The sequence below is a fragment of the Myripristis murdjan genome, chromosome 5, assembly GCF_902150065.1.
Source record: "Myripristis murdjan chromosome 5, fMyrMur1.1, whole genome shotgun sequence".
Taxonomy (NCBI): Eukaryota; Metazoa; Chordata; class Actinopteri; order Holocentriformes; family Holocentridae; genus Myripristis; species Myripristis murdjan.
Genome location: NC_043984.1, coordinates 13,975,749 through 14,047,837, shown reverse-complemented (window position 1 = coordinate 14,047,837; position 72,089 = coordinate 13,975,749). Strand labels below are relative to the sequence as shown.

Sequence of the window (72,089 nt, the reverse complement as noted above, 5' to 3'; positions counted from 1 at the left end):
CTCAAAAATTTGAGGCGTGAAGTCCAAAATGTCTGCGACACATCTGATTGTACTTTCTGTGCATTTGCTCAACCTCAAATTAAAGTAAGTGTGCAAGTGCAACATGAGGAGTAGTAAAAAACAAACAAACCAAAAAAAACATTACTCAGTAAAACTTCCCAGGTAAAGTAAAAGTAGATGCAATTGCTGCCTTTGTGTGTGTGCTTGTGTTCCCTGACTGCCACCACACACACACACACACACACACACCCACACACACACACATACACACACATTTCCTCAGTGTTCCTCTTGATGTAAATGGGAGATACGGTTCAGTTTTACTGTCTCAACATGCTTGTTTTGATGGGTTTTATCTTCGTTTCTGAGTTCCTCCACTTGTGTTTACTACCTCGTGGAGCAGTGTGGCTCTTCTACCAGTGAAACTTGAGATTGTTACTGTACACTCAGGAATGTTTTTCACCCGTTGAGTGGCAGAGTTGTCAAGATCTATTTGTCCATTCTTGGGGAAAAAAAAAACCTTTTGAGGCTCCTTTATGTGCTCTATCTCTCCATGAATGAGAAGTAACACATGCCACATGTCATGTAAAAATGAAAGCACAACTTTTCTGAGAAGTGTGTGTGAGGTTCTTCACTGTAACCCGGTGCTCCAGTTATTACACTGACAGCTGTTCTATGAGCACAGGCTCGTCCATCACACTGTAGTAAACAACATTGTCCTCCAGCAAGCTAGTGTTATGCTCCCATATTTAACAGGCTTTCATCTCTTAATATAGCCGCTATAAATAAAGAGGGATACCTGCCAAAGTGGATACTATCACTTGATGTGGGTGAGGAGGGGTGGAGGGGTGTGTTTTGCATCAGCGCAGCTCCGAGAATTCCTATCAGTTTACAAGAAAGGGCTTTCAAGGATCATTTCCAAGAATGCTCATGTCACAGCGCTGTCTGGTTTTGCTTTCTGTGTAATCTCTGAGCTCTGTAGCTGCGTTCAGACAGGCCTAGATCTGGATTTTCTCTTCAAATGCGACAGATTTGATTTTTTATGCCCGTTTGAACATTAAACCACATTGGATGTGGAATTTTCAGTTCTCATTTGGGCCACTTGTTTAAACTCTTTTTTTTTTTTTTTTTTTTTTTTTTTTTTTATATTTGTTTTGGCATATCCAGATTGATTTTTAGAAAGTCTGGGCTGCCAGAAACCACACAAAATGTGATTTTTGCAAATTGGATCTAAACCATATTTGGAGGTGGTTTGAAATGCAATTCCAAACAAATTTCCACAGATGCATCTCAATCTGGACACTCTGGCCGCTCAAATTGGATTTCAAACAGTCTCTTGTGCTACTCACAATGTGACACACAACGACAACATCAAATCCAGAATGATGAAGTGCATCTTAGCAGCTGAGCAGAATCCACGCTGCTACTAGAGCAGGAACTGCGTCACCAGTGTGTGTGGTTACTGATGCCTACATTGTTACCACAAAAACCCATGCAGATAAATTGATGTCTGGTCGCAGCTCACTTTCAAAAAACAAGTCTGTCTTAAAGGTCTGATTTGAGATACAAATCTGATTTGCCTGCAGTCTGAACAAGGCCTTTCATATTTGCTCCTAAATCAAACATGCATCTGATTCCTGCTCATGTGGCGGCTGTGTGAACATTCATATCTCTCACAAAGCACACTGCCAGAGCGTCATTATTAATTGATTGTCAACAATGATGGTCAAAACAAAACTTTAAGGATCACAGCAACAACCACAGATAGACAAGAGGCAGTACATTTAATAGATATTTTCTGCCTTCCTGCCCTCAGCCTGAGCAGCTGACAAACTGTTACTGCAGCAAAATATTCAAGAAATTAGAGTCTGCACAATTTTTTACATTAATTGTGGCAATAGACTGTCGTGCAAATGACATTTTCTGTCATTCTGCTTGCTGTAAATGTGGGTCATGGTACAGATCTGTTCACACTGATATCAGATACAGGTGACATACAAAGATAAATGTGAACAGTCAAGGCAAAAAGATCAGATCTGAGGAAAAATGTGAATTGTGTAACTTTGGACCACTGTGTGAAAGAGGAGGAGTGTTTTCCTAAGTCTCTCCCTGCTCGTTTCCACAGCACACCTGCTCCACATTAGCCTTGTTAGCCCTGCCCTTTTGTTACCTGCTCTCTAGCCAATCTCTCTCAGCCAATCAGCAGCCTGCCTGCTCCTCTGTCCACCCACCTCCTCTTGATTCCCTGCTTGGTTCAGTTTGTACTTGAGCTTTCTGTTCTGTCTCTGTTGGGTTGTTGTCATCTGTGGTTTGACTGCTGCTTGATTTCCTGTACACCTGTGTCCAGTGTCTACCTTTGGGTCCTGTCGCCCCTAGTCCTGGGACAATTGTTTTTCATCTGCTCATGTTTCTCTCACTTCAAAGTTGTAGCTATGTGGTGTTTGTGTTGCAACGTGGTGCTCTGAGTGGGCAGCAGTTCCCAAAGTGACCCAGTGATAATGACAGGAAAACCGGGAACTGGCAGTGCTTACCAAACATGTGACACCCATCAGCAGACTGTGACTGTTTTACACGGTGACGTCCAGGATACAGGCAACAGTCGTCTGTGCGCAGTCCTTTGTCATGCATGTAAAATGTCAGGGATGCCTCCGGCTTGAGTCAGAGTTCCCTCTCTTGTTTGCAACTAAACTGGTAAAATACAACAACAACAAGATGAAACGATCATCAGCTCAAATCAATAGATGACACTGGTTGCCCCATAGATTTAGGCTATATGTTAATGTTTTACTGATGCTTTTTTTTTCTTTTTTCTTTTTTTTTTCTTTTTAAAGTCATCAAACCCTAAGCATACTTGTACCGGGGAAACAGTTTCATGTTTTTTGCCCTGTTTTATTTCAGATGTAAAAACAAAACTGAAAAAAATAAAATAAAAAATACTAGACTTTAGAAAAAAAAAAAAAACTAACTGAAACAATATTTTGTTCTTTCAAAACTGACTAAACTAAAATAAAGATATACAGAGAATGTCTTTGGTTTTAGTCTTTGTCAGTTTGGTCAAATTTGTCAACACAACCAGCATGAGGAGGCGTGGGTGCTGATGTTTACTGAGGCTGAGACGTCGACATGACTGGGAGTCATATGCCTTCACAAAGTGAGGGGTTTGGATTGCAATACCTATTCTGACACACGTTATAATAATTAAAACAATAACCAAAACTAATACTGAAACTAATAAAAACTAAAACTAAACATTATGAAACAATAAAAACTAAACTGAAATGAATAAGCCCATGCTGGAAACTAACTGAAACTGAACTGAATTGAAAACAAAAATTAAAAACAAATGAAATAAATCGCCTCGTCACTTTTTTTTAATTTTTTTTTAATCAGTTTTCCACTATTCTTATCCTTTTGCTTACCTTATATTAGGGGAGACTGGAGACAGTTGCAACACTTTTTACATTACCCTCAGTTACTCAGAGACTATTTGGACTAGGCACACCAAATTTTTACATATTAAACCTACATCTGTCTGCTATATACCCATACCATTTAAAGATGGCTACATATAACATATCAATCACAATATTTATTTGAATAAAGGAATTCAAACGTTGCAACTGACCCCAAACCTGGGGACAGTTGCAACACGGATCAGGGACGGTTGCAACATATTAAAAAATCATTAAATTTCACCAATTATCTTCTGATTTTTGTCTGAATAAGCACACTATACAGTATTAAAGTATTTACTAAGTTTTGTTTTGTGTAAAACATAGGCCTACCCTGAGTTAATGTGTAGATGTTACTGAAGCTATAGAAACTCAATATTTCAGTTTGGGACAAAAAGAATGGAATAGTTTGCAGTACAAAAAACATTTATTAAACATGTTAACAAACAGTTAACGGTTTTAGTTAACAAAATTAACATTGTTTTAAAACTCCAGTGAATACAAACTTTTGCTCAACAAGTTATTTGGGGAATTATTTTGTTTATCATTAGCATTAGTTTCTCATTATGATTGCCTGTTCTGTTCATCATGAGCAATGAAATATATTAATTGTGCCTATTTTGAGCTAAAAATCTTCAAAAATACTGTTGTGTGGTCTGTTTTGATATTAGCATAGGGACAGTTGCAACTGTTGCAACCGTCCCTGTGGTATCAGTCATGACAAAACACCATGTGCTAACTAGCCACAGTGACATTGACACATGTAAACGGTGTCACTGAATAGTCAACAAAACAGTGATTCAAGCTAGATAGATTTGGATTAATTCATACAAAAGACCAAGACAGTATGACAAAAATACAGCTCATGAAAAAATCTACTTTCATACCTCCAAAACAGTTTTGCCTTGATAAAAGCTGGACCAGATGATCAATATGGCCACTCTCTTGTTTGTGGGTAGAGGGTCTAACTGAGCATGTGCAGTGTGAGTGTCATCACTCTAGCATGTTTCTGATTGGAGAAATAAGGCTTGTTGCAACCGTCCCTTGTTGCAACTGTCCCCAGTCTCCCCTACTTACTTTTTTGTGATGTACACTGATGAGGTAGAAACCACTATCTCTATTGAATTCCCTTATTAAATCTATACCAATCACTAAGGAGTAGATGTAAATAACAAAAATCAGATAAGTTGGATGAGCAGGATTTTTGCCCCACTGGCAGGTGCGGCCTGTAAGGAAGGCCATGTCTGTTCATCTGTCCATCAATCTGTTCAATACTTTACTCCAAGGCAGCATATCTCCAAATCTACTGTGCGGATTGCCATGAAATTTGGGGATTACATTCATACTCCTTACAAAATAAACCTTGTCAGTGTTGGTGACCTCATGGCCTTTCCTCTCCTCTCTCCCCCCTCAGACCAATATGTTTCTGTCTCTGTAAACCTCTGTGACCCATCACCACCAGGCCAAAATATAGAGACTCAATTCTCCCTCTATTTTCATTTCCCCAACATGGACCAAATCAGTGGGCGACCAACAGCAGAGGGCCTCTGCTTGTAAAGCCCCAAAATACTTCAAACTGAATTTCACAAAAATGGCTAACTTATTTTTGGGAAGATGTTTTCTACATTCATTGTTTGCGCCTCTACGCAGTTTTTTTTTTTTTTTTTATACCTCAGATGAAACTGAGGTATAGGCAGTATCATGCACGTGCAGGAGGTCATGGGTTTCTGTCAGTACAAAGAGGTGAGGCGAGGTGTGGTGAGGTGAGGGGAGGTGAGGAGAAGTGAGGTCCTCTGACTCATGTGACTCAGGTTCTGGGCAAAATGTTATTTAATCTGAAGGTTGTACTTAAAACCGTGTTGCCCAAGAAGCTGTACCAACAAACTGCAATGACAAGAGCACTGCTATCCTATAAGGTTCGGATTAAAGGTATTGATTGAATCATTAAATGTACCAATTTATCTATAATTTCATGGGGGTTTAGACCTTGATGCAGCAGTTGCAGGATGATTTTTGTCACCACTAAACCATCCTGAGGCTTAAAAGAGACATTTTTGTCTTGTGGACACCATGCCAAACAGAAAACGTGTTTGTGTGAACTCATCTGGGAGTCATACTAGGTTGTGCCAAGCAAGGTCTCCAGTGACTGCCCAACAGCAGGCAAACTGACAGCACAGTGGCGCATTATGACATCCACCCCGAGCTTGTGTTTATAATGATAAGATAACGAAGGCAGGGCAATGAGTTGATGGGGCCATGGGGGTACACTGTATCTGAGGGTCAAGAACTTTGACAAATTTACCTCTGAGGCTCAAGGTGGTGGAGAGGTCAAAGTGCACTGGAGTGTGCCAGCGATGTAATCAACTGGCTGATTGGGGCTGCCTCCATGGCAGATGGTGAGTTTATCAGAGCTGATGTGATGGAGGTGATTACTTCCAGCATATTATTATTATCATGTGTGAAAGTCATTCTGAGAATAAAATCCTTGCAAAAATATATACTCATCTGTGAAAAATGTGTTTTTATTCTTAATAAGATATTGAATAAATCCCAGATAAACATGATATATTCTCATTTGTTCTCATGTTGTCATTACAATAGGTAGTTGGGGAATGTGTAGTAATGAAGTCAGCTGACACTACAAACAGGAAACATGGCCGATAATCAACTTTACAAAAAGGTGTTTCATAACAACACATTGACACTTATCAAGTTGAATACTATTGCACTTGTTGCACTCCTTTTGTAAATGGTCTTCAGATCCTACAGACAGCCATACCTGTTAACCTATTGGCTTCATAAAGCCAGGTATGTGAAAAGTAGGGCAGCACTTAAGTCACGGTCTTGTATCAGGAGTGACTTCGACTTCATATCAGATCACACTCACAAACAGATTTGCAAGCTACCTTTGGCCAGATATTCTTTGTTCATTCAAAGTGCTTCAGCATTTTAACCAGCAGAGCAAATACAATGTGATTAAGAATAGGTTTAAATTTGGCCAGTGACACACGAAGCTCCTCTCAGTCTGTGGATTTTTACCCCTTGAGGTTGTGAGCATACAATCCATACACAAAACAACACATGCAAGAGAAAATTTCCACAAAATTAATTAGCATAGGCCAAAGCTTCTTTCTAGTCTCATTTAGTTCCATATTTTGGATATTCACCAAAGTTTAATGATCCATACCAGTGATTTGAATTATTTTGAGTAATTGGCGGTATACAGCAAACACAACAGTGCTGCTGCTTTAAGGAAAACTAATGTTGGCGACTTTTTTATAGTGATGGTATACTGATGTGAAGAAAGTTTGCAGCCTCAAGAAGTTAATTTTCATATCATAGTGGAATGAATGGAAACCAGTGGCTGGATAAAAGGGAGGAAAATGATTAGCAGAAAAGATTAGCAGAAATGTGAAGTATATGCATTTTGTTGATATTAGGCTAAAAAAAAAAAAAGTCCCATGAGGTCACATGTGTTTTTATGTGAAGCCACACTCCACTTTGGTCAATTGATGTGAAAGGTTACATTGTCCATCTCAGTGTGGTGCATCCTTAGAAAAAGTTTGGTGTCAATAAATTAAGCGGTCTGAGAAATGCGTGCATTTTACATCTCCACCTGATGGAAATTTAGTGTGAAAATTTTGGTGAATGTACTACCCATCTAGCTTTTATAATGTGTTTTAAATTGACGGATGTGTGTCTATGAATACAAGTTTTTATGTGTGCTTTTGGAGAAGGCCTAGATCAATAACTTAATTAGCATTTAGAAAGCAGGTTTACCTGTAAAGCAAATTGCAACACTTCATTGCAACACTTAGAATGTGTTTTGGGGGGTTGTTCATTTAAATGTGATTACTATGAGGTGTGTGTGTGTGTGTGTGTGTGTGTGTGTGTGTGTGTGTGTGTGAGAGAGAGAAAGAGAAAGAAAGAGAGAGAGAGAGAGAGAGAGAGAGAGAGAGAGAGAGAGAGAGAGAGAGTGTGTGTGTGTGTGTGTGTGATCACAGTTTAATACAATAAAAACCAAATCAGGTGATCAAACTACCTCGCAACACCTTGGTAACAGCGTTACCAAAGGTTTTCTAGGTCAAAAGCCACTTTTATTTCATGATGCCATGTTAACTGTACATAACCTTTCCAGTGACCTCTGCATCTGTGCATGCTAAGAGCAGTTCACTCCTGTCACCACAGCCTCAACTAAACAACCTCTTAAAATGAACTATACAGCACAAAAGGCAGTGATATACAGAGCAGAGCAGCTTTTTTGGGCAACTCTAATGGGCAACATTGCTGACTTCCCTACTTTTCTCACACAGACGCAGCTTTCTGCCAGGAAACATTCAATTTTAATAGATTTTTCACTCTGTATATGACTTTGTTGCCTGCTGCTAAGAGTGCTGCCCACTGACATTACCCGACTTCCAAAGAAAATGCCTGTGGTCTCAGTACAACCCTAACATTTTCCATACGTTCAACTTGTGCCTGTCAGGGAAACGGGAAGTGGGTCCCCCTCTATCCAGGGAATCCTGACCCAGATTTGAGCTGGCCTTGCCTCCACGGAGTTGAATGCAGCTCGAAGGCAACAGCCGCCTCAGTGTACAGGAGGTCAGCAAGTTCAGGGAGATCTCCTTCCTTACGAGCTCCAGCTCTAGCTCCAGCCCTTCTCCACATCATCTCTATCAATAGGAATGACCTACTTTCAGGCCAGAGTCAATAATCTATAGGCTATTGTGGGACTCGTCAACTTGAAACCCTTGTTTTTCAGCATCACATATTTTTATACCACGTGATACAAACATTGGCTTGATGTCAAGAATTTTAATGTTCAGTCAAGTCCACACAGTGTGCAATGAAAAAATACAACCATGAAATGCTGAATATAACCATGAAACACTGAGAATGGATATCTGTACTGTTAACACTACTTGGGGACATCAGAGCAATCTCTTTGAGAAGCTCATGGTTGAACTTGTGGATTGAGAGGTAAGGATTAAGAAAAGTGGAGTACAAAGGCTAAACATGTTTCTGGAGTGTGGTGGTGCTCCTTGCATTACTTCTCCCCTGACTTCTGTTGTAAATATTTTCATTCTTAGTGTAAGGGTGGGCTCGGGAGGGGGAGCGTTGGGGGCTCTTTAAATTCTAGGTCAGTGCTGTTATGTGACCACTTAGGCCTGTGTGACTGTATGAAGTCTTATACATTCACACGATAGATCCCTTTCTTAGAACCAAACCAGTCCCCTCCTCTGCAGCAGTGGCCCCCCATACTTAGTTTTCCAGGAATGTGTGTCTCACTGTGTGCATGTGTGTGTGCATGAGTGTGTGTGCTTGCATGTGCATCTTTGTGTGCATCTGCATGCTGGTGTTTCTGTGCATGTGCACATTTGTGTCTGTGCGTGCGTGTGTGCATGTGTGCACATGTGCATGTACAGTGAAGCCTCTGCTTCAAACCCAATCACCGAACTCACTGACCTGTCAGTCAATTTGGACATCGGCTATAGTTTGAGTCATCAGGTTTGCCTGCCCTGTGTGCTGATGACTCCACTGCTGTCTGAGAAGGTCAGCTGCCCCCTATCTCAGTTCATCACTTATCTTTCTGCCTGCTAATGTCCTGACTACAGAGCCCTTACCAATTGGAGTGGACCTCCTCCTATAAGAAACAAAAAACTAGAGTAACGAAGGCGTTATCTAAAAGCAGAGACGATGAGATGTAGGCTAAATGTTCAGTAGGTCAAGAATCAGGTTTGTGATATTTGGCAGATGCATACGGTCAATTCAGGAAGGTTAGTTTTTATTCCAAATAAATCACCTGCATAGCCAATACTATAAATGCCAGTATGATATGCTGGTACCATTAAAGATGTGAATTCATTTGATGTATTGTATACAAGTTGAAAGTGGATGTGATATTTTAAAGAGCAGGATAACTGAAAGTTATCCCCCTGCAATGACAGTGCTTTCAAAAAAAAAAAAAAAAAAAATCATGTCATGCCTAATACAATTCTTACGGTAAAGCTATTTCAGTGTTTTATTCTTGGCAAGACCAAAGAGGGACGTATTGCGTAGGTCTGTTTGCCCTAAAAAGAACATAATGAAAAAAACATGTTTTCTCTATGAGTGTTGCACCCGCAGCGGTGCCAGCTTTCAGCAACACTGCCAGTACTAACGCGTGTTCAATATGCCAGGACAGACCAGGACATTGCAAGGTTGAAGTCCTGGGGTAAAGCCTTGCTCAACAGCCTGCTGAGGGTGGTGCTGGTCCTGCTGGTCTTGTTTTTGTCATTTGGAGAATAACGAGGACAACACTGAGTGAAGGGGTTTTCATTCCAAAAACAACTCAATCAGTACGTCCAAAAATTATGTTTATTAATTAACACAGAACAACACACCATTTAAAATTATGCAATTTTATAAAAGGCTCCAGATAATTAATCCAATTTATCAGGTTTTGAGTTTTTCATGTGTTTTTCAGTTTTGGATGTAGTTCCCAGATTTTTTTTTTTTTTTTTTTTTTTTTTTAGCTGATGGTAAGTTAATACATGGTCATCCCACTGGTAGGCAAAGCCTAAGGATGGCCATGTCTGTCCATCTATTCATCTGTCCTTCCATCTATTTGAACCTTTACTCTAGGGCAACATATCTTGAAATCTATTCTGCAGATTGCTATAAAATTTGGTGATTACATCCACGCTCCTAAAGGAATGAACCCTCTCAATTTTAGTAACCACATGGCCTTTCCTCTAGTGCCTCCCTCAGTCCAAAATGTTAAAGCTGATATTTCAAAATCTATTGGTTAGATGTATAAGAAATTTGCTGAGCAAATTCATGACACCCAGAACATGCACCCCATTAATATTGGTGATCCCATAACATTTTGTCCAGTGTCACTTTCAGGCCAAAATGTCAAATTGCATTGTCATTTTGCACCACAAAATCTAATACGTTGATTAACATTACATATTTGGTAAATGCATTCATACTTCCAAAAAGAAGATTCACCATGATTTTGTTGACCTTGTGATCTTTGCTGTAACTCCATTCTTTGGACAAAATGCCAAATTTGCTATCTCAAAGTCTATTCAGCGGATGACTCATGAAATTTGAGTTTGAAGTGCATCATGCTATCAAAAGCATGCAGTATGTCTTAGAGCTCAGTGTTGAACTGATGAAAAAGTAAAGTCTATTGAGCAGATTACCATAAATTTCAGTAAACATGTTCATGTTAACCAGAGCGTGCACCCTGTCAGTTTTGGTGACCTTTATTCTGGTGCCATCCTCAGGCCAAACATCTGACTTGATTGTTATGATATTCTCATAGTATTTTATATAATATATATTACATATTATGTATCATTCATTCATCCTCTAAACCGCTTATCCTCACAAGGGTCGCGGGGGGTTGCTGGAGCCTATCCCAGTGCTCACTGGGCGGAAGGCAAGGACATATTATGTATTGTTATTGTTATTATTATTAGTATTAGTATTCAGTACTGCAGTGGTTGCATTACCTCCACTGACATATCATAATGACTACTCTCTTTAGTAGCCCTGGTAGCTCATCTATCAATGCATTGCTGTGTTTTTAGTTTATGTTCTTGTTTTTTATATTTCTGTATTTCTGTATTTTTTTATTATTATTCTTATTCTAGTGTGTATTGGTGTTGGGGTGTGTTGTATAAGGTACTCGATGTCTGAATCAATAAAGTTTATGTTTACCAGAGAATGAACCCTATCTGTTTTGGTGAGCCCATATTCCTGTCCACAACTGTATGTAATTAAAACACTAACATAAAATTTAGTGACTGCATTCCTGCTCCCACCAAGGGGAATCCTAACACACTGCCTATTTTATTCACCCTGCCAATTTTGGTAAGCTTGTAAAATTTCCTTCAGCACCACCCTCAAGCAGCACACGCCAATCACACACCACAGCAGAGCTAAAAGTTGCACTTGTTAATAATAACAAGAAATAAGAAATACATTTTTTCTCCTCTGAATCAATACATTTCTAGCCATTACCTAAATATGAACCTAGAGACAAGACAAATGCTGATAATATAGTGAGTAATAATAATAATTTTCAAGATGCGATACAGAAAATGCTCCCTCGGGATTTTGTGATGTTGGTCTATGCCAACCACCATGTCTGAAAGGTGTGTGCGTGTGTGTGTGTGTGTGTGTGTGTGTGTGTGTGTGTGTGTGTGTGTGTGTGTGTGTGTGTGTGTGCGTGTGTATGTGCGCGCGCGCATGTGCAAGTGTATATGTATATGTATGTGTGTGTGTATGCATGCACACATATACACTATATTACCAAAAGTATTCGCTCACCCATTCAAATGATCAGAATCAGGTGTCCTAATCACTTGGCCTGGCCACAGGTGTATAAAATCAAGCACTCAGGCATGCAGACTGTGAAACAAGACATTTGTGAAAGAATGGGCCGCTCTCAGGAGCTCAGTGAATTCCAGTGTGGAACTGTCATAGGATGCCACCTGTGCAACAAATCCAGTCGTGAAATTTCCTCGCTCCTAAATATTCCACAGTCAACTGTCAGCTCTATTATAACAAAATGGAAGCGTTTGGGAACAACAGCAACTCAGCCACGAAGTGGTAGGCCACGTAAAGTGACGGAGAGGGGTCAGCGGATGCTGAAGCGCATAGTGCAAAGAGGTCGCCGACTTTCTGCACAGTCAATTGCTACAGAGCTACAAACTTCATGTGACCTTCAGATTAGCCCAAGTACAGTACGCAGAGAGCTTCATGGAATGGGTTTCCATGGCCGAGCAGCTGCGGCCAAGCCACACATCACCAAGTGCAATGCAAAGCGTCGGATGCAATGGTGTAAAGCATGCCGCCACTGGCCTCTAGAGCAGTGGAGACGCGTTCTCTGGAGTGATGAATCACGCTTTTCCATCTGGCAATCTGATGGACGAGTCTGGGTTTGGAGGTTGCCAGGAGAACGGTACATTTCAGACTGCATTGTGCCGACTGTGAAATTTGGTGGAGGAGGAATTATGGTGTGGGGTTGTTTTTCAGGAGCTGGGCTTGGCCCCTTAGTTCCAGTGAAAGGAACTTTGAATGCTTCAGGATACCAACTTCAACTTCACTGGCTCCCTGTACAATACCGCATCCAGTACAAAAACCTCCTCCTCACCTTTAAAGCTCTCCATAACCTAGCCCCAACTTACCTCCACGACCTCCTTCATGAATACACTCCCTCCCGCACCCTCCGCTCTTCCTCTACTGGACTCTTAACCATCCCCACGTCACGCCTCAGCACCATGGGTGCCCGAGCCTTCAGCTGCTCAGCACCCAGGCTCTGGAACTCTCTTCCTCCACATATAAGACTGTCCGACTCCATCACCACATTTAAAACCCACCTCAAAACTCACCTGTTCAAACTGGCATACTCATTCTAACTGGACACTGTGTTCTTTTCCTGCTTTATGCTGCTTTGTCTTGTCCTAATTTATGTTACTGTCTCTTTTATGCTATGTTTTCGACTCTTTTATGCTTTTATCTTCTGTAAGGTGACCTTGGGTGACATGAAAGGCGCCTCCAAATAAAATGTATTATTATTTATTATTATTACCAAAACATTTTGGACAATTCCATGCTCCCAACCTTGTGGGAACAGTTTGGAGCGGGCCCCTTCCTCTTCCAACATGACTGTGCACCAGTGCACAAAGCAAGGTCCATAAAGACATGGATGACAGAGTCTGGTGTGGATGAACTTGACTGGCCTGCACAGAGTCCTGACCTGAACCCGATAGAACACCTTTGGGATGAATTAGAGCGGAGACTGAGAGCCAGGCCTTCTCGACCAACATCAGTGTGTGACCTCACCAATGCGCTTTTGGAAGAATGGTCAAAAATTCCTATAAACACTCTCCTCAACCTTGTGGACAGTCTTCCCAGAAGAGTTGAAGCTGTAATAGCTGCAAAAGGTGGACCGACATCATATTGAACTCTATGGGTTAGGAATGGGATGGCACTTCAGTTCATAGTATGAGTAAAGGCAGGTGAGCGAATACTTTTGGTAATATAGTGTATATGTTGCTCTGTGAATGTGTATGTGTGAGGGAGAAAGAGTGTGTGAGTAAAACAGTCTACAAATAAACAAATGTGTGTGTGTGTGTGTGTGTGGGGGGGGGGGGGATGTGTGTGTGTGTGTTGGTTGGGTGAGAGGCTTAGGGGGGGCACTGAGAGTGTGTACACATATAACTGAGTCAGTCTGTGTTCTGTGTGTGTGTGTGTGTGTGTGTGTGTGTGTGTGTGTTAGCAGGATGGGGGAATCCAGAACTCTTGCCCCTCAAAATGCATGCCAGCAAACATCCCTCAGAGTTCAAGGATGTTCTGATGCCACATGAGACCCTGTGAGTAAGCACTTTTACGGGCAATAACATGGGGCCCCCACTGCACCCTCCACATGTTATTTAAGTCATGCCAACTAGGGTGAGGGGGCTGGCGGCGTGTGTGTGTGTTTTGTGCATGTGTGTGTGAGAGAGAGAAGGCAGGGAGTGATAGAGTTTTAGAGAGAAATAGTTATTTGGTTGTAATTATCAGCATCAGCAAACCTATCCACGCACTTTTTAACCCCTTTTGGATTATTTGAAATTGATGCTCCCTTCAGCAATTTGAAGCCATTTAATTAAGCAACGTGTTTTGTGAGCACAAGATTCACTTCATTTTGTCATTTCAGCCATATCCATATAAAAATGCAAAGGCACTATAGATGTGTGATTGCCAAAACAGAACAACAAAATGTGCAGTTATAAATTTAATGCACAATATGACAACTGCGCTGAACCCCCACACACACACTGCCTGCCGCACACAGCAAAACACAAACAAAAGTGGCAGCGCGCGCTCGCTCACACACTATCACACGAGCGCGCGTGCACTCTCTCTCGCTCACGCACATCCACACGCACGCACGCACGCACGCACGCACACACACACACACACACACACACACACACACACACACACACACACACACACACACACACACACACACAAATGCAACCTGCAATCGCTCAAATATTTGCCCACGGAGCAGAAGTGTGGCAGTAGTATTTGCTTTGCCAAAGTTTCGGTTCTCCCAATCGCAGGTCGCTCTGAAACATGGTTCAAGCGAACCGCATCACCTTCACTGAGGCCTGCGTGTTTATTTATAAAGCAAGGGGGGGCGAGGGCACTTCCTCGGTCTTTCTGGGGTCATGCGATCCTCTCAACGTGGATCCATAAATGAATGGTGGGCTCGACGGCCACACCATGCAGCACCGATCCCTGATTGGTTCGGTGCACGGCAGGAATAAACATTCTCAGGGTATATATATTGTGGTAAGGTGTGACACTTCCAAGAAACGAGAAACCTCTGAAAAAGACTATAATAGCGTCGCGCAACAAAACAAAACACAAACTCGACTATCCACGATTATTTATTTTTTTTAAATAGATTTGAGGATGAGGGCGCAGATCCAAAAAGTTCCTCAGATTGTTGAGTTGCTGAAAAAGAAGTCGGTAGGGCTGCAGCACTTCAAACCAACATCCTCCGTGTGCGTCCTGGAGGAGAAGGATGCTGTGGAGGCTGCGTCGTGCCCTCACGCTGCCTCCAGAGCGCACAGCCTGGACGCCATCCCTGGACCCACCAACTGGCCCCTGGTCGGCAGTCTGGTTGAACTTCTGCGGAAGGGCGGGCTGACAAGACAGCACGAAGCACTGGTACAGTAAATAAGGGATTCAATAAAACCTGTTTTAGGAGAGTAGCCTATTTTTTTCGGGCGCCAGACAATTTCTAAAAAGCGCATTTTGGGGTGTAACTGTAAACTATTTCACTGTGAGTATTTAATTAATATTTTACACTCTTTCAGGTTGACTATCATAAGAAATTCGGCAAAATATTCCGGATGAAACTTGGCTCTTTTGAATCGGTCCACATTGGCGCACCTTGCTTGCTGGAGGCGCTCTACAGAAAGGAGGGAAGTTACCCTCAGAGACTGGAGATCAAACCCTGGAAAGCATACAGAGATCTGAGAAACGAGGCGTATGGGCTTCTCATTCTGTAAGTAGTCCTTTCTCATTTGCTGCGACAGTTCTCTTTGCCAGGGACTGAAAGAGCTCAAATGTTTTTGCATTAAATATTAAAACGAGCTGAAGTGGAAATAAACAACCAGGCTATGATTTCCAGGGAGGGAAAAGACTGGCAGCGGGTGCGGAGTGCATTTCAGCAGAAACTAATGAAACCGACAGAGGTGGTGAAGCTTGATGGCAAAATAAACGAGGTAGGGATCTGTTATCTGGAAGAAAGATAAACTGAAAGATAAATGAAGTTTGCTTAGTTCACTACCACATCGATTTGGTTAATACTGATCAAAGACTGGAATTTTTGCTTTTACTTGTCTCCAAACATAGGTGTTGATAGACTTTGTTGCCAGAGTTGGAAAAATAAATGTCGATGGGAAAATTGAAGACTTGTACTTCGAGCTGAATAAATGGTCGTTTGAGAGTAAGTCTGCCAACTTATGTTGCCTGTTCAAAGCTGCTGTTTTGATAAGAATTAGTTGTATAATTTTCTATATTCCGATTTATTAGTTTGTTTGTTTATTTATTTATTTATTTAAAATAGCCAATCGTATTCGATCTCTATTTCTATGCCTTCTTTCTTTCTTTGTAAATCATGATTAGTGAGGATAGTAATAATGTATGTAGTCATATTAGATCGATTTATTAATCACTACATAGCCACTTTATTCAAATTACATAACTAATATGAAAAAAAAAAAAAAAACATAAGCTACAACTGTATATACAACTAGCTCAGCTTCTGAGTCTTGTCTTTGCTTCTCTTTTTCATGCAGCCATTTGCTTGGTTCTCTATGACAAGAGATTTGGACTGCTGCAGGAGAACGTCAACGAGGAAGCAATGAACTTCATCACAGCTGTAAAAACAGTGAGTATGCCTGCTATTCCACTCAGCAAATAACTCTGCACTGTCACTGCAGAGTGGGTGACAAAGGGCTGCCAGCCGCACTGCAGGAGAAGCCATCTGACACTGAGGCAGATTGCACTCTGACTTTGTCTGTAAGCCTATAGAAACCATAGTTCAACAGGTTTACCTCAGCAGAGGTCAGCTGAACTGCAGGCAGTGATGCAGCAATCCAGTAGCTGACACTATCTTAGTATGGGGGATTTACTGGGACAAACCAATACTGCCCACATGCAGGAGATAATAGGTATGCACTCAAGGAGGTCTTGCAGTGAGTGGAATAAGTAGAAGACCTCAGAAAGGACTGAATCAAAGATTTTCAACTTGGGTAATTATGATTAAATGATATGCCTGACCCTGTCCTTCTCTCTCTCTCTCTCTCTCTCTCTCTCTCTCTCTCTCTCTCTCTCTCTCTTTCTCCCTCTCTCCCTGTAGATGATGAGCACATTTGGCATGATGATGGTCACACCGGTGGAGCTCCACAAGAGCCTCAACACAAAAACATGGCAGGATCATACTGCAGCATGGGACCGCATTTTCAGCACAGGTACAAACACAGCCATTCACTGCCTGTACAAAGTGTCACTCTACCCCCACAACACCCATCACCCAACGTCCCCTCCCTAAAACAACTTCCCCTCTACACCTCCCCATTTCCCCTGAAGTGCGTGCACTACTCCTCCGTGACGTGTGACCCACAAACCACTCTGAGCTCATTTCCAGTCAGATGATAGAGAGAGAGAGAGGGGGGAGAGATGGGGGGGAGAGAGAGAGAAAGAGAGAGAGAAAGAGAGAGGGAGAGTTGAACTGGGTGCGTCGGCTGTTCATGTACTTGGCACTCTGGGTAAATGGCAGCCAGAGTTGTTGTAAACTGCATGACCTAAGGAGGAGAACGTTGCCAAATATTTGTAGTAGCGGGAGGAGGGAACGAATGATAGGGGGGAGGAAGAAGATGATTGTCGACCGAGGGCTTTGCAACCAGAGTTTGTTGTGCTGTTTACTTGGCAGTGGCTTTATAACCCACTACACACACGCGCGCCACACAGAGAGAGAGAGAGAGAGGAGATGAGAGAGAGAGAGAGAGAAAAACACACACACTTTCCCCCCATATACACACACGAGGTGCACATGTTCTAGTAGCCAAGTTTCACAAGATAAAAAGAGGTTGAGTGCTTTAAACAGTACCAATTGAGGTCATTTTATAATATGTTTACCAAGAGTGTCAGTGGACTAACAGTAGTTAGTGTGCTTAGTTTAGTTACTTTTTGTATCGTGCATCTTAAATGATGCTCATCTCAGATTGGCTTATGACTCCATCGGCAGTCAGAGGAACAAGAGGTGATACTGGCAAGTTACAGTGAACACCAACTGAGGATTTGAATCATGTATCAAACAAGGAAAAAAACATTAAAATTAACACACAAATTGATGGCAAAATTAAAATTAGGATACCGAATATTTTAGTTAACAATGAACTAATTAATAAACTTCAAACATTAAGCTTTTTTTTGTTTTCCATGCTTTGAAAGTGGGAAACATCCAAACGTCCACACTTAAACTCGGCAAAAAGTATCTTACCAATGCATCATCAATAGAATTCAATCACAAATTTAAGTGTTCTAAATTAAATCAATATATCACAATCTACTCTCTTTCTGAGTTTTCACAGAAGTTGTTTGTTTACATGGCAAACAACAGCTTGCCATCTGACTGTTTTCTGTTCCCTCAGCCAAAGTCTACATAGACAGAAGCTGAAGAGGAATGCCACTGGAGCTCCTGATGACCTGATTGGTGACATTCTCCACCACAGCTGCCTCTCTAAGAAGGGAGCTTTACGCAGCCATCACTGAGCTGCAGATTGGGGTGGTAGAGAGGTGAGCAATGATGTTTTTTGCACCGCATAACCAATGATACAAAATCTTAATCTTGACAAGTCATTTAATCTCATATTCAGCTTTGAAATCTTCTTTTTTTCTCAAAACAAGTGACAAATCTACAAGGTGGGATGAGATAATCTCCACTTGTTTCCAAATGAAGCTTCACCTGTTTGTGTGGGGACAAGAATAAATGTGCTGCAAACAAGGCAGGAATAAAGGAGATCAGCCCACTAGTGCAAGAAAATGACACTTGATTCAAGAAGTGCTGAATATGATACTAAATATCATTGCAATGAAGTTTTTCATTTACCCCCGCTTCTCATGATTTACTCTACTTTTTACTCTCTTTACATGATCAGATTATTAGTGATGTAGCTGTGCCACACCATCATATAGCTATTTGAAAATAATGTAACCTTGTACGTTCACCTTTCACCTATATTCCTTGAAGAAGGGGGATAAAGCCCTCCCAAAGTCTAGGAAGGAGAAACAAACAGGTGCCGACAGTTACAGTACTTCAAAAGCATAAAATGAATGTGGTGGCGGAGTAACTGCAGAACCTTTGAGGAGACCCCAGAACATTCCTCAGCTCCTTTTGGGAACCCCACTCTGGAATGCCTTAGCTGCCTCACTAAACGACATCTCCCTCGCCTTTTTTCCCCCTCTCTCTCATCTCTCTCTCCTCTCTCTGTCCTTCTCCCTCTTTTCTCCCTCTCATCCGCTGCGTTTATGTTTCTAGACTGCCAACAGTATGCTGTGGGCTATTTTCAACTTGTCACGTAACCCTGGCGCCCAGAGGAAGCTGCTAAGGAGAGTAGGGATGTGGTGCCATCCCTGATCAGAACCCATGTGGGGGAGCACATCAAGAGCATGCCCTACCTCAAGGCCTGCCTGAAGGAATCCATGAGGTACTGTACACTGCTGCTCTCCTTTGACCTAGGGTTAAAAACAGCCCCAGAAACATCCTTGCTTCTATAGTTACACTGGGAAATTATTAATAGGCAATAAAAAGAGGGTTGTCCCACCTAGCTAAGTGCAGTATCTCAAAGAGATCTTAGGAGGGCAATCCCCCACCAAGCTGTAGATGAAGAACTATACAACTTTAAGTGCACTGAAAATGTAGAGATATCTACAAAACTACAGGATTACCACAACAGTTTTGATTTGTTCAAGAAAAGTTTTTGATTTCAGATCAGGACCACATGAGCTGCATCATGGAGCTATCAAGTACCATAGTGATTAAGAAGCTCAAAATTCCCACACATGGACTGCCAGCGAAAAACATGCTGGCATGACCACCAAACGTCAGTATGTCCACGTTCAATCGCTTCCCATCCCTTATATGGTCAACTTAACCCCTTTTTTTCTCATGCAGTCACAAGTTTAACATGTTATTTAAGGCTAATGCCATAACTCCATAACCCAGGGATATGTTTATAACCTCTGACAGGAGATTATATCTCACCTCATCTTGCCTTGTGAAAAACTTTGGAGTATGTTTAGCTGACGCTAAACAGCTTAGACATGTGTGTCTTACTCTCGCTTCTATGAGACCGTATTCCCAAGCGTGTTTTTTCAAATTCTTGCAGGTTATCGCCGTCAGTTCCATTCACCAGTCGGACCCTGGACAAAGACACTGTGTTGGGAGATTACGCCATTCCCAAAGGAGTAAGTGGCTTATTTCCTGTTCACACCATACACCTAACATGAGCAGATTACATTCTCATATCAATTTACATTTGACTGATGTTTGAATGAAGAATTTTTGAAAACCCATTAAAGTACTGTACAAAGTCTGAATGGAGCAACTCTAATAGCTTCTACAATGCAAAGGATCAGATTTACAGTAACTAGCTCTATATTGGACTTTACTCTTGTAGGCTACTGTACTATAATCTGATTTTATTTCTCTTGAGCAATTAGAGGGGATTCCTCTCAAGAATCACAAATATACCATATCTATAAAACTGTACTGTACTATATATATCAAAACTAATGATTTCATTTTCATTTTCTCCCTATTTACAGACAGTGTTAATGATTAACAGCCACGCGCTGGGTTACAATGAGGAGTACTTTGATGACGGGAAGCAGTTCAAACCTGAGCGCTGGTTACGGGAGAACAGCAACATCAATCCCTTTGCCTATGTTCCCTTTGGCATTGGAAAGAGGATGTGCATCGGCCGGCGGCTCGCAGAGCTCCAGCTGCAGCTCGCCATGTGCTGGGTAAGACCTCCTTGATATGTAGTTTAGGCTATTAGCACAGATTCCCCAAGGTCCTACTATATATAATATGGAATCACCAATCACATCAAACCAATCTGTAAATCTTGTTAGTGGAAATTGGGATTGCCAGATATCGATCATGGGTCCATAATGACTCTAAAATAAGATCTAAAATAATATAGTCCATGTTTCTTGTTTTTTCCCTGTGATGTAACACTTTTCTCAAACCTTCCAGTGGCTAATCTAATGGTGGATTTCACATGTTTTTTCCCTGACAGCTGGTCAGAGACTATGAGATTGTACCAACAGATAATGAGCCACTCGACGTGATCCATTCCGGTGTCTTAGTGCCCAACAGGGAATTGCCTGTCGCTTTCATAAGGAGATGAAGTAAGAGAAAAAAAAATCGATCCCTGCAAACTCCCCTGTGCTTCTTGTTGATATGGTCTCTGACTAAAAAAGGCATGGTGTCTAGAATGTGGCATTCACACTAATTAATTATTTCTTTACCCTCCCCGCCAGGATCCATATTCAACTCTTCCGGACATAGTGACAGAAAGATGATACCTCTGTTGCCATGGCCCTGGTGGTTCAGTGACTCCCTATATTGCTGCTCTGTACATAGAAAAAACATATAGAAATGAATAAGCATTTAATCACGCCAGAAATACCTCAGACTTATGTATGAAGCTATTTAAACTATTACTTGTGACATATAGTTTGCTGACCAAAATACCAGTTGTTATGTACAAACTGAATGTTGTACCAAGGCAGCTGTCTTCAAATCTTTATGTAATGCTCTCACCTCAGACATAGATGTCAATTACTTTATGCAGTATTTTGTTTCATTGTATAATAAGTTATATACATACTGTAGGTCACCGGATATATGTTTATTTTTCATTGTGTATATAAAGTGCAATGACATTGTAATAATATTGGTTTTTTTTTTCTTAGAAAGAATATTTTATTCACATAAACAAATAAATAAATAAATGTATTGTAACCACACAGACTGTGTTGCATTTAAAAACTGGTACATTGCCATGATTGGAATTAAAGTATCTGGGGGTATTTGGAGTGTTTCAGAGGTTTAGGGACAGATCTAACAAAATCTAAAACCAGCTTTCCCATGCACAAAAACCATGAACTTTGCAGAGTAGGTCTGGTGCAAGACAATGCATATTGTATGTATGGTGCCAGTATTCTCGGTGGTGGCACTTTAGCCATTAAACACAGTTTTAAACTTTAAAGCTTTAAACTTTAAAAACAGACATACTTGTTATAGTGAGGAATCTTTTTGACACCAAGCAAGTTTCCAGACCCTCAACTTTTAAAGCTACATAAGTTTGAAAAATTTCAAACCTAAGATCACAGGTGACTATAATTTCACATAAAAAATTGTACTATACACAGACATTTTTTTTTAAATACACAATACCGGATTTTCATGGGTTTCTCTATCAATCCATCATGCTAAGCAAAACACATTTAAAATAAAATAGTTTTGGTTCAAAATTTTCTCATTTGGGAGTGCAATTTATAATAAAAATCTTGCGTTCACTCATATACAAAGTTTTATTATCATGGCCATGATCCAGGATATTGGTGACAATGTATTTCTTTTTCTTTTCTTTAGAATTTTTAATGTTACTATGTTGAAGATATATGCAAGTGATTGAGCAGATAAATACTTCAGATACTTCAGTCTGATTGAAAAAATAAGTTCAATCCACCTTACTTTTTTACTGCCTCCTTTGTCCAAGCAGACTCCACAGTAATGCTGGCAAAATATTTTCTTTGAAAATACATCTGCATTGTAAACCATGCACGCAAGAAGTCATACCAGAGCCACAGCAACGAAATGCACCAAGAACAAAAGTGCAGTACAAGCTTTTGACCATCAGGGGGAGGTGAGGAGCACTTGCTCAACACAGACTACACTCTTAAAGAGTACATGGCACTCTACTGAGTGAAAATGGCCTTCACACTTAAAGTATAAGTAACATTATTACTGTAATTTGGTTGTAAAATAATGTCTCTTTGAAAAGATTTGCACTGCCATTCAGGTCATGTGATGCTGATTAGTTACATAACCAGAGAATTTAGTCCTAACTGGTTCTCGAATTCATTCATCTATCGACATAGAAAGAAATTACTTAACAGACTTCTTTCATTTTTTTTTTTTATTTTATTTTATTTTCAACAATGTCTTCACATTTTTGGTTCACGGCAGCACATTGCTCAATAAAAATATATACAATTTAGCATTTCTACACTTTTGTCTCTGTCTCAAGAAGCAAACACAAACCCATTAAATTTCACACAATAGTATTACGCTGTGATCAGCTGTTAAAATTCAGCTCTTATGCACCTTGGAGATGCACTAATGGAAATGTTAAGACCCTGTGAAATGTATTCCAGTCTCCACCATTACATTATGAATTTGGCATCTTACACACTCTGTTACTTAAATTTCAAGGTCAGTGTTACTGTGTATGTAAATGAAGTATACTAATCCCACAATCTCAAAATCAGGTTACACAATATTTGTCTCTACAGTTAGTCCATATTGCAGCTAATTGGGTTGTTGACTGAAAAGAAAGGAGTTATGAGGCTAGACGTTAATCCGTAGCATTATTACATATTTGTGGCCACTGTTGGGTCTGGACTACTTGAAATAGTAGAATGACATCAAATGAAACACTGAATCATGGGGCTATGGAATTATGGAAACAAGAAAAACAGTCAAGCTCAGAATTTAAATGTGTTCTACTTCCTCAGTGAAGAAAGGGGAGAAAGTAAAGTAAGGAAAGTATTAGAAAAAACAGAGAGATGAAAGGAACCAGAATTGTTTTATAGTTATAAGGGGACTTTTTTGTTGTTTCAGAACTTACAAAATAGTAAAACTAAAACAGAAAGTTCCTTTGAATTTTGCCTAGATGTTAAGACAATCATTTGTTGAAACCAGTAACTGGTTTCCCTATACCATACTGCGGCTCTTGGCAGTACATGTTAAATCAGGCCTGGTTTCTAGATTTGGGAAAGGGTCGCCACTGCTCGCCAGTACTGGTTTGATGGCACATAAGCTATATTGAAATCTTAAATGAAGTGTCATTCCTTTCTAATAAAACTGACTTGGAGCCAATAAAAACACAGTAGAACTGTACACCAGGTAAGTAGAATATGTCAATTCTAAGAATTTCTACCAACACGTTGATGTTATACACAGGTTATGTAATATACAGGTTTTTGTAAATAAGACAAGGCCATACCTCACTTTGAATCAAATCAACAGGAACAGAGTCCATGTGTGGAGGGAGAAACTGTATAACACTGCCCCTTAGTGGCCAAAACAAGGTTGGCTCTGAATCCCAACTGGCAAGAATTTATTTTATTTTATTTTATTTTATTTTAGCCTACTATTTGTTTGTTTGTTTCTTGAGAAACCTGCCTCTTAAAATAACACTATAAATTGCTAAGTCACTGGGTGAGTACACACAGGGCCATAATATGCATCTTAGTACACATTTGTTGTTCAACATCCCAAAGAACTAAAAAAAGAAAAAGAAAAAGAAAAAACACAATACTTCAATAACATTCGTAACAGAGCATATCGGTGGTAGACCCACTCGATAATACTTTATTGTTATGGAGTTTGTATCTCCTATGGTGTGCATCATAATATTCTACAAGTGATTTTACTGTAGTCTTCCCTCTGCAGATGTTATAATGGGATTACTATCGCTCTTGGCTGCTGCTGCGCGCGCACAGAGGCGCAGTGTCTGTGGCTTGCCTGCTGTCAGATAGACAGGCAGGTCAGAGAGTGTGACAGGCAGCCATCCGCACCCTCTTTGTGCTTGTCATCAGCAGCAGAGACAGGAAGCGTCTGTCGCCGCTCGCCTTCTCACGTCCCGCCCGTACACAAGCGAGGATGTTTTATTTGAGCAGCTGCCAATGCTGTACACGCAATTTAGACAAAGTGGCAATACTGGCTGTTATTTCAATTAGTTGTCCACAGATTAACTCTCAGCTTTGAAACAAATTTTGAAAGTCACTGGGGAAAAAAAGATATAGGCATTTTGCATACTTGGAGGTGAAAAGATGACTTCTGGAGGCGTGGGGCTTACCGATGGCCTGGGTCAAGACATAAACCAGGAGGAATTGGACTTTTCCCGACTTGTTTTTGTATAATACACCTGGAGAAGATTCCCTGCGGCTGTGATAAAGGTGTGTATGTAATAATTTTCCTACAGTTAGACAGCGTAACATGATGTCAGCCTTTTAAGGGGATTTCCTGGCAGCCTCTGTACTTTTTTTAAAAATCTCTTGCAAGTATTTTGTCATCAATATTTACAATCGACGGGCTTTGTTTTAAGTTATTTTAGCCATAATAGGGGGATACCCATCAGTGAGTGTGTACTTAGCTGTCAGGTACTGATGTTTTGCAGTAATCCCCTCCTTTCCTCCTTTCGGTGTCGTTAAGTGGGGGGAAAATCAAATAGGGGCTCTATTTTTAGGAAGTCTATATTTAGAAACACAGTGAACAGCCTTGTCCTGGTTTTATGCATTTAAGTGTTTTTGTGTTATCTCAGGAAAATTATACACAGTGATTTGGTTGGACAGCACTGTTTTTTTCCAAGTATGCATCCTTTTGTGTTCCACCAATGAATTCAGTTGTTTGATTTGTTTACCAGATGAGCCAAGTGCTCTCCTTCAGGATGGCACCCATCCTCAGTTGCTGGTGGTCGACCACTCTGCTCCTTACATCTCCAGCTCCAATGTCCCATCCTCCTGCCACCCTCCCTCCTCTCATAGCCCTGTGATAGACAACCTGTCTGGTGTTGGGACAGGGTTTGACTCCCTGGGACTGATCTCGAGACCTGGGACCATCCCTGCTCCCAGCCCCAGGATCGAGATCACTCCCTCGGGTGACTCTCTCAACTCCCAGCGCCTAGAGCCAAGCCCCAGCTGCAAAGCCTTGGGACCCTACAGGGAGACGACTCCATGCGTGAGCCCTGCCAGCAGTAACTCCTCCACTGGCTGGGCGGGAGATTCGTGCTCTCCCTTGGCTTCACCATGTGTTTCGCCCTGTGGAGCTGGATGTGGCATGGGCTTGTCTGCGCTGGACCTCGGTGCAGGCCCCCAGGGTGTCCACTCTTCTTCTGCCCACTCCTCTCCGGGCGCGTCCCCTCACACCAGCATCACAGACGAGTTCCTTCTGCCACAGCATCAACGCACCACATCCCCGCTTCCCACCAGCGCTCCGCTCACTCTCTCCCCAGGGAAAGCGCTCTTATGACCAGTACTGCGGCCCCAACATGGGGGCCACCCCCATCAAGCAGCGTTCACGGAGCCCCAGCCCCATCCCGTCGCCCCATGAGCAGCAGGGTTCCTATTACCTTCACCAATTCCAAGCCCAAGCCGAGCCCCAGCACCTGGCTCAGGCCTGCTCGCCCGGCTTGGAGGAGATGCTGAGCAGCCTCAACTCCGGTCCATCCAGGGCAATGCCCTCTCTGAAGCTGGTGCGAGGTGTGTACGCGCAGGAGGGTGTGTATGGAGAGGGATATAACTGGGGCACTGAGCAGGACAGGACAGCGACGGCTGGAGCCAAGGTCAAGTCTGAGACCCTCTATATGCTCCAAAATGTGTGGACTCCTGCTCTTCCTGCCCACCATGGAGTGCTCAGGTTTGTTGTTAGTCCTTTTTTGTCACAGATTTTTTAATAAGCGTATACTGGCCTGTGTTTCCATAAAGCAGTACCATAAAAAAAAAAAAAAAAAAAAAAAAAAAAACTCCTGAAAAAGTTACACAATCAAAACAACAATGATAAGGAATAGTACATAACTCAAGTCAAGACAAAATCATAACTTTTATTCTTAAGATCCTCTATATTCTGGAGATATTGACAAATTTTGAATGGAACTCTTGAACTGGCATTTCTTCTTTCCTCTTTGTGTGTTTCATTTTTTTCCTCTTGCTCTGTCTCCCATTTAGCAGCAGTCTCTCCATGGCCCCGCTTCCCTCTCTAGAGTGGACCTTGCCCAGTCAGTCCAGTCAGTATGATCTTTTAATCCAAGAGCAGCCCAGATCTCACCACAGAGCCCACTATGAGACCGAGGGCAGCCGGGGAGCTGTCAAGACACCGCTTGGAGGGCATCCTGAGGTCCAGGTTTGTTTTCTGCATGGGGGTCTGTCTGTGTGTGTGTGTGTGTGTGTGTGTGTGGGATGGAAACAATGAAAATAGGAACAAGTAAAAACGAAAGAGAGTGAAACAGTGAGTTCACTCTCACTACACATCACTCTCACTACCAGTTTCCTGAGAGAGAGACAGGCAGATACAGATGAAGTGCAGAGAATAGAGGACAGATTGTAAATGTGGGATGGTTATTTCCTGGATATGTGTCACACTGCCACACTGTGCGTCTGTGAAGCCCGCAGCAATGCAAATGAATAAACCGGCCTCATGTTAGAATCACCTCCTCCCATTACCATTCACAAAGACAAATGACTACACTGTTTCAGTCTGCTCACCAAATAGACTGAGACTGATAATTACAAAGCAGTCAAATTAAACACAGCATGCAAATGTTGGTGTGTATGTCTGCTTTTATCAAATAAACGTTTCAGGTCAGTATAATTCATATTCTGTTCATGATACTATTGCTGTTCCTGGTACTATTGCATAAATAGACTATGCAAAACAGTGTGCCTGCCATGCAAGGTAGTGACCTATGAAATCATTCCTGCAAATAATACAGGGAAGGGATTTATTGTGCAGTGTAAATGAGCTCCATACAATTAGATTAGATTTATTTAATAATACATTTCATCAGTCAAGCAAATCAATGTGAGGCACCCATTCAAAGTGTGTTTCCCTCGCTAGCTTCTGGGATACCAAGGCACAGCTCCACTGAGCCTGCAGGTCTTCATCGGGACGGCTGATGAGAGGCCTCTGAAGCCCCATGCTTTCTACCAGGTCCACCGCATCACCGGTAAGACCGTCACCACACCCAGCATGGAGAGGATGATCAATGGGACTAAAGTGCTTGAAATCCCCCTGGAGCCAAAGAACCACATGAGAGCCGTGTAAGTAGACCAAGGAGACTGTGGAGCTGGGATACATCCACACCCTGCTCTTTAAAAATGACATACATAGTCATAAATGCTAGGGCTGGCCGACATGAACTAAATCAAATATCACAACATCTTTGACCAAATACCTCAATCTAGATATTGTGGCGATACTGTCGGGATGACAGTCCAGCTACAACAGTCCATCAAGTTCATATCAAGTTCAGAACACAGATCATGTAAAGGCAGGAAAGGACAACACTAATGCTGCGTCATGATATTACGATATCCAAAATCCCAAACCATATCTGGTACTCTAATTATAAAATCATTACAATGCTAACACATGCACATGTTCTAAAAACATGACTGTCTCTGTCCCCATATGAATGTTTTTTTTTTTTCTTAGTTTATCTCCCTGATCTATTCAACAAAGTAAAACAATCCAACCACCTCATTGGTTAAAGTGGTCATCTGTGTTTTTCCGGCCTGCTGAGAGCTCGTTGCAGCTCACGCAGATTTGTGTGGCTGAATTGGGGTTTTAGAACTTGAGCAAGACGAACTGGTTGACCTCAGATGTCAAACTGTTTTGACAGACAGCGGTCAAATTGTGTATTAACAAGAGTAACTGTCTTTGCCATCTGAATTTCTTGTCAAAGTGCTCTAAGTGTGTACCGTGAAAACTATTGTGCGGTGCGTAGTTTGCAAGCTTAGCTCCGTGTCCATCCACCCACTCAGATAAAGAATTAATTCTGCCGTCCTGTTCCTGTCTAATGTGCTGCAGAGTGTGAATTTCCTGGGCTGTTTTTCCCCCCATGATGATTATCTCACCTGTTATTACTGTTGTTTTTTTCTTAGGCTGCAAAGCTTGAATATCTTGAGTGAGCACATGCAACACTTGCAGCACTACTCCACTGAACAAAATTAAGATGTATTGCAGTCCATCTTATGTTCATTTGGTCTAGAAACATAATTTTCGAAAGTGACAATGATGCGGGGGGATATGATGCACTGTAAACATGATAAATGTGTTTTTTTACTGTGAACATAACATGATATGAACTTGAACTCCTAGACTACCAAGATGTTGATGAGACGTGATCGTGGTCTTAGGCTCATTGGTATTGGTTAAAAAAAAAAAGAAAAAAGGAGAAAAAAAAGAAAGAAATAAAGAACGATTATGGTTTTCAATATTCTTTCATTGTAGTAAAGCCTATTATGAAGGGTTTGTGAGTAAATTAGGCATTTTATCAGTGTTCCAGTCGCATCTTTAGAGTTCAAGGTTTATTTAGACATTATTGGCTTACGGTTAGGTTTCATATGGGAGAGTTATCAGCATGCGTATTCTTGTGATCTCTGTATCACAAGAATGACAATCCTATCTGAAGTCTCTGTATCTCAGTGGATAATGGTATTGCATATGTTTCTACCTCAGACCTCAATCATGACATTAATCTTTTAACAACCTCAACATCCCTTGCAACGCCGCCAAAACAAAAACAAACCAAATAAACACGGAATCAGACTAAACCTAAACCCAGTGTGGTTGATGTACTCACCTTGGTACTTGCTCATTTTATTTTGGCAACATCTTTGTTGCTAAGCGGTCAAAGCTGTGGTGTCTTTGCACCCCATCTCCCAGAGATACAATAACTTAGAAATCAAACAGTGAGCTCAGTGCTTTGATGCCTTTTTCCATCAGATTTTCTGTTAATATGTTTGTGTAGGGTGCTGCTCTTCACGGATCTATCTGCTGTTCATGCAACTACCGGTGCTTTTGCTGTTTATTACAACAAACTGCTGCTGCTGCTGACAGAACAGAAAACATATAATTTTCCTGTGTGCCAGAGAATGTTGCAGGGAAAGACCAAAGGTGTTAAGAGCAGTAAATATTTATTATAAAGGGAAAAAAACACATATATTAATTGGCTATTCTTGAATCACTATTGCCACTATATCAATCAACAATACAGAGTAGCAACATGACATTTTCTTTGTATGAAAATGATTATAATGATATGGTTATTTTGTTGGCTGAGAAAGGTAGTGTTAGAAATTGGTGACGAGCTCAAAAGAGCACTTCAGCGTATGAATCAGAGCGCCGGAACGTGTGTTTTATTGTCACTAGCTCCTGCATTTCACAGGATTGACTGCGCAGGGATCCTAAAGCTGAGGAATGCCGCATTGAGCTGAGGAACGGCGAGACGGACATCGGAAGAAAAAACACTCGCGTGCGTTAGTGTTCCGGGTCCACATCCCCCAACCTGAGGGCAGTTTGTCTCTCTTCAGGTGGCCTCTCATCCCATTGAATGCTGTAAGGATTGTTTTCTTACCACTTCCTATCACTGAACCGGTGCTTTCACAGCGTCACAGAGGTTGCAGTTGGTCATTGGCCTGTATTCATTTCTATTATTTAAAGAGAGATTTGCTCTTGCCATTACGATTTCAGTGATGTATGAGACATTAAGAATATTCATGTTCTCATGTGAATGTTCTTCAGTCTGATAGAGCAAAGCTAATGACTCCCATAGACTTCAAGTCTTTATGCTAAGCTAACACAAAAAAAAGTCATGTTCTCAGTCTTTACAGCTATGGCTGTGTATGGTTTCTGACTGATTCTGTCTACACTGAGTTTTGCCTAAGTTTTAAGGACATAGCTTTCTATCACAGGAAGCTGCCTGAAACATCTCTCAGTCTCATGAAAAACTACCAAACTAATAATGGCAATAATAATATTCCAGCTTTGATTTTTATTTTTCAAATAATTTGCAACATCCCTCCCTGCGCTAGCCATGTGTCTTGCTTTTCTGTGGTCTGTCAGTGAAAAAATGCCACGTAATGTTTCTCCCTGTTTCCCCAGCCCAGCGCTCGGCCCAGGAGCTCCCTGCAGTTGAGAGGCAGGACCTTGAACGCTGCTCGGTTCTCGGCGGTCAACAAATGGTCCTGACTGGACAAAATTTCACACTCGACTCCAAGGTGATCTTCTCCGAGAAGACACGAGGTGAGGAAGACAAGGAGGAAGCATTGTTTTTGTCAGTGTTTTGTATAGTAATCGTGCCAGACTATGCAAAGTCTAACTCTAACTCTGTGTAGTAGTTTTTAAGGGGGTCTCAAAAAAGTACTCACAAGGCATGTTGGTTATTTATTATTTTGCTTACACAGTATATGCTGTATGTCTCAATTATCACCTATAGTCTACTATTACTAAGATCTGATAGTTGTTATATGTGGATTACTGTGTGGTTTTTTTTCTTATGACACCCACTTAGTTTTGTAGTTGGTAATAGTCCCGCCGCTGAGTTTATCCACAAACTCACACAGGCCTATTTTTTGCATTTTCAGTTTATTTGAATACTGCAGGGGCAACATCAGCTTCATGTTCAACACGTAGAGATGATGACTTTTTGTATAATTCGATATGGAAATTTCTCACCTTGTTGCTGCCTTTTCTGCGCCCACATAAATGTTAGGTTACACTGTTTAGTAGCAGGATGGATACAGTTGACTGTGTCAAACCTCTCTCTAGATTGACGTGAACAGGATGTGGTTAGACTGACTGATAGAGACTCAGAGCCAAAGAAGCAGCGGCTTTCTTTTTTCAAAGCGTGGGTAGTAAACAGCAGGTGAAAAATAAGGTGGGAATGAAACATAGAAGCAGACATGAAGGAGAGTTTTCCACTGTGTGTAAAGTTCACAAATGAGTGCTGTAAATCAGTGACAGCACTGGCATGTGTTTTCTTATAAATTTCTTTGTTTTTGTTAATGTGTGTAACTCAGCTGGTTTTACCCTGAGTGCCTATTCATTGAACCTCCTCTGCTTTCAGATGGACAGCAGATCTGGGAGGTGGAGGCCACTGTAGACAGAGACAAAACCCAACCCGTGAGTTCGCCTCTTAGATCTCTACTGACACAGACATGGCAACTCTGAACTTATAATGTGCTTTAACGCTGTCTTAAAAAACATATTTAAGATTTAATACAAGTGTTCAACATAATTCAAATTTAAGCATATGCTATTTACATGTGATGATATTTAATATTAATGTTTGTGTCATACTAAGTGTATTTGTGGGACCCAATTATGAATTTGCATCCTCAAAACAGAAAGAACTCACAAAAGCTATGACCAGCATCTGATAATAAGTTTGATCTACGCCAATATGCTGATCCACTGGATTGGCAAAATCTATTTCTCATGCTGATTTTGATATAAAAGACATCAACGTGAGATTTGAAACATCTTATACCCCTTTGTGCTGTCGCATATTTCAAGGTGGCAGCTTGTTTGTGGCTCGATTTTTTAAATTTATTTATTTTGTAAATTACAATCCCCCTCTAGAACATGCTATTCGCTGAGGTCCCTCCATATCGCGACCTGAACATTTGCTGCCCAGCCAAAGTCAACTTCTACGTGATCAACGGGAAGAAAAAACGCAGCCAGCCGCAGCACTTCATCTACACTCCCCTGATAGGTAGGCATTTCATGCTTTGACTGTACGCCAGCTCATTTCTGTCCTGGGCGGAGGAAGGGGGGGGGGGGGTTAAAGGTTAGTTAGGTAGGCACACTTGTAACTGCAAAGCTCACAGTTTCGGTCTCTGGAGGTGCGGGGAAAATGGGGGCCAGTAATGTGAAGGAATCATGCTCTCTCCTCTGTCAACACCACTGTACTTCATACTGAGCCCCCCGCTGAGCAAACCATTTCAACTGCATGTTGAGCTAAGGAAGAATAGTGTACAACTTGATACCTGCTGATGGGGGTGTTAAACAACACTAAAGTGGTTGTGGTGTTGCAAAACAGGGGAAAGTGAGCTTATTCACATGTTCCTTCTGATGTTCCTTTCATCACATACAACCTATCCCTTGTGTAAGTTAGCTGTTAAGAGCAGCTAATGGCGATGTACCTTGCATGTTTGGGACCATTTTGGTGGCATATCTCTCTTATTCTCATGGTTAACTGTCCAAATGTAGACAAAATATTTCTACATCAGCTCCAATAGTATATAATATGAGAAAGAAGTTCACATATGTAGAACAAAGAGGCGGAGATAAAAATTTCCCCATCCACATTAATGACGGCGGACAATGATGGCGTAATAATCTGCACCATAATTTGCATTTTGCGACTCTCGTTTCTTTACAACCGGAAAGCCTCTCATTCTGCTAGCGCTGTCGCCGTTGCTCGATCTCCACCTACACACAACCCACGGCTGAAATGCTGGCACACAGGGTAGTTTTGGGAAATGAAGGAAATCTCTAACCAAGGTCGAGGAACATGTGTGCGCCAACAAAATTAAACTGCCCCATTAGAAAATACCCTCAGCAACGCATGATCTAATGGTGCAAGAGTATTCAACGGTAGAAATTTCCCTGAAATGTCCAATTCCTGTGACATAATGTTTTTTTCTTTTATACCTTTCTACGCTGCTCACTATCGTAATAAGAAAACCTACATTAATCTCTTCCATTTTCCAAAGTCAGATTATTCCTGTCTTTCAATTCCAGCCATAAAAGCAGAACCACCGGATGACTACAAGGTAGATATGCATGGCTGCTTAGACGCTCAGCCTCCCGACTTCTCAATGAAGTCATTCTACCATCACCTGGAGCGGGACAGCGACCCTCATGTCTTAAGTGTTTCTCCAACACTGCACTACCTGGGCAGCACAGACCCCAGAGCACGTGGCATAACACCGCCGTCACTAGAGGACCAAGCTGTCTACTACCAGCCCAGAGCTAGCAGTCTGATCAACTGCCCAGCGCTTTACCACAATCTAGACCAACATCATGGAAATTCAGGAGCTTCCCTCCTCACTGGCTCCATGATCTCCAACCTGAGCAGCACCTCCACCTCAAGTGCTGACTCATTTGAGGCCGGTTTGGTACCGAGGCAGCAGGGTTTCATGCAGGCTGCGTTGCCCTTGGGAAAATCACCGCCTTCAAGGTACATCCAAGGTCAGGCTCTAGCAAAGCCAGCATGCAGGGCAGAGCTAGGCATCCAGCCTCTAGGCCACACAGGCTCAGCTGTCAGCAGCCAAGCCAATCTGGTTCATGAGAGGGTCACGATCAAGCAAGAGAACCTGCATCGCGCCTATCTAGAGGATGGTAAGTGCATACTACACATGACCTGCAAGTTGTTGTTTTTCTTTTTTCTTTTTCAGGCGATTGTTACGGCCACATGACAAAAGAAAAGTACTGGAGAACAAAATCAAAATTCTTACACTGAAGTCAAACATCTGAGATTAAAGTCAGAAATAACTCTGGCATTCTGAGAAATAATTGAGAGTCAAGTCAAGATTTGCTTACTTAATCTGTTATTTTTTCTTAGAATTCTGGTTAAAGTATAGGAATTATGACTTTTTCCCTGAATTTTGATTTATTCTCAGAATTCTGAGATTAAAATCAGTCTTCTGGCTTTCTTTTCAAATTTCTTAAATTCAAGTCTGAATTTCTTAGAATTGTGAGATTAGAGTCAGAGCTCTTTTTTTTATTATTATTATTTTCATGTGGCCCTAGTGTTCTTCTGTAACATTGTCCCATATTGGATAGATTAATGTTTTTCTGTGAATGTATCTGTATTCACAAATTAATTGGCAGTACATTTATGCAGGAACTTCTCTCAGCATGCTTTGTCTCTCACAATCAGCCAGCCACTCAGGGCATTTTCACACCTGCCTTGTTTAGTCCAATTGACTCGAACTCGGTTGCATTTAGCTCCTTCATTTGAGCAGGTGTGAACCCAGCAATAGCACTCGGTTGCAGAGCAGAATAACTGGACCAAGACCCTGCTGACGAAGTGGTCTCTCTCAGCACAGTTACAAATGAGCGGTTCATGTACAGTGGGAGTGTGAACTGACCCTGACCAATGAACAGGCTCACAGCTCTCGCATGACTTTTGCTGATACATTATGGTTTCTTTTTAATTTTTTTATTGATGAAATCAAACCGAACCAAAAGAACAATGCAGCAAAGTGTGAATTATTCCACTGTTCCATACCACAGCAAATGGACTATAGGTGTGAAAAGGCCCTCAGAGAGTCTCCTCTGCTCTTGTTTCTAATGGATCTTTCAGCTTTGTGGGTCAATGTTTTAAATAGCCAACACGATATTGAACCGTTGAGCTGAGACCCTGCACTACACATAGCAAGGTCAGAGAGTATACTGTATTGATTGTTTCACCAAAAAAGGGGAATATGTTCTTTTAACACTGACAACTTCTAGACATACACCTTTGAACTGAAACAGAGAAAGCATGAGTGTTTGTGGTCCAGTCTGCAACTGCACACACAATACCGCAAGTGTATATCTGCAGATCTTGCCGTACAGTTTTCTGGGTCCTCTATCCACCTCTCTCTGTCTTTCACTCTCACTGTGCCTCTCTCACAAAACCTTATTTGCAAAAGGTTGATGAAGGTGCTCACAGTTATTTGAAATGCATTTGAACAACTGACTTTTCATTGCTGCCATATTTTAGGATAAGAAAAAAGAATGAACATAGGAAAGCAGGTACAGCTGTAAGAAAGAGCAGCACACCCTGACTCTGCTATGGAAGAGAGTTTCAGCATACGTCTCCCGATAGAAAGAGGAACTGCATAAGCAAGAACATGCAGAAAGCACCTGTGGCAGAGAACAGCCTTATCCTGTGCTGTGATCCCAGCTACACTCAGGAGTTTTACCAAAAAAGAGTAGTAATTGGGTGTAACAGGTTCAATTTAGCATCAAAGGCAAATGAAACTAAATACACTATTGTACTGTGCACCCTTTTATTGTTTTCTCTATTTGTGATGTTATGTTATGAAACAATTTTATTGTTACTGTCTTTAAACAATGTGTAACCGCTGTTTTTGCCGCATCTGCCTCATAAAGGAGATCCTTGATCTCACTGGTACTAATATGCAGAAATCAGTACTAATTAAAAGAGAGACATCTTGTGGAGGTTTGATGTTAGTGCAGCCTCCCATGCATGTCAGTACAACGATGCAGAAAAATGCAGAGGAACAACTTATCGGATTGACATTTATTTCAGTTTGGCTCCTTGTTCAAGTTTATTAAAGCGCAGTATCACCACGGGCGCCATAGTGAGCAAGAACCCCCCCCCCCCCCCCCCCCCCCCCCCCCCCCCACCGACCCCACAACAGGGTAAAATATGGAAGAAATCTTGAGAAGAACTCCCTCATGGCCAGGCAGGTGGTCAATAGGTGCGGACCCAGGGAGTAAATTACAAACAATACAGCATTATGCAAAAGAAGACACACCAGCAGACAATAGGACAACAGAGCAGCAGGGGACCTTGGCCGAGGCAGACGGCAGCCACAGCAGCACAGGACACGATCAGCCACAGAGCCGTCACAACAAGCCAGGACAAGAGGGGGTGATGACGATGATGACAGGGAGGGATGAAGAGGACGGGGCGATTGGTGGGGTGTGGGACACTTGGGAGTAAGAAAGCCACACACCATAGGCATTCATACTCAAGCAAATGAGATACATCTGCTTGAGTATGAATGCATGGGGGTATGAATGTATTAGTGGGGTCAGCAAGTACACCTGTGTTAGGCCATCAGTGAAGGAAGGTCAGGACAGGGGTAATGTAGTCCAAGTTCCTTACTCTAGCCAGGATTCTGGCAGCAGCCTTCTGGGCCCCTGAAGACATTTGGTATTAGAAGCAGGCAGACCAGACAACATTACAGTAACTGAGGTGAGACGAGACAAAAGGATTAAGAATAGTTTTAGCATCAGCCATACTTAGCATGGGCCTAACTTTAGCAATATTGCAGATGTGATAAAATACAGTGTTTTTGATATGAGTGTCTAGTGAGAGACTAGAGTCAAAAATCACACCAAGGTTTGTAGCTATAGAGTTTTGAGAGATGATACAGTTGTCAAAATTTAGGGTAAGATCACTAAAAAGATGGTTATGCGAAGGGGGACAAGTGAGCAGCATTTCAGTCTTGGCAGCATTAAGCAGTAAGAAATCAGAAGACATCCAAGCTTTAATAGCACACAGACAAATGGGCTATATTTTTATATAGCACAAATGTGCTATATAGGAGATTGGCCCGTAATTACATACGGTTTCGGGGTCAAAGTTAGGTTTTTTAAGGTGAGGCCTGATCACAACCATTGTAAAACCAGTTTTAAGTGACAAATTTAGACGATTAAACATTGTTATGCTGAGAACCAAAAAGAGCTCTATTTAAAGTTTAGCAGGTAGACAGCCAAGCAGGCAAGAGGCTGGTTTAGCAAGGTCCAACAATTTGGAGAGAGACAGCATCAAATTGAGTTAGAGGGTACATGTCTTGATCAAACTCTGGAGCAGCAATGGAAAATGCATGAGTGAGCAGATTTGATAGGCTATTTTGAAGATCACCACACACGGAGTCTATTTTTGTGGGAAAAAATTCAACAAAATCATTTGCTGTAAAAGAGCTAAACTGAGGCAAGTGGTTTTGGATTAGTTTAGCTACGGCATCAAAAAAAAGAACTTGGTGTTATGTTTGTTAATGATTGTCAAGTAGTAAGAACATTTGGCTGAGGAGAGGCTATCATGCCAGGCAAGGTGGAAGACCTCTAGTTTAGTGGCCCACCAGTTTCATTAGAGTCTGCTATGCACCTGCTTCAGCACACGGGTATCATTAAACCATGAAGTTGAATGTTTTTTTTTATAATTAGTGCTACCATATTGACTCCATTATGGAGGGTAGAATATATTAAAAACAGAATTTATTAATTTATTGAATGTTTGAAAGACCCTTGCTGATCAGTATAAAGGTTGGAGGCAGTAGGAAGCAGGTCAGCCATGATAAGCTCTAAAGTGTTGCCATTGAAATGGGTGGGTTTGTGGACATAATGGTTAAAGCCAAAAGTGTTGTGGTAGCTGTAAAAGCCTCATTAAGAGAATCAGAATTGTTATCAATGTGGATATTAAGTCCCCCAGTATCAGGATTTTATCACCTCTAGTTATAAGAGCAGCGATAGAGACCTCAGAGAGCCTTATGGGAAAGCAGTTTAATATTGATAAAAACTAACTTCAGTTGTTGGCCATACAGCAACTGACAGCAAGCCCTCCGAGGGCTATTCCTTTGCAGGTTCTCTAGGCCCACCCACTGACTCAAACATTTGCCTAAATAGCCTGATAGCATAGCGGCAAGCCCAGTAGGGTGCAGGCCATCTGCTTTCAGCATGCCAGGCTGACGCAAGAAAGAGGGCCAGTAATATATATAAAAAGAATCCCTCATCTGCACAAAGCTGCACTAGCCAGCGATTAATCTGCTGTCCCTTCATCATTACCCCTAACTAGTAGAGGACCAGAGAAGGTGCCGACATGTAAAACTATGTTATTACAGTGTCATAGTGTGGTTGGACTGTGCTTTACTAGGGTGTCTATTCAGCACACCAAGATTAGCCTCTACGTCAGGACATTTCACACTCAGGGGGACAGGTGATGGTCGCTGGCATTGCAAACCTGATCCTTCGGGTAACTGAGTCCCCAGTGACTAGCATGCAGGGCTTGCAGCAGAGAGGCAGAGGCCCCAGGCCAGCCAAAGGGACTATCAAGAGCCACAGAGAGCAGTTCACAACTCTTACAAATCTAGGTTCAAACTCTCACGAATGCAATTAGGCTTAAGGTTAGGGCCGGGTCTAGTGCCACATTCCTGAACCAAGTGCACATATGCGAGAGTGTGTGAGAGTTTCACGTATCTGGGGTCATCATCTAGACACGACTAAAGACAACTTCTGTTCAAGAGAGAAGCAAAGAGTACAGGACATAGTGACAAGCAATGAACATTGATTATGGTAAACGCTTGCAGGCCAGCAGCCAACAGCAGAAAGCTGGTGTTGATAGGTAATGTTAACAAAGTGGAGATGCAAAAGGGTGAGAGTAATGTTACTGAGAGCAACAGGAAAGCCACAGAAGACCACAGCTTGCAGAATGTAATTAGTTACAACAGACAGCAGAGCAGCATCAGCAGTAGCAGGGTCTAATGAAAGTGTTTGGTCTAATAAACATGAAACTCACAGATTGAAAAAAATGCAAGATGGATTCCATGAAAATGTCACATGAAACAAGCATCTTAGCTTGATTTATTATTGCAATACACTTGCGCCTGTGTATTAGATGTGTGCAAAGAGTCAAATGAACAATGAAGTTGCTCATCCCTCTTACTAATCTTTTCCAGTGAATGACATCATACGCAGGGATCTAAAGGGCCAGAGCTCAGAGTGAACCCGGAGCAGCCTTGTCGTCTATCAGATGCAGAGTTTGATGGCAGGCGAATCAGTGAGCAAACCTATGGACAACAAGGGCCATGAATACAACGCTGATCATCTTGGTGAATCTGAATAGCAAACTCAGCCTGTACAGACTTCTTATAGGATTTGTAAATGAGAGAGCTTGCAGAGACTTAGGGAAAAAAATTAAAACAGAAGCACAAATGGCCTATGTTGATATTATTTCAAGATTATATCATGTCTCTGTGGAACATGTAAGCGTGGTGATACACTAGGCAATTTTTAGCAGCAGCATAGATGGGTATTTTCACCAAAAATACATACAAAATGTTCCTCCCAAAAAAATCATGTCTTGTAGCAATAATGCTGTTCACGTCTTTGTGCACTGTTCCCAATCAGTGTTGCCAAAAAACATTGCCCTGTGTATCACAGTCCTTTACAAAAATAGTACAGCATAATGAATGCCGTGCCTTATATAGCTATTGTGCTACTTTTAAAACTGTATTCCACTTCTTTGTTTATATAATTGTATGACTATGGGACTGTAAGTGTGAGAACATGTTTTATATTAAACAAATTATCTTCATATATATCTGTCTTTGTGTGGCTTGCCATTTTTCTATTCATTACACCACACCCACCTTATTTAGGCTGAAATAAATTTCATGACATAAATTCATATTGTCGGGTACATTTCAGTAAGATGTAGCAACATGATGTGAGGATGTTTAGACCCTTGAACAGCGCTTGGGGAGTGATGGAATACAGAAACAGAAATTACATTATGAGGATACAAAAAATGCAACTGTATTCCAATACACAAAAAAGATGTAATCTCCATTTAGTAAAAATGGAGATTATTTTATGATTACTTTTTAAAATATATATATATTTTCTATTATATTTTATTATATTAATATTTCAATAAAAAAAATCTACTACTGGTAACTTTCGACAACTAAACGTTAAAAGGCGATCACTATAGTCAAGTGTAAGCTATGTTTTCTAAGTTTACATTTTTGTCATCTTACAAAATGCACTTAAGTAAAAGTCATTGATCATACCTTTGTCTTGTTCATATTTGGCATTGAGCTGATCCAAAAGAAACTGTAAGTAATGAGATTACATTACTTTAATGTTGTGATACTAAGTTACTGAGGACATTTGTGTGTGTGTGTGTGTGTGTGTGTGTGTGAGAGAGAGAGAGAGAGAGAGAGAGAGAGAGAGAGAGAGAGAGAGAGAGAGAGAGAGAGAGAGAGAATTTATCATTTTTGTTTACATATCAGTGGTTTGCGTATTTTACCCTCAATTGTCGCTTCAAGGTTTGTCCTACAGATCCCATGACACAGTAACCACTCATGAACACTGGGGGTCGCTGTTTTCAAGCCAATCTCGGGCGTCGGAAGCGGATGGATCTCTGACCTCATTTCCGACAGAGATGTTTCCCATTGTGAGCTGAAATAGCTTTTCTTCCCTTGATTATTTTTCATATTCGTACGGTTTATTTGTCGCAGTTTTGATGTACACATTCGTGCCACTCGGAAGAAGGTGAAGCAGTCTCGTCCCCGGTAAGCTTTGTCCCCACTCTCGCGCTAGAGATGTAGCATGAACACACAGCAACATTGTATCCATGTACAGCTTTTGAACATGTAGCCTCAGTACGTCACTTTGAGATAGATGCGTGGCAGCGTTGTAACGTTATGTCCCCCGGCTGGATGTGGTCTCCAATGACAACAGACGTCCATAATGTGCAGAAATGTTTCCACCAACATGTAGCCTACAATCTGCTCATGAGATATACAGATGAATAGACACGCATGAGGAAGACACGTGTGGTTTTCGACTATCATCAGCGTCTACTACTCACTTTCTCGCCTGTTATTTTGGGAAGCCCACCTCAAGCTCTCTGAGTTGGTCTGTGCTGATCTGGGTCTGTTTTGCATGGGCAGGTCGTAGAGAGAAACCAAGCAGAGCAGCATCATGTCTGAGGAGCTGGATCTGTCCCCTCCTGAGGTCCCCGAGCCCACCTTTCTGGAGAGCCTGCTGCGCTACGGCCTCTTCCTGGGAGCCATCTTCCAGCTCATCTGCATCCTGGCTGTCATCATACCCACGTCCAAGGGACATGAGCAGGTACACACCCAACAAAAACACACCTTGGTATTGATTTCTTTGTTTTTTGATTGGAGCATCCTTTTTGAAACGTGTAGTTTGGGATCCTTTTTGTGTGTTTTTTGGGAGTTTTCTCCCCCTTATTTGAAACACAACAGAGAGACAGTAGACTGGGAGAGAGAAAGGGGCCATCTGAAAAGACAGTATGATAAAGATGGCTTGTCGTGTGTGTGTTTCTTTTTTTCTTTCTTTTTTTTTTATAATTGAAAGCCCAAAATCGGTGTCAGGCCTCAATTATTTATATTAGCTCAATGCTGAAATGTCTAGGATTTGCACTAGGATGTGCATTTGAAGAAAAATAAACTGTGCATGATACAACATGGCAGTTATCATTTTTATTTTCAGTTATTATCATTTAGTGTGGGCAACCAGTCTTTTCATATGTTTCTATTTTTGTTTAGCAAAATGTAATGAATTCAGACTTGAGCACAGTGTTTCTTTCCTTTGTTTTTTCTTTTCTTTTTTTTTTCTCTAGAGATAAGGGATGACATACAGCGTCATACAAGGTCAAAGGTCAGATTCAAACCCAGAATGTCGCAGTTAGATGTTGTTATTTTTATATTGTCTGGGTGCTTGCACATCTCCCCATTCCAAAACTTACTACTTTTACCAGATCTTACTTGGATTCACTTCTGTGCTCAAAATGATGAATGTTCATAGTACAGCAGCTGGGCAGTGTGACAGCATGTCCTTGTATAACTGGACATTATTAATTGGTAAAATGGGTTTAAAACTATATGAAATGAATAAATGTATTCATCCATGCGGTTCCTGACAGTCCAGACCTGTGTAGCAACATTGTATAGTCACTGTCCTGATTTGAACAGACTACTTTTTTTTTTTGCAGTAACACTCCAACTTGTAGTGGAATATGTCTGGCTGGAAAACAGATCACAGTTCCTCTCATTACACTGACAGCATGCAGCCAAGTTCACTTGCTAGGCCGCCTGCTGTCTTTACTCCATATGGATTACTGCTGTCTTATATCTGACCTCGCCCACTGAAATTAATTAATATACATGTTTCAGGGATCTAATTGGCTAGGCTACCATGAATTTATAGCTATGTTTATACTCCACTGATAGATGGTAATGAATGTAAGGTTGTTTTTTTTTTCCATCAGCAGCAGATGGGATAACGTGCAGTTGCCTGCATATTGGCGACCATATGCTGCAGCTGGTTCACAAAATCAGACTGGAATATCAGAGTCATTTGTAGTTTGCGATAACTGCTGATATGACCAATGTTTACCTTTTCATTACCCTATCTGTTCACCTCTGTTCAGTCTGTTCCAAAATGCTACAAATGCATTTTTGGAAAAAGGAAAAAAATATATATTTCACCATGACATATTTCTTAAGTATAGAGAATTCAGTTTGGTACATCATTGTCATTTCTTCATTAATAGGTGAAGATACCCACTGTCCTTCAAAAAGTGAAATTATTTGTTTTAATTTTTGTACAGTTTGTCATTTTGTAGGAGTACTGTCACTTTTCTGAAATGGGTAAATCATTTTGGAACAAAACTTCCAGTGTCCAAGAACACAGGGCCACCAAGGGTTATTATTCTCTCTGTCTCGGTACTTAAATGTCAGGAGAGTTTATTTATAGGCAAAAGCAATTAAATCCACTGTCCAATTATTCTATTTTCAGACATTGTCATCAGATGCACTGATTACTCTCCACAATATGTCGCCATTTCATCTGTGAGATCGGTCCACTGTGGTTATTCCCTGCAAGAACAATAGAAATGATTGCACTCACAGAAATTACACTGACAAAAGCAAAGTACTGCAGCATGTTTGAATCACTTTTGCTGGTTTAGTGGCTCTGGAAGTGTGAACTTGGACTGCTCTAAAAACTTGGGGATTAGAAGTGTGCCATTTAATACTCTAGGTTGTTCCTTAATGCAAGGAGATGTGACGTAAACCTTGTTTCTATACATGTCTGTTAATCTGTGCTGTGAATTTAATTTATAAGGCAAGGTTTAAAGCCCATTGGGGTTTTATGTTATGGTGGATGTGTGCAAACATTGTTGTAGGACAGGATTTACGTATGGAAAATAATACCTTAGCAAGGTCCATTTGTTCCGGTGTCGTAACAATATCAACATAAACCAATTACAGCGTCAGGATACAGTCATCTAATGCTTGGCTGTCGTGACTTTCAGCCCATGTTTTAAAGGTTCATACAATCAATTTCTATTTATTTATGGAGGGGATTTAATACTTCTTTTGTTTGCTCTACAGGAGGAGACTGAGTCAAGTGATGGAAGGGCTGCCGAACAGATGAAGAAATCTAAAGGACCTGCAACTCAGATACGACAGAAACTAAAGAAAGAGAGCAAAAAGAAACGCTAGTTGTGTGTGTGTGTGTGTGTGTGTGGGTGGGTGGGTGCGTGGGTGGTTGTTTAGGCCTGTCTGCATTTATGTGTGTGTGTGTGTGTGTGTGTGTGTGTGTGTGTGTGTGCGCGCGCGCGCGCGCGCGCGTTTATGTATATGTGCGTTTATCCATCAGTGAACCAGCATTAGCAATTACAGTTACAACTATGTTAACAACACTACATATATACTGTATATAATTCATTATTGCTGTAATACAGATGTGGCCATTAAAAACGATGTGCATTTAATTTGAGACACAGCATAAGGACCTTGAACTGTGTATCCTGCTCACACTCTTGAACACAACAGTGTGTTAAGAAGAGCAAAATGCCATGAATTGTTGTGACTTTTGTGCAGCCGCCTGTTTTTGAGCTGTATTTGCTTTGGACCATTTAAACTGTGTGTAAGTCTTCTTTGTGATCATCATTGTACTTTACAATAGCTTAACACCGCCAAATAAATATGTGGGCATTCCTATATGTTGCTTAGGTGGATTCTTCAGTTTCACAGTGACGTAAACGTGAGTCAGAGTGAGAAAATGTTGCGGGCCTGTGCATGTCCCATTGGCACCGACCAAATGCAGCATGGTTTGTTTAGAGGGAATATGAATGTAAAACTATAACTTATACCCTTTGTGGCACCAGCCTGATCTGTTTCACACTAGGTTTGCTCATGTCGTGAATTAAGCAGTGCGTAAAATGTGCGCATTCATTGATGGGGGATGCCACTACTACAGAGTACGTGATCGTGATTACAAATGGACAGATTCCGTTCCTCGGTCGTGATTGGCTGAGGCGCACTCGAGACAGTTGTGAATTTCCCGATAACTGCACACCTGTGGCCGCATAACGGTATATTGAAATTAATGCGCTTCATTAAAAACAGCATATTTTGTGAACGTTTAGTATTCTTTTATGGGTTGTTTTCGGTTATTTATTAAACCGCTAAATTGAGGCCAGGATTTACATCGATTTTATGACAACGAGTGTGTTTTTTTAAATACTACACTCATCGTGCCTGCAACGCTCTCAGCTCGTCCAAATGACAGGTACGGCGTCGAGTATCTTCTTGCTTATTCCACGGTAGGACGTGATTCTTGACACCACCTAGCTGCGTAAAACGCGTAATACAGGCTCCCCTATCATATTTGTGCTCCCATGATTCGTCAGTGATGCACAATCCGTGCCTTTACCCCTCTACGAGGCATGTTTTCACTACACCCCTCGTATTTCGTCGCATGAATTTACCGCGCCGTGTATTTTGCTCTCCGCCGTACTTCCCCAGTGAATACTTTCCAGTAGGTTTGGCGTTTGTCTGGCCCGCTGCAGCCGGCAGTTGTGCCCTCTGCTCCCGAAGGCAATCCCCGTCATGACCTCCTCTCTTTACGCTTCCTAAATTCGCTAATGGGATTTGTCGCCGGTCCGAGGTTTCCACAGCAGCTGTCCATCCCCTTCCAATATCTCTCTAATGAGGACAGCGATAAGGATTTAACTCTCTTGCTCGCTGCGCGTCTCCGCTTTTTGGGCTAAATCTCAAGGACGCGTTAAAGGTGAGTGAATTACAGCCGCCGATATTGGGAGTGTGAGGGGAAACAGCATTGTGTCGAGGGAAAACAGGGGTCTGGGTTGTATCTGCGTGTTTCTCACAAGGATGTTGTAACACACGGCGTTTGGTAGCCCTTCACTGACTTGTGTTTTCATTGTTACACACGGGCCATTCAGTGTTTCTCATGCTTTGGTCAGTGCCACTCAGCAGCCTGTGCCAGGGCTACGTTGTTGACGATTTACACCCCTCAATGAGATGGGTGCTGTAGGAAATATGTGAATGTTCTGCTCTTCCCTCGCCACTATTATTATTGTGGGAGGGGGTTGCTTGTAGAAAAATAAAACCACAATCCATCGAAATTCAAAATGGAGCTGTAACAGCACCTGTTTTGATTCATTCAGGCCGCATATGCGCTGTATGTGGGCTTTAGCCTACGACAAGCACGGCATTGTCGTCTGTTATCCCTTCTCCCATTCACAAAACCCGATTGTTTACGTCCCTAATGTGGATCAATTTGGCAAGCACCGACTGTTGGTGTATTTAAAAAAAAAAAAAAAAAAAAAAAATGTTTATTTATTTTCTCCAGTGGCAAAGGCGTTATCATTCTGACAGCTGCTATCCGTGTAGGCTGCTACTACCCCACCCCTTGTTTCTTTGAATACAGCTTTTCTGAAAACAACTGGTGTTAATCCCTGGAAATAGAATTTTAACTCTGCGGTTAATCCATTTACATTTGGTTTTGGGCTTTGGACAAGTTCCAGCAAATTCCCATTGGGAAGTGGATTCAGGTCTGCTCTGGATGAGACGAAAATGAAAGCCTCCGAGTAAGTCATGGGAGAACTAAACATTGTATTTTTATTTTCCAACTGGACTGCCCTTGGCAAGTGCTCCAATACATCCTTTTAAAACCCTCAGAAATTAGATCAAAATACATCTTCAAATTTTCCTACATTGACCTGTTTTCACAGAATAGTTTACAAGCTGGCCAGCCTTCTAAGAAGCACACTACATACAGTGGGCTGTGATGAGATGTAATGTAGTTTTCCCTTGTACAAGGCAACAAGAGGGCAGACAATGTCCAAATTAAGCAGGCTCTCATGTCTCTTATCAGTTCAACTTCATTATTTCCTAGCTGTAAAACACAAGGGGATGCAGTCAATGACACAATTTTGTCAGCCTAAAAGATGAGTTATAGTTTATTTTTTTTAAAAGTCCCACCATTAATCATTTGTGACCTCTGAAATGAAACCTTTAGCGTGTTCTTTCCAACCAATTGCCACCCTCATGGAAAATAAGTTAATCATGCTGTAGTACTTGTTCCTCATTGCCTGGAACAGTTGAAGCTGAGGCTGCTGCCTGGAGATGAACAAGAAACGGAAGTGAGTTTTATCAGCTGGGGGCCACACTCCTACTCTGTTCTGCTCTTTGCCTGTCCTGTGTGTGTGTGTGTCACTGGAGGAGAGGAGATTAGATGGGACAAGCAGATACAGGCTGGGACTTTCTAGAGTGCAAGGGGTCAGCGAAAGATCCAGGGATAGAGCATGGATAGGATCTGATCGTGGCATTCAGACCACCAAATTGGGACGAGCCGTGAAAGAAATGTGGCTGCAGTGTTTTTCCTTTGGCCCTTTTTAGAGCCCATTCTGTTTGTGACTCAGGTTATATTTAGATGAACTCTGTGGTATATACTCACTCATGTTAGCATCCAGCATACAGTGGGATAAGACACGGATGCTTGTGCACAAATTTACTTGTTGGTCTTGATCTTTGGGAGCCATAGTTGCCTGTAATTGTCCCATTTGACTGAGGCATTGGCTCAGGCTCCTTCTTTCTCCGCAGCATGGTGGGAACCATTACCGTCTGCTGTGACTCACTGAGGTTTGTCATGGCCAAATGTGCTTATGGCCCGACCAGAAACGTGCAGCTAGTGTTTTCTGTTTCAGATGGAGGATAGTAGCCTCAGGTTTGTACAAAGTTTTATCTAAGGCTGGGTTACACGAGATGGTAGGAAAAGCTTTAGCCATTGGAACATCTGGGGAGTCAAAGTTTATGATATATTTATTTAGCACCAACAAAACAGACAAAATTGAGTTCAAATGGAAATAGACTGTCCCACCCAGAGGGTTTAAGCACCTGTGGCTACAAATCGTTGCATTTACAAGACGGAGGAGTAGCTTTCAGGATTGATGTTTGTTCTACATGTAAAGTTGTGATAATATTAGAAATTGAGATCACTTTTCCACAAAATTACATTGTGGCGAATAAAGAAAGGCCACTGTGCCCTTGACCCTGAGCTGATAAAATGTTCTTCACTCAAGAAATAGAGTGTGCTTGTCAATGCCTAGTAAGAGCACAGAGGACAAATTCAACATAATGCAAGTATTGGCAGCATCAACCCTGATGTAATGTCAGTTTCAGTATTGACAATGATAGGTGTTGGGACTTGCTGTTTTGTCAGCCTGCATACCTTTTAGGCATCTGTGATGTCTCTTTCTCTTTCTTATCATTCTCTACAGTATTTCTCTCTCCTGCTCATACACAAACATTGGTTCATATGCAGAGACAATTTATGAGATTATGTAAGACAGTCAACACATGTACTCCGAATGACACTGGCTAGTGGTAAATTAAGTGTAAAAATTCAAGTGCTCTTGAACCCTTTTGTGGTTCTAAGGCAAATGCCACTCAGTCAGCAGCGTTTCAATGAGGCCTCCATTTGTCCTGGTTCATATCTAATCCTAAAAATCTCTCTGCTCACAGCACATGAACACAGGTGTATTCACACAGTCAGCAGTTCTCTTGGCTTGAATCTGCATGTGTTACTTTCCTGACATAAAACAAGACACCACATAAGTACAATGAGGGTGATCCCATAATGCAAGGTGCAAGGAAACAGGAGTTCCTATTGGAAAGAGACTTTGATGTGTGTCCTTGTGTGAAGAAACTGGGCAAGCAGAGCTTTGTTGCCCGCCCCCCCTCTCCCTCCCCTTCCTCCTTTCCTTCCTCCTCTCCCGCCCCCCCACTGCTCAGGTGCCTGTTCTTGTTGCAGTCGCTGGCAGTCAGAGGTGTGGTGCAGTCTGGTTCTCCCACATTCCTCCACGCTTTTGGAGAACGGCAAAGCTCACTACGAACCAAATTATCCCTTCCCTCCTTCACTCTCCTCATCTTAATCCCCTCGGTCCACCTCTCTCCTTCCTCCCTCACATCATTTGCCAGCCCATTTTTCTCCTGTTTCTTTTTTCTTCTTCCTGTGTAAGATCTTTTATACCTATCATTTTTTTTTAACCTATTTCTCCTTTTTTCTTGTTAACTTTAGTCTCATTTTGTGTCATCATCTATTTCTCTCTCATTGCCTGTTTTTTTGTTTGTTTGTTGTTGTTTTTTTTTATCACAATGTGGGAAGGAGTCACATGTTCACAGTTCGTGATGTTTGGGCAGTACGGCACCAAATTAGGAAAAGGTGTGAGGCTCAGCTACAGCGCTAACTCTGTTTATGTTCACTGACGCTGAGGCTTTCAAGGGTACTCTGGTGTGTATGGCATCCTTGGGCTCTGATCAAGTGCCTGAGAGTGTCGGGATCTACTGTTTAACTCTGAGGACATAGATACTACCATTACAGGAGGATCTAGGATCACTCCCTCGTCCTTTATACATTGAATTAGATTAATTTTAAACTCTTCAGTGAAGCACTGATGTCTAGTGATCAGCCATGTTTCTACCTTCACTATCCACCTTGGGGAAGCAGGGTTGCATGGTGACTAGGGAGACTTTTCAACCAGAGGATGGGCGTTCAAGTCCTGTGTTCCAACAAGCATCTGTACTTGAGCAAGAAATTGAATCCCCACCAGCTCCTGAGGCACTGTTTTGTAGCTGCACCTGTGTTCTGACCTCCTTGGGAAGGGGAGAGGTGAAAAGAGAAAATTCCCACTGGTTACGTCATCAGCAGTATCACATTATTATTGTTCTTACACTTTTATTGCATGGGTGTAGTGCCTAATAATTTTTAGACATTCAAAGGGACATTGTGTCCAATCAACTGGAATCTGCAAGTGGACTGAACAATATGGTGAAAAAATATATTGTAATTATTTGATGGATATTGCTGTTGCGATATGATTCACCATTTTATTGGAAAGTCTAATTTGGCATCATAATTGTCAATTTCACTGGAAAAAGACCCATTCCATCTTGAGAATATGATTTGTAGGCCAGGGCATCTCTATAGCACCACAATCTTTCACTCACAGTGGTAGTTTGTTGCATATCTTACCTTTTTCTCAAAAAAAAAAAAAAAAAAACAATGGCAGCTGCAGCAATTTGAATTGCAAATCAGCCATATACGATTTTGATCATGATTTAATTTCAGCCCAAAGTTGTTACATCACTTATTTTAATTGAAGGTTATGGTAGTTGTTTATTGTTTGTTTGTTTGTTTATTTTGTTTGTTTTTTGTTTTTTTCAACTTGTTACCCATTTGTATATCCGGCATTGCCCGTCAAATTGCAGAGTCACATCAACAGTTTCCATTAGCCTTGATGTGGAAACAGAACTGTACTATTGGTTTTCCCCCTCATTTACATCTTTTGCAGTTTCTTTTTTAGCTTTACTTTTGCTACAGGTGACTGAGCAGTACGCTAGTTCAGACGTGAATATGGGTGTCACAGGGAAGGACAGAGGTCAGAGCTTATGGCCCTCAGGGAAAGACGCAGAGAAAGGCTTTCTGCTCTGGAAGCCTTACCTTCACAGTCAGCGTGGGTCAGCTGTTAAGTATAAGACTGCACTTTGAGAGACGTCAAGCTGAAGTAAATGATGAAGAGAAAATCAGCTTGCATATATGATGAGGATGTTAACTAGGTGTGATGTTAAAGGGATATTCCATGCTGGAGTTAACAGCAGTGATGTGTTTTTTCTTAGTTTGGCTGTTTGGGATTCAAACACCGCAGATACATCTTGGCTGAGAGGACTCAAAAATATCTGATGTGTGATGGCCTCCATCAGTGTGTCTGACGGGCTAGGGCTGTGACCAGTTATACTGTGTTTCTTCCAGTTCAGTCTAGTTACATTTTACTCACAGAACTCTGTTGTTTTGTTCTCCGATGAACTAGCCTGAGGCAGCACCAGCCAGACCGGAAATACATTACTGGATGTGCTGATATCAAAACTGGCCAGCCTAATCGAGCGGCTTGCCCTGCACACATTGACCCATCTTTTTCTGCAGGCCTCTGGCCTATCTCTGGTGACTCAGTGTTGCACCATGGGATACGTTAACCCCCCACTGGGCTAGATCACATCCTGGCAGGAGTTGGATCAAAGCTTGCATGATCATACACGTATGCTTGAAGTAACTCACACTCAGACGCACACTCACACACACACACACACACTCATTGGCTTACCGTACCTCTACACACACGGATCCACCCACACATCTCACACAGTAGGATCCTTCCTTATCTGTGAAAATTCCCATACCTGTGTAATTGTGTTATGCTTGCACATTACACTTACAACACCCACTAAGCCGCAGCTGTCCATGCACTCTATACAACACCCACATGTTCCTTTTACATCTATTCCCAGTTCCTTACTTCACTGTCCTCTGATAATAACCCTCTCTGCCCTGTCTCGGTGTACTGGAAACACGCAAACACATCATGCATGTGTTTGAAATGGGATGTGAGAGACACATTCGTGTCTCTCACATCCCATCATAAATGTGTCTCGGTGTTAGTGTGTAGAGCCCCATTTCTCAGAGACTGAAGAACAGCTGCACACACACTACACATAGAGCACATACACACTGTCTGGAGCTGAAAGCGCCACTATTCACAAAGGAACAAGGCCAGCCCATGTGTGTGTGACTGTCTCTGTTTCAGCTGGCCTGAAATAGCCAGTCTCGCAGTGAGTCACCCCAGAATACCCAAAAGGAAGGACCGGGATTGGTGTGTGCACGACACACTAACTTTCTGGGGGTGCACTTCATTGTCTGGGCCTGTTTGTCTTTGTGTGTGCTTATGGTGACAGTACTTTCCTGACTTGTTGCATTTGTACCATAATAGTTGTATTCAGCGTCAGAGTAGGCAGGAGAAGCAAAGAGAAGCACAGAGTATAATTGCCTGAAGATGATGAAAGAGTTTTTGTCCTTGTCAAACAGAACCCGTGTTAACACTCGGTTTCATTACAGCCCACAGCTCCTTTGTTTGAAGATGTGTTTTCCTTGTAGATCCTTATTGATTCAGAACAGATTGAATCAACAGATTGGATGACCTTCAATGTATGTGTGTTGACTGTTTCAAGGTGTTCCGCTCTCAGAGTATTTGCATTCTAAACGGTTCCAGCCAAACTTGGAAAAGCTCCAAGGATACTATGGAGGGACAGGAGGGACAGAATGAATGAGAGGCTCACAGCAGTAGGGGAATTTTAATTTGGGAAAAGAGAATGAATAGAAGCTATCTCACTAGGTTCCTGTTTCACCAGTCAATTGACGTTTAACTGGCTGAACTGAAGGCGTTGATTCAAATCAGAGGCTTTCAGCCCCTGTTGGAACACATTTAAAAGGCAGTTATTTCGAATTTGACATATGTCATAGTCAAATGAAGATCACAATGAGTCATGATTGTTCATAATGAATAAAGCGAATGACTAACCTTTCTAAGTGAATAATCAAGCCACAAGTCAACCTCAGTATTAGGTGTCATCTTACCGTACGGTTCTCTTCCAGGTCTGCACATGGGGGCAGGCAAGAGCAAGCCCAGGGAGCCGGGCCAGCGCTCGATGAGCGTGGATGGCACCATCGGCACAGGCTCAGACAGCGGGCACTTCCACCACCTGGGCCCCGCTCAGCAGACTCAAACCCCTAACAGAAGCCCGGCTGTGGGAACTGGCAGGCGAGGGCATCAAGGGCAGCACCAGCATGCCCCAACAAATACTCCTGAGCTGGCTCTCTTTGGAGGGGTGGACCACACCGGCACGGTGACCTCACCTCAGAGAGGACCTCTGTCAGGTAGGCAGCACACTGCCAGACTGGTTAGTTGTAGTGATAATATATAATGTTACATTAAATGCCACGAGTCACTAATTTACAGAATACAATTTGTTTGCAAAAATCAATTTCATATTTGGGAACTTGGGACTTCAGGAATTTGGGACTGTGGAAGTGAATTACATATAAATAAGAATTGTTCAGCTATTAGAAACTGTCAAAGGATGAGACAGACTAAAGAGTTTGGTCTCAAGTTAAATTTCCCATTTTAAACAGAGTAAAAAACTGAGTTAGTAGTGCTGGGCAATAAGAATAAAATCAAATATCAAGACATTTTTTACCAAATACTTAAATACCTAGGCAAGTGGAGACAAATAACAGAACAGCTAGAACAGGCGAATAAGTTCAGAAGATTGCATCCTTTCACTGAAATGCAACCTTTAAAACCAGGAAAAGACACCACTTATGTCTTATCACCATATTACAATATCCAAAATCCCAGATGATATCTAGTCTCCTATCACAGTATCAATATGCTGCCCAGTAGTGTTCTGTGATATGGACCAAATCTATCATGTTACTGATGATCCAACAGTATATATCACAATGGTATGTTTTCTGTAATTCTGACAAATATACAAAATATATATACAAAATAACCAAATGCATCATGACTACTTTTTGATAATCCTGTCAACTAAATACAAATGAAAGGCACGTTTTTTTACTTTCCCTTCTATCCAAACCACAGCCAAACAAACAACAGAAGTACCCCGCTTTTTTAAGTAGATGTTCCTCATCTTAGTGGGGATGAGTCCTCCTGTATATCGGATTGTTGTGGGGTGTTTTGTTCTGTGTAGTTCTCCATTATTCTGTGTTATTTGAGCCCACTTGTACTATTGGTGCATCCAAGACAAGGAGGAGCAAGATTCTGACCTAAAACAACAGTGATAGGAACGACAGACAGACATCTCTATTGATTGACATTTTTTTTCACATCCCATGATATATACCGTCATATTGCACAGTCCTGCCACCCAGTCCTAACAGCTAGAAACCCAGACTAATTTTTATTTTGTCCACAATGTTTTGTATGTGTCAAGCGTGGGTTTTACAGGAGAACCTAATGACCTGACAAAGCATAAAATGCAGAAGCCTATAGAAAATGCCAACTGTCCAGTGTTAAGATGTGCAGAAGTGTATGATGGGAACAGATTTTGCAGAACTTGATAAGAACCTTGGCGTAATTTCAAGTGCACTCATCAAGTTGCTTTTTAGGGTTTAAAAATCTAACACTGTTCCTGTGAGAAGAGAGAACTGATGCACAATGAGTCATACTCATCCAATCTGAAAATCTAGTTGAAAGGTTTTTTTGTTTGTTTGTCAGCACTCAGACAGACTAAAAACGCCTCTGGTTGTTTGATTTTTGAAGCTCATCAAATCACACCATCCAGGTTTTACATAAGACATTAAACTATAATGTGTCTAGACTCGCCAGATGGTTGGGTTAATGTTGCTCCATCAAGAGAGCCTTGTGGGCTGTGTGCCTATCAAGAACGCTATTGCCGGCCCCCCTTCTCCCAAGCATCTAATGAACCGATCGATGATTGGCTGGAGAGTTCCCAGCTTCAGATCACAGGCTTATTAAAAAGTAGAGATGGAAAGCTACACATACACATACTCACAGAAAATAGAAAGCCATTGATATGATTGCTTTGTCCTTCACGGACGATCAGGCACTGACAGTCTCAATGTCGATATTTCTCATTAGGCCTTGGTGAATTGTTTCATACAGAAATGGAGCAGGGGCAAAATATTTCAAAAAGATTTCTGAGTGTAGTGTGGTATGGTGCTAGAACAGAATGAGTTGCTATTATTGGCTAGATCTCTGTTGTGGAACTAGTTAATGGAAGTTATTGTGAACGGAGCTTAAGGGGAAGTACCACTGCCTTTAATTACATCCTTCCCTAAACACATATCCTGTGTGTGTGTGTGTGTGTGTGTGTGTGTGTGTGTGTGTGTGTGTGTGTGTGTGTGTGTGTGTGTGTGTGTGTGTGTGTGTGTGTGTGTGTGTGTGTGTTTCTGTTTCTGTTTCTTGTAGGAGGTGTCACTACATTTGTGGCACTGTATGACTATGAGTCACGGACAGCGTCTGATTTGACCTTCAGGAAAGGTGACAGGCTGCAGATTGTCAACAACACGTAAGAAATAACTAGTATCTGTCTCTCTGTGATGCCACAGCTAGAGGTGGGGTGTACAAAGTACACATATTTCAATTCACATGAATCTAAATGAAAAGTTTTGTGGACTCGTATATGAACATGAATGCACATGCAGTTACACAGGTGTCCTGATTTGAATGAACACACACACAGACACGCAAACAGTGACAGATAGAGCTGATAACTGTGGACCGTGACAGACAGCAGTGTCTGGTCCTCCCATCTGTTGACTAACACGGAGCAGAACGGCACTTTGGTAATTCATTCTGTTCCTCAGAGGGAACTAATGTCTTCAGTGTTTTTAGACGCTTTATAGAACTTGTCATAACAAATGTGAAATTCCCGTTCCTTACATCCAAACACAGAACATCTTATTAATATTCAATTTGTCTCTAAAATGTGTTTTCATTAAGTATAGGACATGAGTGTGTGCTATAGTGCACTATTAAGGGACAAAGAAAAACTCTTGGATATGAAGCAGCACGGTTATTTCAGTGGTAGGAAGTGAAAAATGGTTTGTGCATTTAAAAGCCACCATTTCCAAGAGAAGCATCTGGACCCATGTAGTTCCCATGCAGGTGTTCAAAATCAGAACAATGGTATTTTTTCTGTGTTCTCCTTCCATAGCTTTCTGCCATAAGTCTGGTCTGGTGTTCTTTATCTATAGTCTGGTACTATATAGTGGGGCTGAACAATATACTGAATTCACATTAATGCTGCTTTTCTCGACAACACAGTAGCTACATTGCAAAAGGGAATTAGGCACTGGAGCAATTCATTTTATTGTACATGCAATCAAAGAGTGAGAGGTAGAATGACAAGTGTGCCTGGCAGATATGCCTCACAATCTAGAAATGCCATTTAAAATGAGGATATTGTTATTAATGGAATGCATAATGGGAAGTATTTCTACAATCTGCCACTGTAGAGCTACTCACAGCATTGCAAACCATATTAAAATGTAATGTAAACTTAAAACACATCAGTCAAAAGAATGACAATATCATGCAGCCCTACTGCATAGTCCTGCGGCATATTCAGCTCCACCGCTCCTCTGTCTGTGCTGTGCTGCTTGCGTTGCTGTGTCTTCCTGCTGTGTTTTGATGTGTCTGCTGTGTGTGTTATCTCTCCCTCTCTCTTTCTTTCTCTCTCATGCTTCATGGTTTTCTCCTAGGAGAAAGTACAGCTTCAGGTCAGTAATACTTACTGCAGTAAAAATCTCAAACACAACCTCTCGTTCACAGTCCCATTGCTTGGATTTTCTTGATGATATCCATGGTGTAACTGCTAAATAAATGAACTGGTCACTGTAAGTCACTCTGGTTATAAAGCATCAGCTAAAATGCTGAAAATGTGAACTGTGAGAATGGAAGTGCAATAATAGATGCCTCTGTTTTCTCTGTCTTCAATCTGTTTTTCCTCACAACATCACCGTGCACTTTGGTGTAGGATGTGTTAGGTTTCATCTATCCTCTCCTTTGTGATGGACACTCACAGTTAAACAATATAGAAATTCCAACTTGTATCAGAAATAGATTTATATGGCTGGGTAATATGGCCAAAAACTTTATCACAATAAAACTTACCATACCAGTTGATATCAATAATTATCTCATTGTATGTCAAATAATTATTATGTCACATTTAAAGGCTGCTTTTTGTTTCTGAGAGAAGAAGCGAGAAGGATTGTTATCTCATTTAGACTACCAAAACAATACAGCATGTAGTTCCTGTGTGTGTGGTGTGTTTCTCCTCTTTGTGCCGGGTGTGCAGCCGGACATTTCTCTATTCTTACCACATGATTGGCTGTTTGTGTGTCATTTATGTGCCTGTTTTCTACAGTATTATTGCCACACAGTTGGATTCTTGTGCCTCAGTCCTATAATTATGGTGAAATTTATCAACATTTTATCAAACATTTTTTTATATTTATATTGAAGAAAAATATATTGTAATTATTATTATTGTTTTGGTGCCCAGCCTTATAGACTTCTCATTAAGCCGTGCCAAATGAAGACTCTGGCGTGAGGCCCCAGTCTAAAGTGTCCCACGCAGCAGTTACTTTACTATCGGAAAGTTCATGTTTTTTCAAGTGTAATCTGTGAATTCAACTGAATACATCACTAGACCTCTGGACCAAGACATTTTTGTAAGTAACATCACAGTAAGTTTTGTGATTGTGGTGTTGTAATCATTTCTCTATCTCGCTCTCTCTCTGTCTCTCTCGCCCTCTGTCTCTCTCATCTAGGGAAGGGGACTGGTGGCTGGCTCGTTCTCTGACGACAGGAGAGAGTGGTTACATCCCCAGCAACTATGTGGCCCCATCCGACTCCATCCAAGCAGAAGAGTACATCACCCTCTCGTTCTCTCACTCTCCATCATGCTTACTTTTTGCCACAAACATCCTAGGCTGTTTTCAGTCCAGCACCAAAATGTAGTCTCAGTCTTGTTATAGCATGAATGATCTGTAGTTGCTTACATGGCAAGTGTGTTTCTACGAGGCGTAGTGTAAGGCATACAAACTAATATGAAGCATAGACCCACTGTGTCCAGATATACCATCCTGACAGTCCCATATATTGCCAGTCCAAAAGTAGCACTGGCTGCCTGCTCCAGCCGCTCAGCGGTTGCTTCTCACTGATCTTATTCTCTGTGGCCCACTTTGGCAGGTGGTATTTTGGGAAGATCACTCGGCGCGACTCAGAGAGGCTCCTTCTGAGCTTACAGAACAGACGAGGAACTTTCCTGGTGAGGGAGAGCGAGACCACTAAAGGTGAGAGAGTACTTCAGGAACAGACGGGCACATCACCCCTGAAGTCATTATCAAGACAGTTCAATTAGCACAACCGCTGTTCTGGTGTCAGTTCACAATAATCCATTACATCAGTGGTTCTTAACCTCTTTGACGAGCGGAAATGTATTGAACGGTGAACTTTAGAAGTAAATGATTTTTACTCTCCCATATCAAGCTGTATTAATTAAAAAAAAGCCTTGGGGCAAACACATGCAGTACCACTCACTTCTCAAGAAAAAAGCCACTACCAAGGGTTAAAAGTGTGATAATGAAATTTTGTATGAGAAATATATTTGATCAGATCCCCTAAATCGTCCTACATAGTTCCTGAAATCTTGTTGTGACCTTGGTGTGACTTCTGACTTTAAGGCATTACATCACCATTGCCAGACGGCCATCTTGGTAGGCAGACAGCAGGTGAATGGATTAAATTGCAGTGATTGTAATCAAGCAGCAGGATCAGCCAATGAATTATGTGTCTGTCAGTGCACCATGTTGTTAGGAGATTCATGCGGCATCATAAGACAACTGTGAATACAAAATAGGCTGGATAGTTACAAACCTGAGCTTTTTATTTTGTGCTCAGTGGGCCTTTAAAATCTGTGAAACAAGTAAGAGAAAATGCTTTGAGTTTCTCTGGGTCCCTGCAGCTAGATCATACTCTGTGCAGCAGATGTGATCTTACTTTGAGGAGGTAGATCTTCAGGGACTCAATTTGAATGAGGCAGAACATTCTAATTAAGTTATTATTTGCTAACTTGCAAATAGGCTTGTGGCACTCTATCTTTGTTCTCTAAGCCTTTGGCGGAGTTGTGCATCTCTCTGTAAGTACGCAGTTGGCGTCTAGTCCCTGTGACGTAGGTACGGTCTTTAGGGGTTTGTTTTGGAGGAAGTGGGGAGAAAGGGAAAGAGTGGAGCGGAGTGGGGCTTGTGAATGGATAGGGGTGAATCACGTTGTCAGAACTAGGTCAACCTAGGAGGGTGCTGGATTTCCCCCTGGCTATAAATCTCTGTTCCAGCACATGCACGCATGCACATGTACACACACAGAGGGAATGAAAGAGTGGCATGAAGAGAGAGGGTAGAGGAGGAAGAACAGGGGAGATGTGTGGGAAAGGGGGTGGATCAGAAGAGAGGGATGGGATGGGCAGTGGTAGAGGGTGTTGTGGCCTTGGGGTGCATCAGATGTAAGGTTCACACTGTAGCTGAAGCGTGATGTTCATATATGGTATAAAGCGTGAATCATGTTTTAATATGCTAGAAGCTTTCCATCATCTGTCGGACTCGTGCCTCAAGGCCAAAAGCACACAACAAGTTGTGCTTCAGAAAAAAAAAAAAAAAAAACTAAATAAACAATAATAATAATAATTATATATATATTATAATTATAATATTATGACACATATATATGCTCTGTGTGTGTGTGTGTGTGTGTGTGTATATATACAGCATTTGTGTGTACGTACGTATGTATGTTTGTGTGTGTATACACATGCTGTGTGCATGCAGCTGATGCAAGACTTTCGTCATTAAATTAAGATAGTTTGCTGTGATTGACAACTTATTCGATCTGATTCAAATTGTTTTGAGACAATGTACCCCACTTATGTTATACTTACGAGTTTTAAGCAAAAATGAATTATTTGTTAAGGCTAATAAATATTTGCAAATAGTATTTGACCAAGGTCTGCTTTTTAGCGCCCAAATTTAAATTATGTAACAGTTCTTCTTATGTATGTTTCTATGCATAAGCTGCTTGTTCTTATGCTCTGTCAAACACACCAGTCAAGTGCAATGAACATAGTTTTTGGAAAGCAGCTAAACAGACAAAGTTAATTATTATCATTCACTTGCTTTGTGAGTTTAAACTTTACATAGGAGTGGCCCTTTGACAAGAGGTGAACTGCCTAGTGGAGTTTCCGGGGCCCTCTTGAGGCCAACAGGACCCTACACAGTAGCTAGGAAGCACCACTTTGCAACCACCATACAGGTCCAGACACTCTGAATTTGTTATTTGAACCTGTTGTCTGTCTCTGCCTGTTCACAGGGGCGTATTGCCTGTCAGTGCTGGATTATGATAACACCAAAGGCCTGAATGTTAAACATTATAAGATCAGGAAGCTGGACAGTGGAGGTTTCTACATCACTTCTCGTACCCAGTTCACCAGCCTACAGCAGCTAGTCTTCCACTACCGCAGTGAGTACTCAGATGCAGGCATTTATCACCAAAGCTCTAACCCTCACCTCTGATAGTTATAAGCTTTTTTTATGCACGGATGTCTTTGACTTGCCCTCTGACACACTGTTTCTCACCTTCGTCCTCTATCCTGTGCCTTCCTCTTCCATCTCTCTTTCAGAGCACTCTGATGGACTGTGCCATGCTCTAACAGACGTGTGTCCGGTGGCAAAACCTCAGACTCAGGGTCTGGCCAGAGATGCGTGGGAAATCCCCCGAGAGTCCCTCCGCCTAGACCTCAAACTGGGCCAGGGCTGCTTTGGAGAAGTCTGGATGGGTACTGAATACTACTGCTTCCCTTTTTTTTTTTTTTTTGACTCAGAGAATGGCAGATGCAAGATGTTATCACAGCATGATACTTTGGGACACTGAATGCACAAAATATTAAAGACACTTTTCACAACATTCACTGGTGAGGTGAATCCAATCACACAGATGTCACTAATATTTTGAATATTCGGTGCAGTGCACGCCCATTCTGTCTACCTAATTGTTGTTTTAGAGCCATCTAATTGAAAAGAGGAAAATTTGGTCATAGTACTAGGTCTGATCACATCAAATATCCTGTCTCTGCTTCATAAAACAGGTTGTGCCATGTCCTTATTTGGTAATTTCACTGTCCATTCGCACAGGCACATGGAACGGTACAACACGGGTAGCCATCAAGACCCTGAAGCCGGGCACCATGTCTCCAGAGGCCTTCCTTCAGGAAGCCCAGGTCATGAAGAAGCTGAGGCACGAGAAACTGGTCCAGCTGTATGCCGTGGTGTCTGAGGAGCCGATCTACATTGTCACAGAGTACATGAGCCAAGGTGACGCAGGACCCAGTATTTCACTGGGCAGTTTGCACTGACTGTATAAAATGTGTGCTCCCAAACACATCTAGGTGTTAGTTAACATTTAAAACTTATGCATTGTATTCATATATCATATGCTACATTATCCACAGCTGCAGTTTTTCTTCCCTGCCTTCACAGGTAGTTTACTGGACTTCCTTAAAGGGGACTCAGGAAAGTTGCTTCGTCTGCCCTCAACTAGTAGACATGGCTTCCCAGGTAAAATTACTCAAATTGGTGCATACTGCCAAATGCAGGCATTGATTTTAATGCTCCAAAGGATTCAAGTGTCTTTAAATTTTGTTTAAAAAAATATATAATTTCAAAGATCCAGGTGCAAGCATAGAAGTTAAATACACATTGATGATGGCTTGAGTGCTGCAAGGCTGTACTTCCTGCAGTGCCATCCTGCAAGTCTGTTCCTTTTTGTGCACCTTCACCTTTTCACCTTACAGAGACATCCATTTATCTCTATCTGCAGTTCAAATGTGTTGAGCCTATTATACACCTGGGCCAGAGTATTTCCAAATATTTTCAGAGCTTGATTTACTTGGTGCACCAGGTGCGTTTGGTTCAGATTATCATTCAGGACAATTCAGATTAAGGGTCAGTTAAGTTGCCAGTCACAACAAAGGTTACAAATTTACTTATATTTTCCTGTCACAGTCTAAATTTTGTGGTAGTCACTGAAAGTGCAGTATAGGTTAAAACAAATGATGAAACCATATTTGAGAATGTTGGTTTGAAACAGACGTTTTTCTTTCAGCTTATTCTTGAATTTATTTTAAATTGAGATCTCCATTTCATCACTATCCCTTTTGTAATTCCCCCTCTATCTGCTTCCCTGCTTATGTGATTCCTCTCACCTTTTAAAGAGACACTTCACAAACCTGTCTGCCCCCTGGATCACATTTTCCTCTCCCCTACCTTCCCTCTCTGCTTGCTCTAAAAATGCTGCAGTGTTGTTTATCTAGCACTTCTCTATAAAGCGATACCACTTTAAGGAGACAAAAATATTTTTACATCTGTTGTCGGGGCTGTGCAGCTCTGACCCTTGCACTCCTTCCAGCAAGGTTGCTTGTAACATTGTCAACCTTAGAGTTTCAGCTTGTTCCTTGTGTTTTCCTTAAGATGTCATCAATATCTGTAATTCATGCTAAATTCCTTGGATAAAGGATTACAGTTTTTTTTTTTTTTTTGTATAGTGCTTTACAAGATTTTCAAAGACAGCATAAAATGCCTCTTTTCCTTCTCTGTCCCTCCCTCCAGATTGCAGCAGGCATGGCGTACGTGGAGAGGATGAACTACGTGCACAGAGACTTGCGTGCTGCCAACATCCTGGTGGGAGACAACCTGGTGTGTAAAGTGGCTGACTTTGGTCTGGCAAGACTCATCGAGGACAATGAGTACACTGCTAGACAAGGTAAGTTTCCACTACCCCCTCTGAATACCAGGACACTCCATTTCAATTGTAATACATGCAGTATATACAGGAGACACTCTGAGCACAGAGGATTTCAGCATAAAATTCTTTCTAACTCTTACCACCTAGAGACTATCAAATAAACATGTTATATGCTGAGGATTTCATTTTTATTCTGTGGCATGCCGCATACTTGCTCAAATCCAGTATAACTATATCAGTGTTTTAATTTTCCATGATGCTGTAGGAGCCAAGTTCCCCATCAAGTGGACAGCACCGGAGGCAGCCCTGTATGGTCGCTTCACCATCAAGTCAGATGTCTGGTCATTTGGTGTGCTGCTGACAGAGCTGGCGACTAAAGGCAGAGTCCCTTATCCAGGTAATGGCTCCCCTAGTCAGCACAGACTTCTGTCTGTATCACCTGAACAGTGCTCCTCCTATCAAACAAGTGTCTTTCACATGTTTTGACATGTGAGAGACGGATTCTGTCTCACATTACTTGTTTACTTGGGACTCTGCGTTGGCTCCCTGTTGGGTATAGGATTAAGTTTAAAATTCTCACTCTCTTGCAAGGACAGGCTCGTGCATATCTATCTGAACTACTTCAACCTTATTTATCAGCTCATACTCTTAGGTCTAATACACCAAATCTGTTGTCTGTCCCACGCACCCGCCTCAAGACTCGGGGGTGAACGAGCGTTCGATGAAGTGGCTCTTAGCCTGGGGATCGCTCTGCCTGCACCCCCACATTCTGCTGATTCTGTGGGCTCTTTTTAAAGGCAGCTAAAGACAGCTATTTAGACAGCCATTTGCGTAATCCTGCATGCACTAGGTTTGCATTTCAAATGTATTATTTTCATGTACTGCATTCTTCATACATGCTATATTTTAACTTTTGCACCTTAATTTTTTAATATTTGTATTATGCTGTTGTAAAGCACTATGTCACCTATATCTGTGAAAAAGCGCTATATAAATACATTTTACTTTTACTTTTTAATTTTGTGTCTACCTGCGGTAAAATACACACACATTATGCATACCCAGTTTCTTAAGAAGCTAACTAACTACCATATTGTATGTTATGCAATGCAGCCTTTAATCCTCATTTCAAAATTGTCGGTTTAGTATTTGAAGAGAAGTGACACCTCCAAAGGGACACCTGCAAATTGACTGTTAGTATGAAATTCAAATTCAAATATAATGTGCAATTTTTTTTAAAAAAGGATAGTTGGTAATTGAATTGTTGACTGATAAAATAGTCCTTGATTATTATTTATTTATTTATTTTTAAAGTTGATGAAACCCAAATCTTTTAGAGCAGAAAAACATTGTTGCACCGACTTCAGTGGGTTGAAGGTATAAGCACGGTTGCACCTCTGACAACACCTAACATCACTTTTGGGTTTGGTCATAAGTGTGCTCTGTTGGATTTCTGACCACACCCAACAGTGATGTAGGTTTGCCAAATGAGGCAAAATTATCTCACTGCAGCAAGGTGAGATTTTTGTTTGTTTGTTTGTTTGTTTGTTTGTTTTTGTTACCACTAGATGCCAGCCAAAGGTAGATGCTCTCCCTGGGTTTCATGCCCCTTTAATGTAATGATGTTTTTTCCCATAAACATGGATATACAGTTTTTTGCTTCAAACTTGTTAAAATAACTGTGGATTTATTTAGAGGGAGCGATATCTTTACTCCACCAGTCCATTAACATAACTTCCTCTGTTTTTGGCAGGTATGGTCAACCGTGAAGTGCTTGATCAGGTGGAGCGCGGCTACCGGATGCCCTGCCCAGCGGAGTGCCCCAGCTCTATGCATGAGCTGATGCTGTCCTGTTGGAGGAAAGATGCCGAAGAGAGGCCCACCTTCGAGTACCTGCAGGGCTTCCTAGAGGACTACTTCACCTCCACAGAGCCCCAGTATCAGCCTGGGGAGAACTTATAGAACCGTGTGCTGAACTGACCTGGGGAGGACCTTAACACAGAACGATCTGCACTACCGACCTCAGAGAGAGGAGCGCCTGTGGAAGCATCCTGGACAGAGCCTCTGAAACGTACCTGGGAGGAACTTGACAAGAACCTGCAGCGGTTTCCTCAGTGCCATACAGGAAATGATACAGAAGAACCTGGGGAACCTCCTCTCTCACACACTCACTGTTTGCTGTAAGTCCTCCACAGTGCAAACCACCGTGGAGAACCAACAGAAAACATCCTGCAGAGTGGAGGTTCAAGGTTTAACAACATGAGGAGAACAACACGGTTCAACAACATAAGGAACTCCTCCGAAAGGTCCTGCTGGACCAACTCTGGCTCTTGACACGATTCGATCAAAGGACTGCACTTTGGCTGAAGGTTTTGAGGGGTGTGACTGGTCAGCCAAATTAGGATCTGTGGATGAAGTGAGAGGGGGAAAAGGTTGGACCTCCAGTTGAGGAGGGAAGGTCACGGGAGGATATTTCTGCAGGGCTTGAGCTGTTTAGCTAAACCTCCCTCTTTTCCTCTTCTGTAGTGACTCCTCCTTTTACCCACGGTACCCTTCCCCCTTCCCTTCCTTACCCACAGAAGAGCACTGCCACTGTGGCACAGGTGCCAAAGGAAAGTCTGTCTCACAACTCTTTCTCTCTTTCTCTCCCTCTCTGTTTTTCTATCTCTGTTCCTGTTGGACTTTCAGTCTCTCTCTCCAGTTTTCTCAAGTGCTGCTTCTTCAAAGTGTCTCCAAACTACTCAGCTCTGGAACTCTACTAAGCATCTTTATTTTATGTTTACTTGGACGGTGTGTGTCCTGTGGTTCAGGGTTTTGTTCAGTGGCAGACAAACATTCTGGCTTATTTTTTATTTTTATCTTTTTTTGTGATTATCAATAGACATGGCTGTTATAACCGCTATCATGGTAGTGTCAGGGTAAATGTACTTGACAGGCAGGTTCTGTAACACTGAAAATTAGGTAATAGAATATGAATTCTTATTTTTCAAGTTGGACTCACAAGGCCTATATCTTCTTTGATCCTCTTTTTTTTTTTTTTTTTAGCTCTCTTTCTCGACATATGATGATAAATGGCCTGTTTGGCCTGCTGAATCCAACCTCTGTGATTAAGAAAAACATATTTTGATGCAGGTAGTGTTTGAATGCTTTGTGTTTTGATTAACCTTGATTTAACTGGAAAGTTGCATTGAAAAGAATTAGCACTGTCTGGGTGGCACATAGAGCAGAGGTGCAGTCATAGGTTTTCAGCTCAGTTTCTCAGTGGCATAAATGGGGTAACTTCCATGAAACCTTTATGTGGCCCACTAAAAACGATAAGGGACTGAAATGGCTACTGATCATATTACTGTATAACATTCAACTCTACTCAAGGTAGCGAGACTCTGGGTTTGAAAGCCTACTGTGTTCTGTGCCATTAAAAGTCATCTTTCTTTACTGTTGTCCATGTATATAATGTATTATTATTAAGGGGCTTATTTGGGTTTTTAGTTCTTCAACAGATAATCGTTTACCTAAAATTTGCAAGACAATTCAACAGCATCCCCAGTTACAGTTGTTATGCGTTAATAGACAAGACATGTAAATCTGTTATTGATTGCCAAAATGTTTTGTCATTCAGCTGGCATTAGCTGTATCCAGATAAAATATGCAATGCAATCAGGCAGCCCTATTAAAATATATATATATATCAGGTAACCTTAATAAAGCTGTGTTGCAAGTTTTATGACCTCTAAGAACCAGTTAGCATGCTGTCGTGCTGTTCCTATCTTGACCATCAGTTACATTTGTATTTCAACTTGTGTATTTTTTTTTTTTTTTTTTCTTTTTTGGGTGGGGGGGGAAGGGTGGGGGTGTCATAAAAAGAAGAGACTTACATGTACATCTGTGCCATCGACTGATACTGATCTTTATATCATTTTTTTTTTTTTTGTACCATACCTTCTGCCAGTCCTCGCTGTCACACTGTACATACTGTAGCTGTTCTAGAATTGGTTTTGTATCATGTAAGTCCCTTTCAAATGGCTACTCTTTCTTTTGGATTTCACTCACTTGGCCATGATTTGGGTTATGATGTAACTGATGTAGCAACAATAGCTGTAAAGTTGCAGATTGTTGCGAACACTTGCTATGAAACCAATTATCAATATGTGCCATACAGCAATAAGAGGAGAGGTAGCGGTCCATGCTTTTCAACTTTTAACCTGCCAACATCGCAAAATTAGAATCTAAACCGTGATTAATTATGTTGGCTAATTTAATCAGTTGTGTGGATGACTCTGAAATGATAATGAAAAATTAGTAGAACAATTTGGTTTGAGAAGTGACAAAAAAATGAGGTCAAAGTTGTACATAGTATCTTAAACAAATGACTGTGACTATCATGTATTTTGTTTTTGTATTTTTTTTTCCTTCTCTCAAATCAATTGCACCTCATTGCTGAGGTTTCTGACAATATGAAATCATGTTCTGTTTGGAAACTCTTTACCTCTATATCTATCCTAGACAATTGAAGATTTGGCTTGACTTGTGCATTTCAGAGAACATAGCATCACAAAATGCACCGTATGCTTTTAATATTATCAAAATGGTACATTTGGATTCATTGTGAAGAGTCATCTGGCAGTGCTTTCCTCTTTTAGAATGGGAATTACCCCAGTCGTTATGACACAACAAACTATGTGTAAAGTCTTTGGAGAAATGTGGAAGTTGATGGGCTCATGACAAGTATGAGTAAAACCAAGGGTGTGGTTGATTCTCTGTGCCATATAGCAGTGTCTCGGTCAGTTTTTTATAAATCTATGCAGTTTTGGTCTGGCATTCCTGCAACCTTTTTGCTATTTTGTTCTCGAGTCAAAAGGAGACAGTTATCAGAACAGAAGGTGTGAGCATTTTGTAAGGACTTCTTTTTTTGTCTTGTTTTGATGTAACAGGATTGAAAATGGTTATCGTGCCACTTTATGTTGATCTTTAAATGTGCAATAAATTATATTTCAAATGTGTTTTGATAAGTGTGTGTCCGGGTGTGTGCTGTCCTTATACCTACTCGTGTCACCATCTCGGTGCTTGGTCATTAGTCAGCCACATCTGTCAGTGATGCACACGGCATGCCAACATTTAGAGAAGTGAGCATGTGACTTCAGGATCACAAATTCAGAACACCAGATCAGCTGGGAAAATCTAGCTGGAAATTTTTAAAATCCCCGCCCCTCCCCCACCCCTTGTCACCAGCTACTGTCAGTGTCCCCTGAGCAAGGCACCTAACTCCCTGACTGCATTTAGTAGATGTTGACTGAGTAAATAGGTGTTAAAATTTGGATTTTTTTCCTTGGCTTATCATTTTCAAACACAGCCATCTTGCAAATAATTTAATCAGATGTTCATTGTCAGCTAACGGGTATTTGCTATTAAGCAACAGCCTGTACCGAACAATCATAAGCCGCGCTGGTTAAACAACCATGGCAGATTATGATAATGCAATTAGAAGGAATGTGCTGCAGAACATCCATAGCACCTCTGTGTGGCTGATCGAGCCAGAAATGCTGCACATGGCCTACTTCACTCAGGGCAACTTAGGTCCTTTTCCCACATGGGGGCAGTGTTTACCAGCTGTTTCAAGACCACTCAGGGGAGGACGGCCAACAGGCATCACTCAGCTGCAGACTAGCAGCTTGGAATCCACCTGCCGTATTAACCTGCTCAGCAACTCATAGATATCTTGACAGATAATGGCCAGTGTCACACTTTTGTAACATTCCAATTATAAGCACATAGTTTGAATCGGAGGATAGGATTAAAATTCATTACACATGGGACCAGCTTTTGGCACAGGGTTCATTTTTATTTTCCCTCTCTTTTACTCGATTCCCTTGAAACTGACGTATGTTCCTGCAGCTGCTAATTGATAACAGATGAGCTCTCCCTATTGGCTCGAATCAGTGGCCATATTGAGCCAATCGGGCGCTGATGTTTCCCCACTAATGAGTAGCTACTCTTTCCTGTGGTTTTCTCTTCTGCTGTAATTAGGAGCAAAAATATATCAGTGGATGGAGAGCTTCATTTCTAATACAACACCATGATAATGTGTCTATGTTTATCCACTATCTGTGCCAAGCAGGTTTTAATTTTAAAGTCCTTACAAGCAGTTCATATCCTCCATTCATCCAGTGTGTGTGTGTGTGTGTGTGTGTGTGTCTGTGTGTGCACGCGTTTGCATCTATGGATATATGGCCATGCACGTATCCATGAATATGAGAGTATGCACAAGCACATATACGTTTTGGCATGTGTGTGATTGTGTATGTGTGTGTGTGTGCGTGTAATGCGAATGTGTGTGCTGTGTGTGTGTGTGTGCACGTCTGGCTGTATGGTTGTTGTTTTTCCCATCTGCTGAGCTGGAGCGCGAGTCATTTATCTCAGTTATCCAGACAGTGTCAGAGCTCCATCTGTGAAAACAGTAAACACACTGACTCATTCCTCCAACACTCTCTAAGTGACTGCCATTGATACCAGACAAGGGAGCACTACAGAGACACACAGGGATGTATGCCTGCACACACACATACACACACACACACATGCTCATACATAGGCTTACACACATGCACACACAGACACACAGGGCTACAGTTACTGTTTGTTTTCATCTCATTACCATGACAGAGGCATGGCAGCCCTAAAGAGACATTGGGTAATACTTTTTTTTTTTTTTTTTTTTTTTTTTTTTGCCAATGGTCTGGAGTGCTCCTCTACTTTACATTAATCCTGGTGCTGTCTGCACACAGTCAGCATAGCTGGAGATGTCAGGGCTCAGTTTCCCACCTGCAGAAGAAGACATTTTCTGCAAGATAATCTATCACAATAAACATGAAGCCTCGTCTTGGTTTTGCCAAAGTTTTGCTATTTGCTATTTCATTGTGCCCAAGTTGAGTGTTTTCATTTCAGTAAGTGCATTGTGTTAATTCCCTCCCTTCTGCTTACTGACACCCACAGTAACACCAGGAAAAGCAATCCTTCAAAAACATAGCATCTTAGAAATATTATTGCCACAATCATTTCTCATTTTGGGCACTTTTATCTGATGGGACAGCAGTCATTTTCATGCAAGGTTTGACACTATAAAGTTTGTTTGAAAAGCATGATGAATGAACAATGAGTAGACCTACATGTTAGAAATATAATAACAAATGACTGGAGGAAATGTAAACTGAATGAGGGAGTAAATGAAATATAACTAAGTACCACCGGTATTGTCCTTTGTAAAACCCTTCAGAGGTTGGCAGTGTGTTGCATCATGAGCGCCCTCTTCCTAACAGAGACCCAGATCATGGCATAAGTTAAAGGAATACTTCACCAAAAAAACATATATTTTGTACATTTACACACCCGTAGTTGAATGTCTGACAAAAAAAAAAAAAAAAAAAAGTTGTGACCATGAGCCTAACAGAGAACGAAGAATTTAAAGAGTGCAGCCACTCCCGTTAGAATGGAGCTGATTGGTGACTTCGGCAAACAGCAGCAAAAATTTGATGAACGTGCTGGCCAGTCATGCACATGTGAACGCACGTGAAAGCATTTAGTGGTTTATTTACCAATTTTGTAGTGACAGTAGACTGGTTTGGGACATACTGACTGGTTTTGGGCATATTGAACATCCAAAGAGTTGGATTAGACTACAATACAAGCTGCTGTTTATTGAAGCCTCTGATCAACTCCATTCTAACAGAAGAGGCCGCAGCTTTTGGAACCTTCCTTCATCATGCGGCATATGATTAAAAGTTTTGTTGTCCGATATTTCAAGACCGCTCAGGGTTAGTAAATGATGCAAAACACATACTTTTTTGTTGAAGTATACCTTTAAGACAAAGGGTAAAAGGCTAAACAGCCCACATAGAATGGATAGAGGGATACAGCCTCATAACTCCGCTTTACTACAGAGGCCCCTGCAGAGTGAATATACAGCAGCCTGGCTCTGTAACTCCCCTGCTGCTGATATCATCCTCAGGGGAAAAGATGCTGTCCTGCCTCTGCTCTGATCTATCAGTGTAATAAATAAGGGTGTGGGGAAGTGGAAGAATGATGGACAAGAATGAACGACAGATGCAAATTAGGTGCACCGATGCAGGAAGAGCAAATGTATCTGGCCAAAAGTAACTAGCAGCCACTTGTTTTCAAGAATTTGCAACTCTAACCTCCTCTTTCCTTGTATTTTCATTCCACTCTCCCACCTTTTTCACTTCCCGTTCCCCTCTGCACTTTTTCGCCTTCATCTTCACGCCGACATGCACTCCCCATCGTTCTCCCTCCTTCTCTTTGTCTGTCTGCATCCCTCTCTGCAAAATCTGCACTTCAATACGCCCTCCTGATAAGCCCTGGAGGCCGGGCTTCTTGCAAGACGAGAAAACCGGCCCACACATTCTCCATCACCGTAACTAACTTCAAACACCATTAGGATCACCGAGCTCCTCTGTTCACTCTCTATATGCTTGACTGCCGCTCTTAAGAATATATATGCGAGGGCTTGGGAATAAAAGCACTTCTCTCTTTTGATATGCGAGGATGAGCAGGTGTGCCGAGGCTCCAACTTTAATCACTCGGTCTTTGTGGTGAGACTGTGTTGACTGAGTCATTTGGATCCCAACATGATTTAAACCTGCATGACTGCCTTACAAGTAGCCTGCCAGTTTGCCTCGGGCTGCAGCGCTCTTTGTGGCATAACGTTGCACCCTGTAGCTATTTCTGATATCAATCGCCATGGCAAGAGTATTACACCAGGGGATCAGTCCTGGCTTGCCGGCTAGAATTGTGTTGGGTCTGTTATGATATGCATGAAAACCTGTGCTCACATAATCAAGAGTCCTGGAAAAATGTCCTGTGTTTTCCTCTGCCTCAAAGTTGGAATGAGTCAAGGTTTTTAATCCCAGTTTAAATCGGAGGGCTTTTTTTTTTGTCTGGCCATTGTGGAGGCTTTTTAGTATTGGCTGATACAGAATTTGCTCATGTTGTTTGCACTTATCTGTCTGCAAATCTGGTGAGGAAAAGAGCTTTTCTCTCCTCTGCTCACTGCATCATCTCCCCTTACAATTTCTTTTTTCTTTGCGCGACTCTCCTCGGTCATAAATCTGCCCTGTATTTGTCATCTCTCCTCCCTTTGCTAACATTTTGTCACGTTCCTCTCTCTCCCACTCACACTCCTTTCCCCTCACTTATCACTGCACACTTTTCTCTCACTCCCATCTCTTTCCCTCTCTCCCTCAACCTGTTGATTTTCACAACTAGCTGCAACATTCATGTTTCAGGCCTCAGTGAGACCTCTGCCTCTGGCCCGATCCCTCTAGTGTTATCAATCTTCCTCTATTGGTTCATTCATCACTCAGCCAGGACGCTATTGGTTCATTTATTACCCAGCCAACGGGGCCCTGCAGCTGCAGACAACAGCTAGCACACGGGCTCAGGAATGTATGGGCTCATAGTTTGGTACCTAATACTGTGACACATGCATGCAGCACATATCCTGGGACAAGCTTACATGAGGGACTATATTATAAAGCATTGAAAATAATATTCTGAGATAGTACTGTGTTAAAGAGGCTCTGTGATGTTGGAGAGTCTAGTTTCAATGACATTCATTCCTGCACAATGTAAAATTCCTGTTTGTTTGTTTGTTTGTTTGTTTGTTTTTTTGTTGTTTTTTTAATTTATGAATTGTTCTATAATTTAAAGAACAGCCTTCCATTCTTTTCCAGAAGCCAACAGTACCCTGTTTTTTGTGTGTTGACTCCAAAAAGAAGCAAAAAAGGGGTGCACCGATGGCTCATCAGTAAAGAGCGCGTACCATGCACCAGGGCTCAGTCCCAATCACAGCGACCGGGGCCCAAATCCAACCCCAGATCCCCTGCCGCATGCCATTTCACATACTGTACAATTTCCATAAAATGTCTAGCCATGAGTGCAGCATGCATAAGACTTTCTTATTTGTATTTGTGAATAGTGAGAGAAGATCATCAGGTCCTGGGACATAATACATGTCGCTCACTTTGTATACCTGCACCACACAAACACATTCAGCTCCTTCGTAACTCAATAGGCGAAGTATGTGATGATAGGAGGAATCCTCAATGTGCAGTCTACTATTCATATACAGTGGGTAAAATCAGGGTTAATTTCACAATATGTTACATACTTTGTTTCTTTCTTTATTTGTATGTTTTGTATCATTTCTTCTTGATCAATGCAGATTTAATCTGTCACCTCCATCACTTTTACTACATATTAGTTATGATGTCTGGTTACAAAGTCTGGTCAGCTCAAGTACATAAGACATAGGATCATCATGCATATATCATGCTCATCCTCCATCCTACGCAGAAACTGGGATTGTGTTTCGTTCACTAGAGCATGGATAGATGGAGGCCCTGCCTCTAATAAGCATGTCGAGCTGGGTGTAGTAGTCCTCTCTCCCAGCAAGGCTTTCATCCCAGCCATATATAAGCTCTCAATGGCATTTAAGGCCAGTTTGAGCCAAGCCTCACATCCACAGAGGATGGCAGCTTCAAACACTTTTTTCATGCTGAATGAAGCGTACATAACCGTGTATGGCCTACAAAGCTGGTTTAGTGACCACAGAGCAGCTGCTGGTTTCACTGAGACTCATCCTCACTGAAAACACTCCACA

General features: G+C 41.6%; 2 protein-coding genes and 2 pseudogenes across 2 annotated transcripts; all 4 read left to right on the top strand.

Annotated features, from left to right (window-relative positions):
• Positions 1 to 13,738: 13,738 nt before the first annotated feature.
• On the top strand, positions 13,739 to 21,418 carry cyp24a1 (cytochrome P450, family 24, subfamily A, polypeptide 1). Its single transcript, XM_030052070.1, is given in 17 exon segments — positions 13,739 to 13,822; positions 14,908 to 15,173; positions 15,323 to 15,513; positions 15,640 to 15,733; positions 15,864 to 15,957; positions 16,310 to 16,401; positions 16,873 to 16,984; positions 18,167 to 18,181; positions 18,184 to 18,263; positions 18,265 to 18,303; positions 18,812 to 18,820; positions 19,054 to 19,120; positions 19,123 to 19,222; positions 19,904 to 19,982; positions 20,343 to 20,540; positions 20,819 to 20,930; positions 21,063 to 21,418. Coding segments are annotated over 16 exon segments (1,557 nt in total). The 5' UTR covers positions 13,739 to 13,812; the 3' UTR covers position 20,930; positions 21,063 to 21,418.
• A 3,037-nt stretch (positions 21,419 to 24,455) lies between these two features.
• Positions 24,456 to 39,383, top strand: LOC115358984 (nuclear factor of activated T-cells, cytoplasmic 2-like; annotated as a pseudogene).
• An 860-nt stretch (positions 39,384 to 40,243) lies between these two features.
• On the top strand, positions 40,244 to 43,876 carry manbal (mannosidase beta like). The gene is made up of 3 exons (XM_030051169.1): positions 40,244 to 40,412; positions 40,794 to 40,974; positions 43,263 to 43,876. The coding sequence occupies exons 2-3, from the start codon at positions 40,825 to 40,827 to the stop codon at positions 43,371 to 43,373; spliced, it is 261 nt and encodes an 86-aa protein (XP_029907029.1). The 5' UTR covers positions 40,244 to 40,412; positions 40,794 to 40,824; the 3' UTR covers positions 43,374 to 43,876.
• Positions 43,877 to 44,445: 569 nt separating this feature from the next.
• On the top strand, positions 44,446 to 66,411 carry LOC115358985 (proto-oncogene tyrosine-protein kinase Src-like; annotated as a pseudogene).
• Positions 66,412 to 72,089: the final 5,678 nt, after the last annotated feature.

Coding starts and splice junctions, on each gene's coding strand:
- manbal (XM_030051169.1), top strand. CDS start 40,825: ATGTCTGAGGAGCTGGATCTGTCCCCTCCTGAGGTCCCCGAGCCCACC. Junction 40,975..43,262: donor CGTCCAAGGGACATGAGCAG/GTACACACCCAA, acceptor TTTGCTCTACAG/GAGGAGACTGAGTCAAGTGA.